The sequence below is a fragment of the Mobula hypostoma genome, chromosome 5 (assembly GCF_963921235.1).
Source record: "Mobula hypostoma chromosome 5, sMobHyp1.1, whole genome shotgun sequence".
Classification (NCBI taxonomy): domain Eukaryota; kingdom Metazoa; phylum Chordata; class Chondrichthyes; order Myliobatiformes; family Myliobatidae; genus Mobula; species Mobula hypostoma.
Window position 1 is genome coordinate 152,971,878 of NC_086101.1, and position 72,089 is coordinate 153,043,966.

Here is a 72,089-nt window from a genome sequence, read left to right on the forward strand (position 1 = left end):
AACTTGAATGGAGCAACCATATCTTGGATGGAGACTGGTAGGACTACATCTGGGGTATCATATTGGTCTCCTTATTTAAGAAGGATGTAAATGTAGTGGTAATGATTTAGAGATTATTAAATAATGTCTGGAATGAGTGTGTGGTCTTTTGAGGAATTGTTAGACAGTCCAGGCTTGTGTTTAGAGCAGCTTAGAAGAGGGATAAGGGACTTGATTGAACTGGATTTGATATTAAGAGGTCTGAACATGGTGAATGTGAAGAGAAAAGGATATGGGAGATCTGGAATGAGGGATCAATATTGAAAATGAGGGGCAATCCATTAGGATAAAAATGAAGCTCTTTTTTTCTTTCATAGGGTTGTGAATTTTTTATTATACTACCTTTAGATGAAGAGAATTTTCCAGAGTTTTTAAATATTTTTAAGACAGAGGTAGGTAAAGTAACCTTGTTATTATGGCATCCAAGTGAATCCATGCCAGCTCCCAGTACAGCAAACCCAGTACAACAAACCCAGTCACCTTTTTCTTCTATTCCTGTTTTCCTCTAACTCTACGGCTTATTTTCTCTTGTGTACCCATCAACTCCTCCTGATTTGTTTTTTCACTTGCCTACACCAAAATGGGTAATTTACAGCCTCTGCTTAAAGTACCAGCACATCTATGGGATGTGGGAAGATATGGCAGAAACCATTCCATCAGAATTGATTTCAGTCCTTGGAGCTGTGAGACTCCAGGTTATGAAGGTTCTCATGGATAGACAAGAATGTGGAGAGAAGTTACTCAAACATCAACCATGGACTTATTAACTGGTAAAGTTGAGTAGAGCAACTGAGTGGCTTACCTCTTCTACTTTACATGCAGATGTAGATGGTGATGCAATTAGCATGTGACTTATCAACATTTGCAATTTTTGTTGTTGCTTCAGTGGTTGCATTAAGCCACATATGAAATCATTCTAGGATGAATCAACGTAGAGTATAACTCTGCAAGCAAAGCTACAAGACTGGCCAAAAGCCATAGAGATATTTAGATTCAAAGGAAAAGGAATAATGACAAATGCCAATTTGAAACTCCATTAATCCTAGTCAGCAAAACCTGAAGACAAGTTTCATCCAGTTTAATAATTAAATATTACTCAGTGATAGAATCAATAATTACTTCCATTGTAAATTCAACAAAGTCTTCAGCACGGATACAAAGTAGATAGGTGAAGATGTCCAAGCACCTTAGGCCAAGGCAGATGGAATGAAGATAAGATGAAGGCACCAAGCTTTTTATTTCTGCTTTTATGGCATCTGCATTTATGCTGCTAGACACGATCAGTATTCTTTGAAGGTATATTCCCTGATAACCACTTTTCACACTGATAGATTTTTCTATGAATTCAAACTCTGATTTATCTAACAGTGATTTTGACATAAATGACTTTGGTGAATTGTTCCTGAAAGTGAAATTAAAAGCTGCTGCCAAGATTCTAGTGTTAGGCGAAGCTGGTAGTAAACTGAGCCAATCTGTAAATAGATAAAATGACAGAAGTTCAGTAGGAGGTGTTGGAGAATGTGACACATACCCCTTGGGTGTATAAGCTGATTAAAGGCTCTGTTTGCCAGAAAAAAAGGCAAACCACAGATGAATAAAGAGGCAAAAAACCAACGTCAAACTAAAGGGAAAAAATTACACATAAAAGACAAAAGTCAAGCACACATCCCAGTGATGTGCAGCGATTAACCAAAGCAACAAAGAAGTAAAAATGACTGGGAGTAAGTGGGAAGAGGAAGTTGTAAGGAATATTAATACAATGCATGTAACTGTTACAAAACAATTGATTAAAAGAAGGAGAATGCAGGAGAGGTTACTGAAATCTCCAGAATAAAGAATAAGAAATAAAGTTTTGAAAGGGTTAAGAATTTAACTTTAGGCAATACAGAGACAACATTGAGAAGAGGGTTGGTGAAAAAGGCACTAAAGGTGTTACATTTGAATGCACACCGTATACAAAATATGGTAGATGTACTTACAGCACAGCTAGTATGGTGTTGTGGGTATCAGAGTTGTGGTTGAAAAAGATCACAGCTGAGAGTTACACATCCAAGGGTATACTTATTGAAAAGATAGGCAGGTAGGTGAGCAGAGGCGGTGGTGTGACTCTGTTAGTAAAAAAATAAAATCATACCCCTAGAAAGACATGACATAGGATCAGAGGACAGAGAATCCTTGTGTGTAGAGTTAAGAAACTGCAAGGGCAAAAAGACAGGCCTCCAAATAGCACTGAGGACGTGGAGTACAAATTACATCAGGATATAGAATAGGCATGTAAAGATGGCAATGTTATGATGGCCATAGGGGATTTCAGTATGCATGTAAGTTGGGAAAATTAGATTGGTGCTGGATCTCAGGGAAAGAATTTGCTGAATGCATATGAGAAGTGTTTTTAGAGCAGCTAATAACCTCAGCTTTAAAAAATACCCAGTGACCTGGCCTCTTATGCTATTGCCATCCTACTTGCTCCATTTGATATAACAGAATTCACCCTGCAGTTTGAGAGCAAGAACGTAAATTTGGATGTGTTGGCATCATAGTTGAGTAAAGTTAACTCTAGAGGCCTGAGAGAGGAGCTAGCCAAACTTAATTGAAGGAGACAGTAGCAGGGCATATCTCAAGTAGCAGGAATATGCTAGAGTAGCAATGGCTGGAGTTTCTGGGAGCACTTTGGAAGATGCAGGATCAGATCATCCCAAAGAAGAAGATGGGATTCCCTAAAGAGAGAATGAAGCAAACATGACTCTCAAAGGAAGTCATAGACAGGATAAATGCAAAGGGACAGCATACGATATAGCAAAAACTAGTGGGAATCTAGAGGACTGAGAAGCTTTTAAGAACCAGCTGAAGCCAAATTTAAAAAAATTATAAGGAGGGAAAAGATGAAAAATGAAGAGAAGCTGGCCAATAATATTAAAAAAGTTACCAAAAGATATTTTTAGATATATGAAGAGCAAAAGAAAGGCAAGAATGGATATCAGACTGCTGGTAATAATGCTGGAGAGGTAATAATGGGGAACAAAGAAATGGTGGACAAACTGAATAAGAAATTTGTGTTAGTCTTCACTGTGCAATGCATCGTGAACACATCAGAAATTCAAGAGAGTCTGGGAGCACAAGTTAGTGCAGTCACTATTACTAAGGAGAAGGTAGTTGGGAAGCTGAAAGATCTGAATGAAGATAAGCCACCTGGACTCGATGGACTACATCCCGGGATTCTGAAAGAGATTTCTGAAGAGTTTGCGGAGGTATCAGTAGTGATCTTTCAAAATCACTCAATTCTGGAATGGTTCTAGAGGACTTGAAAATTGCAAATGTTACTCTACTCTTTAAGAAGAGAGGGAGGCATAAAACAGGAAATTATAGTTCAGTTAGCCTGAATTCAGTGGTTGATTAGATGTTAGAGGCCATTATTGAGGATGAAATTTCTAGATACCTGGAGACACATGATAAAATAGGCCAAAACCAGCATAGTCTCCTTAATGGAAAGTCTTGCCTGACAAATCTGTTGGAATTCCTTGAGGAAGTAACAGATAGCATAGACAAAGGAGGGTCAGTGGATGTTGTTTACATTGAATTTCAGAATGCATTTGACAAGATACGGCACTTCAGGCTGCAATGCAAAATAGAAGACCATGTTATTACAAGAAGGATACTAAGATTGGCTGACTGTCTGAAGGCAAAAGTAGGAATAAAGGGGATCTTTTCTGGTTGGCTAGAACTAGGTGACTACTGGTGTTCTGCAAGGGTTCGTGATGGCTTTGCGGCTAAGTTTGCAGATGATACAAAGATAGCTGGAGAGCAGGTAGCGTTAAGGAAGCAGGGAGTTTCAAGAAGGACTTGGAATTAGGGATTAGGCAAATGAGCAAATAAGTGGCAGATGAAATACAATTTAGGAAAGTGTATAATCATGCACTTTGGTAGAAGGAATAAAGGCACAGAACATTTTCTAAATAGAGAGCTAATTCATAACTTAGAGGTGTAAAGGGACTGAGGAACCCGAATGCAGGATTCCCTAAAGGCTAACTGGCTGTTTAAGTTGGTGGTAAGGAAAGCAAGTACAATGTTAGCATTCATTTTGAAAGGATGATAACATAGAACTTCGGATGTAATGTTAAGGCTTTATAACGCATTGCCCAGACCACATTTGGAATATTGCGAGCAGTTTTGTGTCCCATATCTAAGAAAGGATATGCTGGTATTGGAGAATGTTCAGGTGGAGGTTTATAAAAATAAAACTGTGAATGGAAGGAAGTGTTTGATGGCACTGGGCCTGCACTTCCAGGAGTTTAGGAGAATGAAGGGGTATTTCAGTAAAACCTACTGAATATTGAAAGGCTTAGGTAGTGTGAAAATGGAGAGGATGTGGGAGAGTCCAACGCCAGAGAGACACCTCAGAATAGAAGGATGTCACTTTAGAACAGAGAGGAGGAGGAATTTCTTTAGCCAGTTGGTGCTGAATCTGTGGAATTCATTGACACAAATGTCTGTGGAGGCCAAGTCATTAGTATATTTAAAGTAGAGGTTGATAGGTTCTAGATTAGTAAGAGTGTCAAAGGCCATGAGAAGAATGGGGTTGAGAGGAAAAAATAAATCAACTATGAATGGGTGGCGAAGACTCGATTGACTGAATAGCCTAATTCTGCTCCTTTGTCTAATGCTCTTATGGTCTTATGCACTTCTTCTAAAACTGCAAAACAACAATCCTGTATCCTGTTTTTTCCCCCTTTTGTATTACTTTGATGTTCTTATTTATGGAATCATCTGTCTGGATGGCACACATGCAATTAGTTTTTTATTGTATCATAGTGCATGTGACAATAATCGGACCAATATTTCAGGTACCTGAAACTAAGTTATCTTATGTGAATTGTTACAGAATCTGACAGCCACGAAGCAAACAACTCCTACCAATAAGAGGATATAAGTGTATAATCTATTTTTGCAGCAACAACTTTCACATTTTGACCCAATACATCAACAATTCCTTTCCTCCCACAAATGTTACTGAACTCACTGAGTTCTTCCAAGAGATCACGTGTTGCTCCAGATTCTAAAGTCTGCAGTTTCTTATTTCTCATTCATCTATTTCTATGTTGTTCTAGGGACAAATGTTGGTCACAACACTAAGGATTTTCATAAATCCTTAAGGATCTTTTGCAGCAGTTTAACATCGCATCCAAAATGAAGTAATTCAATCAGAGTGACAGTCCCTGAAAAATGTGAATTATGATCCTGATCCTGAAAAGGGATTTGAACTTACTGTCTTGTAGTTGGAAAAGAAATATGTTGCCCAATGAACCACGCCTGTTTGCAAATACAAAATTGAAGAAGATGTATTCCAGTTCTATACGTCTTGGTAAGATCACACTAAGGGTAAGGAGAGGTTTCAGATTTTGCTCTTTAGTTCTGATTAAAAAGTTATCACACTGAAAGATAACATTTCCTTTCTATCGACTGATGCTGCCTAACCAAATGAGTATTTATTAAGGGCACACTTTCTCTGCTGTTAGTTACTTTAAGATTAAGGGGCTTGGGTTGAACTTTATGAAGAGAGGCTCCTCAGTTTGGCATTGCTATTTGATGAAGGCTTTCACAATATTAAGGGAATCTGTTTGGGTAGGAAGGGCAAAACTATCGGAAGTAAGCATAAAATCAGATCAAGAAAGAAATGATCAACAGTTTAGACATATTGGATCTAGAGATATTCTGATCGAGAGGTTTTTCTGAAATCAAGAATGAGGCATGAATGGTGTTGCTTTCAGCCATTTTATAAGGTGTTCATAACAAAAACAATAACAATAACGAATTTACTCTACAAAAAGGAAGGGGTGAGTAAGTACAAAGACAAAGAAAGAATAGTGAAAGTAAACCTGAGAACAAGGAACAAAATAGACAGATAACAAGATACACCATGATAAGAAGTAACACACACAAAAAATACTGGTGAACGCAGCAAGACAGGCAGCATCAATAGGAAGAAGTACAGTTGACGTTTTGGGCCGGGACCCTTTGTCACGACTAACTAAAAGGAGAGGTAGTAAGAGATTTGAAAGTGGGAGGGTGAGGGGGAGATCCAAAATGATAGGAGAAGACAGGAGGGGAGGGGTAGATCTAAGAGCTGGAAAAGGGAAAAGATCATGGGATGGAAAGCCTGGGGAGAAAGAGAAGGGGGGAGAGGAGCCCAGAGGGTGGAGAGCAGGCAAGGAGTTATAGTGAGAGGGACAGAGGGAGAAAAAAGAGAGAGAGAAAAATAAGGGCTACACCTTTAGTTTGGAGGAAGTGGGAGGAGCCAAAGGAGAAATTGTTAAGAGTAAGGACTAATTCCGCTAGACGGAGGAGAGAGGTGGTAGAGGGGATCTGGTTAGGTCTGGAATCCAAAAAGAAGTGGAGAGCTTTGAGACCTTCCTGGTGGGGGATGGAGGTATATAGAGACTGGACATCCATGGTGAAAGTAAAGCTGTGGGGGCCAGAGAACTTAAAATCATTGAAAAGATTCAGAGCGTGAGGAGTGTCACGAACATAGGTGGGAAGGGATTGAACAAGGGGGGATAAAACAGCATTGAGGTATGCAGAAATAAGTTCGGTGGGGCAGAAGCAAGCTGAGACAATGGGTCTACCTGGACAGGCAAGTTTGTGGATCTTGGGTAGGAGGTAGAAACGGGAAGTGCGAGGTGTGGGAACTATAAGGTTGGTAGCAGTGGATGGGAGATCCCCTGAGCTGATAAAGTTGGTGATGGTGTGGGAGACAATGGCCTGGTGCTCCTTAGTGGGGGCATGATCGAGGGGTAAATAAGAGGAGGTATCCGTGAGTTGACACTGTGCCTCGGCAAGGTAGAGGTCAGTACGCCAGACTACAATGGCATCCCCCTTATTGGCGGGTTTTATAGTAAGGTTAGGATTAGTGCAGCGGGAGTGGAGAGTAGAGCGTTCGGAAGGAGTGAGGTTGGAATTGGAACAAGGTGTGGTGAAGTCGAGACGGTTGATGTCCTGTCGGCAGTTAGCAATAAAGAGATCCAGAGTGGGCAGAAGACCAGAGTGGGGTGTCCATGAAGAGGAGGAGGGTTGAAGATGGGAGAAGGGGTCATCAGTAGGGTTGGAAGAGTCCTTGCCGAAGAAGTGGGCTTGAAGATGGAGCCAGCGGAATAAGAGTTCAGCGTCATGGCGTACGCAGAAATCACTGAGGTGTGGGTGAAGGGGGACAAAGGTAAGGCCCTTACTGAGGCCTCCTCTACTGTCAAGATGAAGCCACTCTCAGGTTGGAGGAGCAACACCTTATATTCCATCTGGGTAGCCTCCAACCTGTTGGCATGAATATTGACCTCTAACTTCCATTAATGCCCCTCCTCCTCTTCACACCCCATCCCTTATTTATTTATTTTATATATTTTTTATTTTCCTCCCTTTTTTTCTCCCTCTTTTTTCTCTCTCTGTCCCTCTCACTATAACTCCTTGCCTGCTCTACACCCTCCGGGCTCCCCTTCCCCCTTCTCTTTCTCCCCAGGCTTCCCATCCCATAATCCTTTTCTTTCTTCAGCTCTTAGATCCACCCCTCCCCTCCTGTCTTCTCCTATCATTTCGGATCTCCCCCTCCCCCTCCTACTTTCAAATCTCTTACTATCTCTTCTTTCAGTTAGTCCTGACGAAGGGTCTTGGCTCGAAACGTCGACTGTACCTTTTCCTATAGATGCTACCTGGCCTGCTGCGTTCACCAGCAACTTTTTGTGTGTTGCTTGAATTTCCAGCATCTGAAGATTTCCTCGTGTCTGCGATGATAAGTAACTTATGAACTTGTTAGGTTCAGTGGAATGACACTGGTTGCTGAGAAACTTCTAGAAAAATACAGAACCAGTTAAACTATAATTATACAAGTATAGGTGATAACATAGAATATCAGCAAGCATAGGAGAAACCGAACTACAAGAAAAATAGCAATTTTACACTTTATTCCACTTTATCCATGAAGTGTGAAATAGCAATGACATTTTAGGTCGATGACCTTTCGTCAGAGCACTGATCAATCTCAATTCTTGTGCTTAATGTGGCACTTCAAAAGAGCTCTGTTCCCCTTTTTTATTTTGTTCATTTTCATTTGCAAAGCTCTACAGAAAAAAAAAGAACTTTCTGCTATCTTCCCTGCACCTTCCCATTTTCTCTGCATCTTGAAAGTTGTTTCAGTCTTGATGAAAGATTATTGACCTGAAACTGTAACTCCATGTCTCTCACCATAGATGCCACTTGACTTGCTGTGCATTTATTATGAAGGCAATATTCTGCTGTTACATGGTCAAGCATTAGGGTGTAAAGGTTAGAAATATGACTCTGACATTTCAGGACTGAAATTAGGAAATAATTCCACATGGGTAAGATGGTAAATATTCAGAACTCCATCCATATATGTCAATTGATTCCCAGACAAATGTTAATTTTAAATTCTATATTGTTTGATTTCTTTATTAATTAAAAGGATATGAGACAAGGCAGTTGGGTTTTTAAATACTAATTTAATTTGGATTCAATTTATTGTATGGAAAAGTGCACTTCTGTAATTAGAATGCAATCAGTTGACACTTGCTTTGTAGTACATTTAGGAACAATATAAGTCAACGTAAAGAGGCCAAGTTTTAAAAAGATCTGCAAATTATGTTGGCAGAAAGCACCATGTCAATTAGAGAGCCATGCAGTCAATGATCATGAATATGCAATGCAGAAGCTGCACAATGCATGAGCAGGTGAACCCATCTGAAAAGTAGAGAGCAGATCCACTTGAGCACTTCATAACGGTAAAACACTTTGCCACCATCATACAGTCAGAGTCACTTGGTTCACTTTCTGCATATGCATCAATACCAATCCAATTTGCCTGCATATTTCTCTACACTTCTCAAAACCAAGTAGCTGTCCGAACACCTTTTAAGCATTGTAATTTTACCTCTCTCCCCTGACAGCATATTTCAGAAAACCACCACCATATGTGTGAAAAACTGACCTGTCTGATCTCCTTTAAATTTCTCACCTCCCATCTTAACCTGTCCTCTCAAGGTTTAGGCTCTCTGGCCATTCTGACTGTCTACCTAGTTATGCCTCTTATAAATTCATAAATCTCTAAGAGATCACCCCTCAGCCTCCTATGTTCCAGTGAGAATAAACCAGTTTATCCAATCTCCCTTTATAACTAGAGTGCTCCATTCCAAACAACATCCTGGTGACTCTCTCAGGCATCTTTCTACTGGCTCCACGTCCTTCCTGTAGTGTGGTGATCACAATTATACACAATGATCCAAGTGCGGTCTAGTCAATGCACCTAAATAGCCACTCTCAGGTTAACCTGGACCCTACTGCTGCAATACCAAGCAGTGCATTTTAAAGCACATTTCCACAGGCCATTGGATTATTTTTTGAGTATGGTAAAAAATTATATCAATTAATCACAGATGCCTTCTGAGTGAGAAATTCTTGCTGTCAAGAATTTTGTAGGTTCAGTGTACTCACTTTAGAGATTGTACTTATGAAGGAAAGTAACCTGTGCAATCATTTTGTTCTTTTTCCACCAAGGTGGAGGAGTTAGGCTTCTCTCTCAAGCCAAAGTAATCTAGGAAACTCATGGAATAAAAGTTCTCATTTCGAAGAACAAACTGCTGGAGGAACACAGTGGGACAGCCAGCATCTGTGGAGGCAAAGGGATGGTCAATGTTTCAGATCAAGACCCTGCATCAGGATTCTGATATAAAATGTCAGCTATCTCTTTGCCTCCACAGGGGCTGCCTAATACAATGAGTTCCGTCAACAATTTTTACTTTTGCTTCAAATTGCAGTACCTGCAGTCTCTTGTGACTCTGAAACCTCTCATTTGCCAACTTCTTAAAGCAATTTCAGTCAAACGGATCCTCTTTATAAAGTATGTTTATTTAATTAATTACTTACTATACAAGATTAGCTAATGGAATTCCTATGTTCTCTTTATGCACTTTCCATGAAAAATAAACTATATCTGGGACTTGTAAACACTTGGCAAAGATGCCGTAGACTTAAACAGCAGAATAAGTTCCCTGTATTATATTCTGGTAGTAGATCATTCATTTGAGCAGTGATAGTATTTCTATTCTCAATCTTGTCTGTTTTTCACATAACTACCTTTCAATAATACCTTGAGCAATATCAAATAAAGTATTATTTTTTTTCAAATGAGTTAAACAAAAAGGCAATGGACACAAGTGACAGACGATAAAAGGATTTGTTTCATTTCTGTCGGATAACTTTGAAAATGTATTTGGTAGCAGAAAGCCAAGATTTCCAAAAGCTATAAAGTTATCATGTACTTCAGAATCTTATTCTGGATCTGTTATGAGAGGAGGATGGGTAAAAAGGATGGGGCAGTCACATATGACTGATGTCACCAGAGCAGATGTCTTTGCTCCACTTAATATTTGTATATATAAAATTACAACCAGACAACACAAAGACACTGATATTGCTGGGATCAAGAGATTGCTGAGAGCTTGTCTTTTAAGTACAAGTCAAATTTCTGAATGAGCTCTGTGTTTTGTGCAGACATATCAGGTGCTTGATAATGGAAATGAGGGAATAGACAGTGCAATACAACAATGTTCTACTGACCTGCATGTTCAAAGCAGGAAGTGCAGGGTCTGTAGAAGTAGAAACCAGGCTGTTTACTACTTGGAAAGACAGATATTCCTAGAAATTAAAATAACAGGCTGCAAAGTCAGGGAAACACTGATGTCTCGAAACATTTCAAAACTCAGATGCTTTGGTCAAAAATAATTTAAATATGGAGTATTTATTCAAGTGGGAGGGTATTGATGGTGTATTGTTTGTGTTTCAAAGAGATTGAGGTACCCTTACATAAACCAGCAAAAATTATCACTCAGGTGGAGCAAGCAATTAGGATGGAAAATGGGATATTTGTTTTTATTACAACAAGGTTTGAATAAAAAGAGAAATACTATTGATTTGGCAGCTTGGTGAAAATGGACCTCGAATATTATGTATAGGTCTGTTTTCCCTGCCAGAGGAAGAATATATTTATGATAGAGGGGGTACAATAAAGCTTCATCAGATCAGTTTGTCAGATGAGGAAGGATTAAGCGGGCTAGGGCAGTACTCTGAAACAAAAGCAGAACGTACTGCAAATGAAGAAAGAAAGGTATGTCACATCCAGAATTTTTCCAGTTAGCAGACGACTTCCTCCCACGCCGCTCTGACGTAGTGGGAAATCGTGTACGAGGCAAGTTACAGCAGAGGTTTGCCATTGCCTTCTGCCGGGTGAGTTTTTCAAAGAGATCACCAGCTCTTAACACAGCACGGATGAAAAGCATGCAGGTGGAGCCAGCTGGACCTCCCACCCCACCGTCCAGCGCCGATGCCACTATGCCACCAGCCGGGTCTTATACTGGAAATACTCAATAGATAAGGCCATGTCCAAGGAGAGACAGACAGAATCAGCATTTCAGCTCAAGGACCCTTCATCGGCATTGGAAAGGTGACAAAACAAATGCAGAGAGGTGAAGGATCAGAGAGAACAGAGAGGAGTACCTGAGATAGTTAGAGACCAAGATTGTTCTTGTAACAACAAATATTGGTGCTGAGAGTTATAAAAAGAGAAATAAGGAAGTCTTTGGAAGTACCAGCTGCAGAGCACGTTGATAATAATTGGAGACAAAAAGAGAATGCTAAAAATGCAGGTGAATTGCTGCTTCACTTGGAAGGACTCTTTAGGACCTCAATGAGGTCAGTACTGTTCTCGGAGTAATGTGTGTTTCAGCGTTACAAATCAAAATCTGAAACAATATCACATCTCAACAATAAAACCAAAGTATTTGTTCACCATAACAGATTTTCAGTCTTTTGCAAATGTAAGGTGAAAAGAAACAAAGCAGCACACAAAAAATGCTGGAGGAACTCAGCAGGCCAGGCAGAATCTATGGAAAAGAGTAAACAGTTGATGTTTTAGGCTGAGACCCTTCATCAGTCTTGAGGAAAGATCTTGGCCCGAAACTCCTTGCCTATCCTCTGGGCTTCCCCCCCTCCCCCTTTTCTTTCTCCCTAGGCCTCTCGTCCGGCCCATGATCCTCTCATATCCCTTTTGCCAATCAACTCTCCAGCTCTTAGCTCCATCCCTCCCCCTCCTGTCTTCTCCTACCATTTCGGATTTCCCCCTCCCCCTCCCACTTTCAAATCTCTTACTATCTCTTCTTTCAGTTAGTCCTGATGAAGGGTCTCGGCCCGAAACGGCAACTGTACCTCTTCCTAGAGATGCTGCCTGACCTGCTGTGCTTACCAGCAATTTTTATGTGTGTTGCTTGAAATTCCAGCATCTGCAGATTTCCTCGTGTTTGAGCACTGCTTCATAATCCCTTTTTATGGACTATTTATTTATTTTATTATTTACAGTAATTTTATATCTGTGCACTGTAATGCTGCCACAAAGCAATAAATTTCACCACATAGAAGTCACCTGATTCTTTATAATTTAAAGCTTTTCATATTATGTCTGAGTAATAAAGATTTAAAATGGTAGAAAGGAATAAACAGTGTGAACTTAATAGTAATTAACTGCTTCCCAGGGAGATCCCAAAGTACATTGCCATCTTTTAAAACACTGAATAAGTAGAGTCCCAATCATGTGATTAAATGTAGATATCAGTTTGTGCACAGTATGGTCCTATCATTAGCAAATTAATAAATAGCATAACAAACTGCTTGTAGTTTAAAGTTCTTTTAAACTTTTTGTTCTTCTTTATCCAATTATGGTGTTACAAGAAAGGTATTGACATGGATAGCAGAATATCTAACAGTCTGGAGACAGCCAGTGAGAATAAAGGGGGCCTTTTTTTTTTGGCTGCCCGTGACTAGTGGTGTTCCTCAGGGGTCAGTATTAGGACGACTACTTTTCACATTGTTTGTCAATGATTTGGATAATGGAATTGTGGCAAAGTTTGCAGATGATATGAAGATAATGTGGAGGGGTAGGTAGTGCTGAAGAAGCAATGTGAGCAGTGAGAGGTCAAGGTCCACATAGGTACCAATGACATCGGCAGGAAGGGTGATGAGGTCCTGCAAAGTGAGTTCAGGGAGCTGGGTGCTAAATTAATTGTACTGACTTCCAGAGTGGTGATATCAGGATTGGTGCTCATGCCATGTACTAGTGAGGCTAGAAATAGGAAGATAATACATTTTAATAGGTGGCTAAGGAGATGACACAGGAGGGAAGACTTCAGATATTTGGATCATTAGGTTCTCTTCCAGGGAAGATGGGATCTGTACAAAAGGGAGGGATTGCACCTGGACTGGAGAGTGACCAATGTCCTTGCAGAAAAGTTTACTAGTTCTGCTCCATTCCATTTAAATTAGAGTTGTGGGGGATGGGGAACATCTGCCAGGGCAAAATGGCTGTGGGGAAAGAAAATATTAAGCCTACATACAAAGACAGAAACCAAAGAGTTGAGCATGGTGGGACTAACGTTCTGAGTCGTGTCTATTTCAATGCAAGGAGTATCTTAGATGAAGCCAGATGAGCTTACAGCATGGATCAGGAACAAGGAATTATGATATAGTAGCCATTAGTGAGACTTGGTTGCGGCAGAGGCAAGAGTGGCAGATCTCTGTTCTGGGTTTCTGTTGTTTCAGATATGATAGAGGGGGAGGTATAACTGGAGAGGGGTGGCATTACTAGTCAGGGAAAACATCACAGTCGTCTCAGACAGGACAAACTGTCAACTGAGGCCATATGGATGGAATGGAGGAATAAGAAAGGGATGACCATATTAATGGGATTATATTAGAGACCACCCAATTGGTTAGATTTAGAGAAGCAGATTTGTAGAGAGATAGCAGACAGTTGTAAAAATAGGTTATCATAGTAAGTTATTTTGACTTTCCACAAATTGACTGGGATTCCCATACTGTAAAAGGATTGGATGGAATGGAGCTTGTCGAATGTGTTCAAAAAAATTCTTTAATCAATATATAGAGGTCCCATATCTGGATTCCAGTAGAGTAGGTGTTTGCTGTCTTGAAGCAAATTAGAGTGAATAATTCTGTGGAGCCTGATAAGATGTACCCTTAGACCTCATGTCAAAAGCTAGTGCAAAAATTGCAGGCACCCTGGGAGAGGCATTTAAAATGTCTTTAGTCATGGATGAGGTGCCGGGCAACTGGATAATAGTTAATGTTGTTCTGTTGTTCAAGAAAGACTAAGAATACACTGGGAAATATCGGCTGGTGAGCCTGATATCAGTAGATATATTGGTACTTGGATAGGCAGGCTTGACTGGGATAGCCAACATGGCTTTGTGGGTAGATCATGGGCTGAAAAATGCCAGATGGAATTTAATGCAGGCAGGTGTGAGGTGTTGCACTTTGGGAGGACAGAGCAGGGTAGGACTTACACAGGTAGTGGTAGGGTGCTGAGGAGTGCAGTAGGACAGAGGGATCTAGGAATACGGATCCATAATTCCTTGAAAGTGGCATCACAGGTAGAGGGTAACAAAGACAATTTTTTGCAAAGTGGTCTTCATAAATCAAGTTACATAAGATGTTGGAGAGGCCAAATTTGGAGTACTGTGTGCAGATCAAGTCATACCTATAGGAAATATATCAATAAGATTAAAAGAATACAGAGAAAATTTACAAGGATAGTGCCTGGACTTGAGGACTGAGTTATTGCGAATGTTTGGACAGGCCAGGACTTTATTCCTTGGAGCGCAGGAGAATGAGTGGAGATTTGATAGAAGTATATAAAATTATGAGGTGTATAGGTAGAATTAAATGCAAGCGGGGTTTTTCACTGAATTTCAGTGAGAATAGAACTGGAGGTCATAGGTTAAGGGTGAAAGGTGAAATATTTTATGGGGAACCTGAGGGGGAACATCTTCACTCGCAAGGTAGTGCGAATGTTTGAATAAATACATAGATGGGAAGGAGTGCTATGGAGGGCTATGGTCCAGGTGTGGGTCAACTGTTGGCAGGCTTACAGTTAAGCAAGGACTAGATGGATCAAAGGGCCTGTTACTGTGCTGTTGTGCTCTATGACTTTATGACTCTAATGAAATTAGAACATCTTGCAGATCTGTTGGAATTGCAGGCATACACACTTCTTTTCACAAGCTTTTGTATACAATCAGTTCTTTTCTCAGCGTCACATTCCAAAAGCCTGACACCTCAGCATTTGCACAATTTTCAAAGATCTACTAAAGGTGTCACTCTTGGTTAAATATGCATGAAACTTTAAACATGACAGTGTGTAGGCACTTTCCTTAGAGACAATTCCAAATGACATTAAGCCTGTACTATATGATTAAAAGCAGCAATATAAAATCTTCTGTGAGAATATATTTCTTCTTCTGCCTGTATGCCTCTCAAAACTCTGAATAAATGAAAAGCCCTTTGGTGTTAACATCTAGACAGATTTTATTAACTAATGTTTCAGTTTGGTTTAGTTACTGTTCTGTAAACTATTTATATACAGTATAATGTATATTGTGTGACAATCCAATAGCTCTCTTACATTTTATACTATATATACCATTTGCTGAAATAAGTGATCAACAGAAATTCAAATACTGAGCTAATTATTAGTAAATAGTTGTCCATACCTGTAATTAATTATGACTAGGTCATTTATCCTAAGGCTTTTATTTTGCCTTTGCAGCCATCTCAATAAAATGTATTCTCTTTTCCCTGCTTTTGGAGATTCACTAACCTGCCATGAGAAAAGATTATGTCAAAATAAAGGCTTTAATTTTCCTTTAAAAATAAGACTATGGGTGATCTTCAAATGTATTTTATATGGTTGGATGAATTATACTAAATTGGTGGTGGTTTAGGATGATGGGTTGTCATTCAAGTATCCAAATAGAAGATTCATACTTTTAAAAAATTCATGCAGAGGAGGGAAGAGAAAAGAAAAGTGAAATCTTTAATTTTGTATTCATTTACATTCATGTGGAATTAGATATTTATTTTTAGATGACTAGTTAAATTGCAGTTCGAGTTGAATTGGACTGAAATTGCAATTAGAGAAACACAGTTCTTGAAAGGTTGTATGGCCGGAAAACGCTCTCTCTCCTGAGCAGTCACCTTGGATTGAATGTCACTTGCTTCCCCTCTTTTGTAAAAGAATGAAGGCCAGTTTTTACGATGAAATGTCGTGTGACACAGTAAACCCTGATTACTGAACAAAAAGCTGCAATGCTCCAGAAACCCCAGATTTACTGTATAATACTGTATGGAAAATAAGCTCAAGACCCTGGAGAAGCATTGGAATGGAATTCATTAGGAGATTGAATAAGTCATTAAAAGTGAAATGTACTTGAATCAGGTATATGGGTACATTGAAGCTAAACAAGTAATATACGATATATATCTAAGTTAAAAACCTGCCCGATATTAGGGTAAAGAGAATAATCTCCTCAGTCTAATTCTATTTGGATGTGCATGGAGCGTCAATCCATGGCATCTTTAAGGTTTACAAGTAAAGTTATCTTCTTCTCATTTTCTAAATGTTTGTATTTCTATCTGTGATGGTATTGGATTCACTGACTGCAAAACCCTAAACTCAAAAGGAGAATTTAAGCCCGATCCAATATAGACATCCACAGATACTCTCACTATGGGGAGGTTATACTGTATCAACCTACTCTTCAAATGCTAGCTTACTTTCCTGTCTAGTCTCTGTTGCCAGGTCAAGCTACTAATACCCTTCACTTGAATGTTGGGTTGCCACTCTCTACCAAGGAAGAGATACTTCCAGCTAACAAGGTTATTTAAACATGACTTATTTTTAATAATACACATTCAATTTTAGATGAATAGTTCTTAACATACATTTAACACTCACAGAGGATTTCTGATTTATAAAAGGTTTCCAAATTACAAAAGATTTAGAAACTATGAAGGAATTCCAAATACAGGTACAATGCTTACAAACTAGAGGAATATACCAATGAGTTGTAGACAATCAACTTCAATCTTCGTCCGTTGCAGAAACCGAAGATTGAGTTATTAATTCCAGTTCTTCTTTCTGTCATTCCATCTTTCTTTCATTCTCCTTTTCATTCCTAACAATCCCCAAGGCTTTCTAACATTTATACTGTCTTGCTACTGGTTGACATTATCTGCACGTGATGTTTTTCAAATAGCTTTGCTGGGACAAAGTTGTTCACATAGATGGTCTAAAAGCTTCTGGGGACAGAAATCCCAGGCACCTAATACTAATGCTGTGAGCACTGACTCTCTGAATACACAAAAATCCTATCTCTTGATTAATCAAATATACATGTGGCCATGTTTGATGTGTTAAGAGACACAATCATTCTTATCTGCAAACTTCCTTGTACTCAGTCACAATTGTGCAAATAACATAACCAGTATTGTCTGGTTTGATGCAGACCAATTAACATAACCCCATTGTCTTACATTGATTAAACATGGACCTACAAGACCTCGTTATTTACTTGATTCCAACAAGAAGCTGAGCAAGCAATATGGTTAGAAGTTTTGCTTTGTCACAAACAACTCTGATCCTTTGGAAAAGTCATGCTGCTGTGTGAGAAAGCTGAGGTTAATAATTAGCCTCCTGGAAAATGAATATCCAACATAAGGCTAGGTCTTCTTTTATAAGCTTCCAGGGTTGTATGATGGGCTGTTGCTAATCTGGATGATTCAAGAATCTGTTGGGTGTCTAACCTAATTTGGAGATTGTATATACAAGTAACATAGGCCAGAGTATGGCATTCCCTTCAAAGGAGGCACAAGGGAGGAGGAGAAGATGGCAGTGTGACGGCAGCGCGCATGGCCTCTCCGGTGAATGATATCTGTAATCTGTCAAGTAGGGTACCATGCACAATTATGATTTGATGGAGACAGATATGAGAGTACAGAGGAACATCTGGAGAAACTTCTGAAATGCCCACTTCGCTGCCGCTGCTACTGTGTGGTAACCGGAATCTCTGGAGCAGAAGACCCCGAATCCTCGGCTTTGCTTGTTTCAGCGGCCAGGGCAGGGTCAAAGGCACTCGGCAGAGGATGGCGCTCGGGAGGCTGTATCAGAGGGGCTGGTCGGAGGCTCGAAGTTTTTGGATGGATGGACTCAGTGTCGGCTGTGGTCGGCTGCTTCCAAGGCATTGGCAAGTTGACGGTGCCTGGAGGTTTATGGCAGGGAGTTTCTCCCTTTTGCTGCCTGCTATCGGGGACTCAGGAGTTGATCGACTCGGGGACTTTGAGACTTTTTTTTTACCGTGCCCATGGTTTGTTCTTCATCAAATTATGGTATTGTTTTGCACTGCTGTAACTATATGTTATAATTATGTGGTTCTGTCAGTGTTAGTCTTTGGTTTGTCCTGTTTTTCTGTGATATCACTCTGGAGAAACATTGTACCATTTCTTAATGCATGTATGCATTTCTAAATGACAATAAAAGAGGACTGAGTGTTCTCATAATCTAAAATTTAGGACTATGGCGTAATGAGTTTATTCTTTTAATGATTTTACATTTATGTAAATGAGATTTCAGATTTCAGAATGCCTCTTATTAGCTAAATTAAACACACCCAGAAGCATAAAATAGAACTAAAGTTTTCAATTTGGTTGAATTTCGAAAAGAATTCTTGTTTGTTTTCTTTTGAATTCCACTTTCTATACTTGAAACCAAAACCCTAATCATTATAATTGTATAGCTGTTTGACCTTACTAATGGTCACATGTTCCCTTTGGGAACACATAGGCCTGAGCTCTTAAAGTTCATTTTTTATAAGACTCACACTGATCACATGTTTTGTATGTAGTTAACTACTCCTTCTCCACTTTTGCCAGGTACAAAGTAATCATACCACAGTCAGCCTTCTCGTATTTTAAAACCTTAATTTCTGGTCCATAGCTACATAGAAGTTCAAATAGCTTTGGTCTCTGCCTGTAAATTGTTCTCCTTCTAATGCTCATCCTACTTGTCTGGTTGTTTTCCCAAAGACTCAAAATTCTGTCCCCATAAGTCAGTGTTAACTTATTTTCAGATGCTATTGACAAAGTACTGAGAACTCCCAAGTTACTGGAAATGACTCTGGATGAAAGTAACTTGCTTTAGTATCTTTAATCAACATTACAAAATATTTGACAGGAGCATTAGAGATTAAATGTCCAGCCAATTCCAATGTGAAAAGAATTGGGAAGATGGCCAAAGGCTTTTGTCATTCTGCTGGACGAAAGGCAGAGAGATAGTGGAAATAACTCCAGTGAAAGATGTAGTGCTAAATGACTGAGTGAATCTGCACTCACTCAGGCCAGAGGAGACATTCCAACTCACACATGATATGTTTGGCATGTTGTAGAAAGTATTTGGAGAGCTCAATTAATCTAGTGCAGTCTCTGATCTGCGCTTCTAGCCTTGGCATTTAAATGGCTAGTGCAGTTAATTTGGTGCTCAGTTGTGAGCCCAAGGTTATGCATTTGGCAATGATATCCCATTGATTATCAAGGGGATGTGTTTAGTTTAAAGTATGAATATTGTCCTTATCATGTTACATGTTTGCTGTGAGTTTCATTAATGGAAAATGCAAATAGAATTGTAATTTGTGCAACCATCATCTAATGTCCTTGGTTCTGTTATGACAGAGGAAAGGACCTTAAGCAGTTGAAGGTGGTTGTTTCCAGGATACCCTTGCTGCATATTACAGAGCCTAAGCTTATGCTCTTTGATATGTACTACTTTCTTCTGCTACACCAGATTTGACTCCAGCTTATAAATTGGTTTCCTTTTGATTTCACACTCAGTGCTGTTTTAACGTCAAAGCAATCATTTCTACCTATCTTCTGGAATTAACAAAAGGTAATTGAGTCATGGAGCCGCATGCACAAAAATGGGCCCTTTGGTTCACTGTCCTTTATTTTTGCTAACCTACACTCACAAGTCCCATTTGCCTGCATTAGTTTTGCCTATTTAAGCGTTTGTATAAATGTTGTTTAAACGTGGCGGTTGTCACATCCAGTCAGTGGTAAAATGAATTCATTTATATAGTCATAGAGAGATTACTACTGAAACAGATCCTTCAGCTAGTTGAGTCTGTGCCAAATATTGACTACTTATTTACGGTAGTCCTATACTAATCCCATATTGTTATCTTCATATTTCCATTCACTGTCCCCAACTACTCTCACCTACAGAGTGGCGGCAATTAACAACTCCCAATTAACCACCAGCCCACTCTTCTTAATATTGAAGATCACCTTGATAGAGTGAAAACTTTATCTGTTGACATAAATATAATCCTTGAACATCTCCATCACATAATAAGATGCATGCATACAAGGGAAGTTTGCACGAAGGTGATTAATTATAGGAATCTGTAGATTTCATTTTTTTGCCTGGTTTGATGTTGTGGAGGGGTGGGTGTGTGACAGCCTCACTTCTAACCAGTAATATACTGGCACTATCAATACCATCAAGCCCTGTCTGTTTGATGCATATATTAAAGTATTTAAATCAGCCCAGGTGACAGGTCTTAAGACATGAGAATTGTTCTAATGTCTGTATTTAAAGAGAAGGTATCACTTCTGAAGTAGAAGCAGACAGCTGGCATTGGATTCTATCATTTAAAACATATGTTATTATATAATTCTGTAATTACCTTTTATACTGCAGAAACCTTACAATACTGTAGGAATAATTATCCGACACTTTGTGTCAGAATTTGCAGTCATAATAAGGCACTTTGCTCCCCAGCACACCCCCACAGAATCATCAAAATTTAGAGTACAGAAGGAAACTATTCACCCCAGCCTGGCTGCAACACTTGGAAGAGTTCGACCCCCAGAGGAGTATCCCTTGCTAGAGCCAGTGTTACAAACTCGTATGACACCAGACATGCAGGCAGATGGCACGCATGCCCAAGGTTTGCCACCCCTGATTGAGGAACTCACACATTTGGAGGAAACCCATGTAGTCGCAGGGAGATGTGCACACTCCACTCCACCAGCACCGTATATCAAGATCAAGCCTATGTTGCTGAATCTCTGAGCCAAAGGCACCTCCAGCTGCACCATTGTCTCACCATGTTTACCTTCCCAAATGAGTTGCCTCAATATTGTGCTCCTTGATTTGAACTGATCACAAATAAAGGAGCAGCAATCTATTTCCAAGTCATGGCTTGTGTTGCATGGGTGGGGAGCTCCATGAAGTTGGTAGTGGCATTCCAGACTGGTTTGACTAAGCTGGTAGCCTTTAGCATTTCTGACAGCTGTGTGTCAATGCCAGATGCCATAGAGTCACATAACCATATAATTGGAAAAAGACCCTTCAATCCACCAAGTTCATTCTGACCATCAACCAGTCATTTACAATCATCTTCTCACTTTCTCATCAACTCCTTCCAGATCCTTCAACTCGCTGACACACTGGGGGCAATTTACAGCAGTTGATTAACCCAATTACCCACATTGTCATTGAGATGCAGCAGGAAACAGGAGTATCTGGAGGAAGTCCATGCAGTTATAGGGAAAATGTCCAAACTCCACACAGACAGGCTGGCAGTCAGGATTGAACACTGGCCTCTGGCAACATGAAGCAGCAGCCTCACGAATTATCACCCTGGTCTGTCTGATTTTGTTACCTTCCTTGGTGATGGTTTGAACAATGTACAGAAATGCTGTGGAGGATCTGGAGAGGTTTACCAGAATGCTGCCTGGATTGGAGGGCATGTCCCATAAGGAGAGATGGACAAACTTGGGTTGTTTTCTTTGGAGTGGTGGAGGCCGAGGGGAGAGTAGATAGAGGTTTATAAGATTATGTGAAGCATAGATAGAGTAGACAGCCAGTATCTTTTTCACAAGTTTGAAATGTCGAATTCCAGCAAGTATGCATTTAAGGTGAGAAGAGATCAGTTCAAAGGACATGTTTGGTGCAGTTTGCTTTTTCACAGAGTGGTGGGTGCCTGGAAGGTGCTGTGAGGGAGGTAAATGTAATAGAGGTGTTTAAGTGATTCTCAGATAGACACAAGAATGTGCTGAGAAGAGAGGGATGTTCACATTGTCTAGGTAGATGGGGATTAGTTTACAGTATTTAGGCACTTAATTACTACTTAGTTTGGCACAACTACATGGACTGAAGTGTCTGTTCCCGGGCTGGACTGTTCTATGTTCTATATTCTACATTTGCTCAACCGTTCAGTGGTGTATCAATAACAACCAATTGTGATTCACATGCCCAGTAGCATAGATGACAGGATAACAAGTGACTAGACAGGAAAAAGGCAGCAAATGGGTTTCCATTTCAAAGCACCAGTTTCAAAGTTGCAAAGACACATAATTTTATTCTATATTTATTCCATTTAGTTGTTATGAAAGTTGAGATGTCTACAGACCATTGAATCTCCTAAAATGGAGCCTGTATGTCACCATAACCTATGCCATATAATGGTTCTTTGTGCTTCAGATTGATGATAATTATTTAGTTGCTGTCATGACAACATACCCAAAGAAACTCTCTCTCCCCTCTCCACCCAAGTCCAATGATCGCTCTTTCTATTTCCCGTCAATTTGTGCTTGCTCATTGCTCTTCAACCCTTTCAGTTCAGTCTGGACCTTACCCAAGTGCTTTTTGACCCAGCTCCACACCCCTCACCCCTCTTTTCTTGCTTCGTCTTAGGATGGGCACTTCATCCACCATTAGGGTTTTGGCGGAGTTCTTTCCTCTTCCAGTACTACACATTTCATTTCCATTCTCCAGTTTTCATGAGTAGAGTTGTTCTTAGTACTCTCCAGCACTGAACAATAGTCACTGAGATCTCAGGATGAACAGTGGAATGGAGAGCTGTTTTCGCTTGGTAAGGTTGTTGGAATCATCCAAATGCCCCAAAATCAGGCAAGGAAATGGCCAGTAATATTCTTCAGGGAGTGGAGCACAGAATCCAAAAGCATTTGGACAGAGTGGAATAACTAGGTCCAGAGTGAATTTATCATAGAGTCATTGAGTTACAGAGCATGGAAGTAGGCCCATGGCCCTACATTCTGCCGATTAAGCTGCTTACCCTAACTAGTCTCATTTGCCTGCATTTGGCGCATATCCCTCTAAACCAGGGGTTCCCAGCCTGGGTTCAAGGAACCCTTGGTTACTGGTAAGAGTCCATGACATATAAAAGGCTGAGAACCCTATTTTCTTTAAACCTTTCCTATCCATACATCTGTCTAAATGTCTTTGAAATATATTAATTGTACCTGTAACAAGATGTCCCAACTCACATACTCATTAATCCAACCAATGAAGGCAAGCTTGCAAAATGAAAATCTTCCTGGTTGTGTCCTTGAGCACAAATCCCAAAGCTATCTCTCTGGATGTCTATGTTGCTCCTTTCAATGAAAAGTGGCAACAGGAGAGCAGTGTTCTCATATGCGGTGTAGAATTTTATGTAAATGATGTTAACTAAGTTTGAAATTGCAACATAAGGTCACTGCCTCCATGTTCTGGATACTCAAAATATTGACTTTGCCTGTTCTGCATTGAAATGAAAATAGCCCTCCAACCTCTGCAAGAGTCTCCCCCCCCCCCATAGATACTGCTTGACTTGTAGAGTGCTTTCAGTATTTTTGTTTTTAATTCATATTTCCAGCATCTGCAGTTTTTTTGGATTTTGTCCACAAGAGATTCTTAGTATATTCTCATTAATGCCAGCGTAAGGGTCATAGCTACACACACAAAACACCAGAGGAACTCAGCAGGCCAGGCGGAATCTATGGAAAAAAAGTACAGTCAACATTTCAGGTCAAAACCCTTTGGCAGGAGTCCAGCAGGGTTTCGGCCCGAAACATCAACTGTACTATTTTCCATAGAAGCTGCCTGGCTTGCTGAGTTCCTCCAGCATTTTGTGTATGTTGTCGTATTTCCAGCTTCTGCAGGTTTTATCTTGTTTCTGATAAGGGTTATAGCTGTCTGTCACACATTATTGCTGGAATAATAATTCTATCAAATAATCTCTGTGTATATTTAATATTAGGCTGCTGATTCTGGTGACTTTTTGAATAGTTACTTGCAAAATTGATTTTGTGTCAGGTTTCAGGGTCTGACGGAGAGACAAAGCAGTGTAAACTAATTCAGGATTGATTGATTCCAGAAAAGTACATGAATATAAAACAGATTATTTGTTGGAGCAAATTCACACAAACCGCCATGAAGGAAAATAATAAGAGTACATTTTATTTTTTGGAGATCAACAGTAATTACAAACTACAAGCTAATGACTACTCTCACACTTGAGGTGCAGGAATCTGCTGAGTCTCAATAATACATCTGCCACTGAACTCCCAAAATGTAGACACCAGGTATGCCTCTCTCTATTCCAGGTTATGAAATGCTGACTTTGTCAAATGCTTTGCCTCCTGTTAAAATTCTTCACAGGAAGCCTGCCTTTTTTTTTCATGGAACGCACTATTTTAAAAGTTCTTCATTATGTTCACTTGAGCACGCATCACAAAGCCAAAGGCAAGATATTTGTCATATGCATAAGTACATGTGTGCACAGGTGAGATGAAGAACCTACTGGCACCAACATCACAGGCTGATAAAATCAGATAAACATCAAGAAAAACAAAAATTAACAACATAAATTATATCAAATTATACAAGAAAGAACACAATTAGAACAAACAAATCATTGCAGTGCAAAGTGGTCATAGTGAGGTTGTGATTTGGGTTGTGCAGATTGTTTCAAGATCCAAATGGTTTAAGGGAGGTAGTTTTTCTTGTACCTGGTGGGGGTGGGTCTTCAGGGTTTTGTAGTTCCTGCCCTATGTTAGCTGCAAGAAGATAGCATGGCCCAGAGGGTGGGGGTCTTTGATGTTAGAGTTCTGATATAGAGAGCAGTGTAGGTAGCTGTTCCCCAGGCCATAGTCAGTTTTGAAATACTTCTAAATTATACATTTTGGAGACTTCAACCAGCACATCTCCTGCTTTGGGTTAAGTTGTCTTCATACCTACTAGTAGAAACTTGCTCCAGGAAAGACCAGAGGTAAACTGGTATTGTCCATACTCAGCATCAAATGTCCTATGTTGAATCCATTGTCTTCACTGAGTTAGCAGATCTGGACTACTGTACGAAATACAAGCATGGCTTTGCTAGAGTGAATGGCCTATTAGTATGCCTGATATCTCCTTCTTACTCCACAACTCTGTGAACTCAATAGGTTCTGTTGTTCAAGTGTTCCATATTGCTTCTCTGGTTAAAAAAAGGGAAATCCTTCAAGATATTTGTTCTTTTTGTCAAGGGCTCAAATAAACCCTATGATGCCAAGCTGAACCTCTGACACCAGCTTTTATCTATCACTGTGAATTAGGAGTGCAGTAAAATTCTGATAATCCAGCGTGCTTAGGGTTTAGCAGTTCTGAACTAGCAGATTTTCTGGATAATTGGAAGTTATCCCACACATGATTTTAATCATTTTTGTATATGTAACATGGTATTATAATACATGCCTCAGTACACCACGAAATAGGACTCTGGTGAGTTTGAAAACAGTGTGGGAAATGAGGACCCAGGGAGACAAAAAGGAAAGCAGGATATGGAGACCTGATGTGTCAGAGGGAGTGTAAAAATAATAGTACGAGGGTTTCAATAGGTTCTTCAGGCGTCACATTGTGGGAGCTTGTAAGCCTTACTAAGATGGAGTCAAACAAGGGATGGCATCCAGGAGGAGATCAAGATCTGTTGGAGAAATATGTTAAGGATCTGACCATAAGACTTAAGACATAGGAGTAGAATTAGGCCATTTGGCTCATCAATTTTACTCCTCCATTTGACCATGACTGATTATGTTCCCTCAAAACATCGTTCTCCTGCCTTCTCCCCATAACCTTAGACACCCTTATTAATCAACCTCTACTTTAAATATAGCCAGTGGCTTGGCCTCCACAGCCATCTGTGCAATGAATTCCACAGATTCACTACCCTCTGGCTAAAGAACTTCCTTTCCATCTCTATCTTAAAGAGATATCTTTTTATTCTGAGATTGCATTCTCTGGTCTTAGACTCTCCCACAATTAGAAATATTCTCTCCACGTCCATTCTGTACATGCCTTTCAATATTTGGTAGGTTTCAATGAGATTCCCCCTTATTCTTCTAAACTCCAGCAAGTACAGGCCCAGGGTCATCAAACATGCTTCATATATTAACCCTTTCATTTCTGGAACCATTCTCATTATCCTCCTGTGGAGCCTCTCCAATGCTGGCACATCCGTTCTTACGGTGCCATGGTAGCATAGTGGTTAGTGTGACACTATTGTTGCTCAGCGTTCAGAATTCAATTCTGAAGCCATCTGTAAGGCTTTTGTACATCCTCCCCGTGAATGCATGGGATTCTTCTTGGTGATCTGTCTTCCCCCCACATTCCAAAGATGTACTGTTTAGTAGGTTAATTGGTCATTGTAAATTGTCCTGTGATTAGGCTAGGGTTAAATGCTGGGCAGTGTGCCTTGTTGGGTTGGAAGGGCCTGTTCTGTACTGTATCTCTAAATAAGTAAAATATAGATAAACAATGTTAACAATATTCCGAATACCATCTGAACAGTGCCTTATAAACCCTTAGCATTACATCCTTGCTTTTATATTGCTGTCCTCTCAAAATGAATGCTAACATTGCATTTGCCTTCCTTACTACCTGAAAGTTAACTTTTAGGAAATCCTACACTAGGACTATCAAGACCCTTTGCACCTCTGACTTTTTTAATTTTCTCCCCATTTAGAAAATAATTTATGCCTTTTTTCTTCTACCAAAGTGCATGACCATACACTTCCCTATACTGTATTCCATCTGTCAAATCTTTGCCCATTTTCCTAATCTGTCCAAGTCTTTCTACAGACTTCCTGCATCCTCAACACTCCCCACCCTTGTCTTTGTTGCATCAGAAAACTTGACAACAAAGCCATTAATTCCATCATCTAGATCAGGGGTCAAATCAAGTAGGGTTAAACTCACTTCAATATGTCTTTCACAGTTAGGGTTGCCAACTTTCTCACTCCCAAATAAGGGACAAAAGTAGCAGTCAAATCCCGGGACACTTTACCCCAGGAAAGACTACTATGACCATGAAGCCTTGCGCAGACACCTGTGTGCGCATGTGTGACGTGCGCATCTGATGTGCTCGTGTGTACGTGCCGGTTTTCTCGGTTTTGCCTTCATCTTCCCTACTACACTGTACATACATTATTTCTACTTTATATAGGCTGTGTATTTATCATATTATTACTGCTTTTACTATATGTTAATGTTACTGATTTTCGGTTTTATATGTTATTTGGTATGATTTGTTAGGTTATTTTTTGGGTCTGGAAATGCTCTAAAATTTTTCTCATATCAATCAATGGTAATTGCTTCTTCGCTTCACACCATTTCGGCATGAAAGGTTTCATAGGAACGCTCTACCTTAGCGGGGGAAATACGGGACAAACCAATTTAGCCCAATATACGGGATGTCCCGGCAAATACGGGACAATTGGCAACCCTATGTTCAAGTTCAACAGTGCGAGGGAATGAGGAAAAGTGCAGCTGACTCATATCGTTTCCTCACAGCCCAGTAGTACATGCTTTGCGGCCCGGTGATTGGGGACCGCTGATCTAGATCATTAACATATAACGTGAAAAGTAGCAGTCCCAATCCCATCACCTACAGAACACCACTAATCACTAGCAGCCAACCAGAAAAGACCGCCTTTATTCCCACTCTTTGTCTTCTGCCAGTTAGACAATTTTCTGCCCATGCTAGTCTCTTATCTTGTTTAGCAGCCTTGTCTATCCTGCCTGTTATTTCCTGAACATATTCTAACATATTTGTCTGAGAAGATTTCCTCTTAAGGAAACCATGCTGACTTTTCACTAACAGGAGAAAATCTGCAGATTCTGGAAATCCAAGCAACACACAGAAAATGCTGGAGGAACTCAGCAGTTACTATGGAAAAAAGTCCAGTCGGTGTTTCATGCCTTGTGTTCTGCCGAAGGGTCTCGGCCAAAATGTCAACTGTACTTCTTTGCATAGATGCTGCCTGGCCTGCTGATTTCATCCAGTGTTTTGTGTGTGTTCCATGCTGACTTCCGCCTATTTAATCACGTGTCTCCAAATATCCTGAAATCTCATCATTATTAATGGACTTTAACATCTTGTGAACCATCTTGCTAAGTCTGACAGTATAATATCCTGTCTTTTGCCTCCCTCCCTTCTTAAAGAGTGTATTTTCCAGTTCTCCAGAACCATTCCAGATCTAGTGATTTTTGAAAGATCACTACTAATGCTTCCACCACCTGTTCAGGAACCTCTTTCAGAACCCTGGGGTGTAGTCCAATTGATCCAGGTGACTTATTTATCTCCAGAAGAGGTAAGATTTGAGAGGGGGAATGACTGAGAGGAGTGCGATAAAGGGAGAGGGGACTTGATAATAATGTCAGATCTTGAATGGTCTTAACAGGATGGATGTGGAGTGGATGTTTTTGCTTGTGGAAAAGTCTGGAACTAAACATCACCGTTTAGAATTAAGGGGTGGCTATTTCAGACAGAGAATGAGACAAAAATTCTTTCTTTCAGAGGGTCATGAATCTTTGGTGCTCTATTCATCAAAGTATGGTGGAAGTAAAGTCTTTGAATTTTTTTAAATAAAGGTAAACATATTCTTAAAAACCAAAGAGTGAAAGATAACAGTGGCGCATTGGGAACCCGGAGATGAGATTACCGTCAGATCAGTGGTAAGTTTATTGAATGGAATCAGAATCAGGTTTATTATCACTGGCATATGTTGTGAAATTTGTTAACTTTGCAGCAGCTGTACAATGCAATACATGATAATATAGAAAAAGCAGAATTACAGTAAGTGTATATGTATATTAAATAGTTAATTAAAATAAGTAGTGCAAAAACAAAAATAAAAGGAAGTAGTGAGGTAGTATTCATGTATGGTGGAGTCAAGTCTTTGAATATTTTTAAGCAAAGGTAAATATATTCTTAAAAACCAAAGAGTGAAAGATAACTGCGGCCCAAGGGGAACCCAGAGGTGAGATTACTGTCAGATCAGTGGTAATCTTATTGAATGGAATCAAAATCAGAATCAGGTCATGAGGGACAGACTTTGAGGCTTTGTAGTATATTCCTGCTCTCAATATTTCTGGGTTTGCATGATTGACAGGAGAAGGGTCAAGGAAAGTTGAAATAATGAGAAGTATACAAAGAAAGAAAAGTGGTCAGCTTCCTCCCGGTATTCCCTCCACACTCTGGATTTCCACAGCAGGTATCACTGCCAAGGTGATAAAGGAGTTTTAAATTTTGAATATCCAGACTCAAGAACAGCTTCCTTCCCACGGCTATCCAACTCCTGAACCAATCTCCTCTTTCACACCCCCTTCCCAGTGGTGCTGTCACATTCTCGGACTCTTACCTCTCGCACTCTCAGTTATTCTATTATTCACTTCAGCATTTTTCTGTTTGCGATACTTCAGATTGCTTTACAATCTTTGCACTGTTGTACTTTTAGAGTTCATTGCATATTTATTGTATTTATTATTACCAAGTTCACTGTTTATTCTGTGATCTTCATGAGAGCAAGGAATTTCATTGCACCCTGCTACATATAACAATAAACTAATCTAAATCTGAATCTGAATTACAGTACGACAAGTATTGGCTTGCTTAGATTTAATATAGGGTTAGTAAAATTCTCTGCTTTTCAATTCTATTCTTTAGAAATGTATCATGCTGTTTTGATTTTTTTTTGAATAGCTTTGATACCGTTAGTGACTAGTGTATTTGTATTCTTTAGATCAGTGGTCCCCAACCTCTGGGCCGTGAAGCATGCAGGAGTGTAGCGGTAGCCCGAGCGCACCCAGCACATCTTTAAGAAAAAAGCCGAAATAAACAAGCTAATTAATTAGGTGCTGCCCAGAAGCCAGTCTTCATTAGAGGAACTGAGGCAGAGAGGGTCAATAACTTTAAATTCTTCGGCAATAAGGATCGACGTTTCTCTCTCTGAAAAGTGTCAGAGGATCTGTCCTGGGACAAGCACGTAACTGTCATGACAAAGGAAGCACGGCAGCGCCTATACTTTATTAGAAGTTTGTGTAGATTCACCATGTTACCCCGATCCTGATAGCCCTGTCTTTTCAGCCTGTCTGGGCTGGCGGTTAAATTCACCAAACAATGGAACAGCTAAAGGCTCCAGCGCCCTGGAAAGAGGAGTGAACATCACGTAGAGCAAGTGAAATTGGCAATCGCCTCTGATCTGGGCCGACATTTACGTGCCGGGCAGCACCTAATTAATTAGCTTGTTTATTTCGGCTTTTTTCTTAAAGATGTGCTGGGTACGCTCCAGCTACCGCTGCACCCCTGATTGCTTCGCGGCCCAGTATCGGTCCGCAGCCCGGAGGTTGGGGACCACTGCTTTAGATCACCTGGGTTTGTACTTCTAAACAATGGCAATTTCCTTATCCTTTCTCATAAAGACTATAGCATCACATTTACCTATGTTGAGCCATAGATTCACAGTGATAGAACACCACAGCACAGAAACAGGCCCTTTGGCCCACCTCATCCATGCCGAAACATTAATTTGCCTCGTCTCATCGACTCATAACCAGACCATAGCCTTCCATCTAGCAACCAAAATTTCTCTTAAATGTTGATATCGTCCCCACATCCACCACCTGTGCTGGTAGCTCATTTCGCACTCTCGCCATCATCTGGGTGGGGAAGATCCCCCTCATAGTTTCCCTACATTGCCCTACTTTGCTTTCCAACTTAAAGCCAGCGAGCAATTCATTCTGGTAAGAATCGAATCAACTGTCAGATGCTGAGAAACAGAAAATGCAGGGAAAAATTCGGGCAACATCTGTGGAGAGAGAAAAAGTAATGTGTCAGCTTACGGACCTTTCGTCAGATTTGAATATACATTACTAAATTAGTTTAATAATGACACGTGTACTGGTGTATAGTGAAAAACGTTGTCTTACGTACCATCTGGACAGATCATTTATCACATCAAGGTAGTGCAAGGAACAAATAACAAAATGCAGAATACACTGTAATAATTACAGAGACAGTTCATGCAGACAAATAATAATGTGCAACACCATGATGAGGTAAATTATGATGTCAGGAATCCATTTTATCATACAAGAGGTCCATTTAATAATTTTATAACAGCAAGATAGAAGTTGTCCTTCAGCCTGTTAGTATGTGCTTTCAGACTTTTGTGTCTTCTGCCAGATGGGAGGGGATAGAAGAATAAATGTCTGGATAGGAGGTGTTTCCCAAGCATTTCCTGATTTTAATTAATTCTGCTGTTTGCCTTATTTGTTAATTTATTATGGTGCTCTTTACAAAGTCTCTTTAAAATTCTAGGTAAATTACATCTATGACAGTTCCATTGTCTACATTCTCTTACCTCTTCAAAAATATTTACAAGATCCTTTTAATCCAGCAAGCCTGAGAATGCATTGGCATTGATTAAATTACCATAAATAAGTCATATTTATTCTCAATAACCGGTTACTCTTTCTGACCTAATATTTGAATAATACATTGTGAAAATTACTTATTTATGTGAAATCTAAATTTAGTAACTTTATTGAACAATGCCAAGTCTTCCACTCTGCATGATGAATTCTTCCTTACCATCTCATATCTCTTTATAATTTCATAAATAACAAAGGATTGCCTGCTCATTTGCTTCAGTTAGTGGCACAAACTCTGTGCTAGTTTCAATGAAAGAGCAGTAATTGCTTGCTTTATATTTCATTTCTTGCACAATGTTTTCAAATGTGAATTTGTTGTTTTGGTGCTTTCAGGAGGCAAAGCTATTCTCTCAGAAGTGCAGTGCCACTAGAAGGGTAATCTGGATGAATCTGAGGTTTTTTCATTCCAGTTTCGTGTATGTCACATTTTCAGTCTTGATAATTAAAAATAATTAAATTTTCACTGCGATCTCTTGCCCTCCTTTGTTTGTTCTGGATTCTCAGGTCAGCATGTTTATTTAAAGTTGTTATTTTAATCACCCTTCTTTCCTGAATTGCAACACATGAACACCACTATTAGAACAGAAAATAGAACTAGAGAACCACCCATATTACTAACCTAAACACCTCTTACTTCATGTAATCCTGACACTGAGAGATATAGTGAATAACTCTCAGCATAATTATATGAATCTTTAGAAGACTGTCTGTCATACCTTTCACTAATGTATTGCACTTTCATTAGGAAAAAGCTATAAAGTATATGAAACCGGTATTGGTGATTATGCACAAGTCATGTTGGAGCCTACTTAATTTTAGATGAAAAGCAGAACATAGATTATGAATACGCCAGTTAATGTCATAGAGTCATGGAGTTATATAGCATCTAAACAGGCTGTTCGGCCTACTTTCCATGCCGACCGACTCACCTTCCTGAGCTAGTCAAATTTACCTGCACTTGGATAACATCCTTTGAAACCTTTCCCTTCAATGATCTTTTACAAATGTCTTCTAAACATTTTCACTTTAGGCACCTTTACCACTTCCTCTGGCAATTTGTTCCACTTTCTCAGCATAGACCACCCTGCCCAGCCACTGTAGTATTTCAGACTAATTAGCTGCATGCCTGGAAATATTGAAGGCAATCAAATGAGGCCTTGCCTCTAACCTCAGAAGAGCGTTGAACACAGCACTTAGAGCATAGCATCCTGTCAAGATGGCGCCTGGCTGTAGTCTTTGTTGAAGACTAGAGACTGGAGGCTTGTCCGGGTATGGGTGTAGGTGTGGGTGTGAGGGAGGAAAGGGGCTTGTTTTGCAGCTGTTGTTTTGTTGCTTGTTGGAGTGTGTACTGTTTTGCTGTGTTCTGTCTTTCTCTGCCAAGCATTGTAGGCATGCTATGTTGGTGATAGGAATGTGTGGCAACACTTGCGGACTGTCCCACCACATCCATAGCTGTTTTGGTTGTTCATGAAAATGGCACATTTCACTGTTAGTTTCAATGTACATTTGATAAATAAATCTAAATCTGAATCTGACATGGAACAGTTCAGCTTTAGAACAGGCCCTTTGATCCAGGATGCTGTGCTGAACTAAATATGTCAATGATACTGAATCCCATCTGCTTTCAGATGGTCCAAATCCCTCCAATCTCTGCATGTACATACACTTATCTAAGAGCCTCTTAGATATTTCTATTCAAGAAATGCAACTAATGACATTACCAATAAAACCCTTTCTGAAGTAAATTCTGGTAAACTATCATGGCAAACAATGAAGAGGCGAACAGAGGCGAAGCTGATTCGAAGGATGGGTCGTGTGGGTGCAACATGTTCAATACGGAGTTGGTATCGCCATCGGAGCTGAACCTAGAATGTGCAGAGCAGTCGATGCGGAAGAGTTTTGATGCCCATCCACCCTACGTGGGTGCGAGGTTTGATCGCACCAAACATCGAGCCATTTTGGTGAGGTTGAAAGCAGCTTCCGACTGGGCCCAAGCATATCACTGCACCAGGGTCTGGGTCCTAGAGTGAGGCACTACCCGGTGCTTGGCCAGTTTAAACATCGGTCCAGATAGACTGGAAAGCCTGAGTGTCGGGACTGGAGGCGAGGGTTGGGCTGATTTCGTTCACTCTGCCGCGATGTTCATTCCTCTGTCCATGGTGCTGAGGCTGTGAGCGGCTCTGGCTGCTGTGCTTTCTCTCTCTGAGTTTTGCCACATTTTGCCCTATTAATGAAGAGAGACCGGGGCCTGGGCCTATCCGGCTGCTCCAGGAAACAGATCTAAGGACTCAACCTGGTTCGGAATACTGCCACTTGCTTCTGTTGTTTGCATGACTTGTGTTTTTTTTATTTTTCACTGTGCAGTGGTTTTTGCCTTTCTTTTTTCTTAAATTGGGTTCTTTGGGTTTCTTGATTTTCGCTGCCCGTAAGCTTACAAATCTCAAGGTGTATAATTTATACATTCTTCGAAAATTAATGTGCTTTGAATCTTTGAATCCTTCTCCACCGCCACCCTTGGTAGTGGATTTCAAGCACCCACCACACTCTGTGTAAAAGAAAATCTTGTCCCAACATTCTCCTTTGAATTCAAATGTCAAATGTTATTATTCAAATGTCATTGATCCCACCTCCTCTTCTATCCTCAATTCTATAATATCATCCAGGCCATCATTACTTTGGGAGGATAAACTAGGATAAGGCTCACCAGTGAATAAGTCTTATGGTAGAACAAAGAGACTTGAGAATAATTCCTTTAGTGTGGTATTACAGGTAGATAGGCTTTTAAAAAATAACTTTTGACACTTTGGCTTTCTTAAATCAGGGCACTGAGTACAGGAGTTGGGGTGTTATGTTGAAGTTGTATTTGGCATTGTAAGGTCAAATTTGGAGAATTTTGTGCAGTGCTGGTCACCTACCTACAGGAAAGACATCAATAAGCTTTAAGGAATGTACAGAAGATTTACAAGGATGTTGCCAGGACTTGAGGACCTGAGTTATAGAGAAAGGTTGAATAGATCAGGGCTGTATTCACAGAAGCACAGGAAAATGAGAGAAGATTTTATTAAGGTATACAAAATTATAAGCTCTCCTTCGCCCAGCTTTTGGGAAATCAGACCACTCTTTGATTCTGCTTTTGCTGACATACAGGCAGAAGCTGAAACAAGAGACGGCCTTAGTTAAAAGTGTCCACTGTTGGTCCGGCCAATCGGCTTCCATGCTGTAGGACTTCTTCGATGGCATCGACTGGAATGTCTTCCATGATGAGGATGTCTCATTGGCATCAATGGATCTGGGGTTGAGAGGGTAAGCAGCTTTAAGTTCCTCGGCATCCGCATCAACGAGGACCTCACATGGTCTGTACACACCAGCTGTGTGGTGAAAAAGGCACAACAGTGCCTCTTTCACCTCAGACGGTTGAGGTATGGGCCCCCAAATCCTAAGAACTTTCTAAAGGGGCACAATTGACAGCATCCTGACTGGCTGCATCACTGCCTGGTATGGGAACTGTGCCTCCCTTAATCGCAGGATTCTGCAGAGAGTGGTGCGGACAGCCCAGCACTTCTGTAGTTGTGAACTTCCCATGATTCAGGATATTTACAAAGTCAGGTGTGTAAAAAGGGCCTGAAGGCTCACTGGGGACCCGAGTCACCCCAACCACAAACTGTTCCAGCTGCTACCATCCAGGAAACGGTACCACAGCATAAAAGCCAGGACCGACAGGCTCTGGGTCAGCTTCTTCCATCAGGCCATCAGGCTGATTAACTCACGCTGATTTGTGTGTATTTCTATGTTACATTTACTGTTCTATTTATTATAAATTACGATGATTGCACATTGCACATTTAGACAGAGACGTAACGAAAAGATTTTTACTCCTCATGAATGTGAAGGACGTAAGAAATAAAGTCAATTCAATTCAAAAGGTTGTGATCCCCTCCCTTAGAGGGAAGTATGAGTGAGGAATGAAGTGCCAGTAGAAGAAATAGATACAAATTCATGTAACATTCAAGAGAAGTGTAGATAGACATATTGATGAGAAGGGCATGGAGGGCTGTGGTCTGGGTGCACATAGATGGATCTAAGCAGAATAGCAGGCTGCATAGACTAAACAGGCCAAGGGACCCGTTTCTGTGCAGTAGTGTTCTATGAGCTGAATACAATGTGAACAAAGCACCCTGTAGTTCAAAGATTAGTGTGGGTTGCAGGTGCTGAGGGTCATGGTTCACTGGTGTTATGACATGAGCAAGAGAGAACAATTCCTTCTTAAAGAGTCCCTCTTTAAATTGACCTCAAATCAATATTCATGTGAATGATTTAACTATGAGTTTCGGGCTACAAACTAAAATGATAGGCCAATAAATGAGATTTCAGATGAAGTTAAATTTGCAGATCTAAACAAGAAAATTTATTTGGGTAGTAACTTGGACAACGATACCCTTCATAGCAGCTGAAGTGGGCACCTTAGCTACTGGTGACACTGATTCATAGTGTACTCTTATTATTCCTTTTCCTTTGCTTGACAACACCACCTGGCCAATGTCAAGTTCCTGTAAACCAGACTGAATTATACTCTAGATTAGAGCCATGGTGCAGGGAGGTGGCAAGCAAGCACCGTTTGCAGATTGGAAATCAGAGGGACCATCCTGGCTCGTGGCATAGCGGCATCAGCACTGGACTTTGAAGTGAATGGTCACAGTTTTGAATCTGATCGGCCCCTTGCACGCTTTCTTGCGCTTTCAAGTCTTAAGGAGGACTTCACAGAATGCATCCATGATGGCTTTCTTGAACAGCATGTTACTGAACTTACAAGGTAACGTGCTATCTTAGATCTGATCCTCTGCAATGAAACAGGTAAAATTAGTGATCTTGTGGTTAGGGATCCTCTTGAAAAGAATGATCACAGTATGATTGAATTTTTCATACAAATGGAGGGTGCAATAGTTCAATCTAAAACTAATGTATTATGCCTAAACAATGAAGACTACAATGCGATGAGGGAAGATTTGGCTGGTGTAGACTGGGAACACAGGCTATATGGTGGGACGGTTGAGGAACAATGGAAGACTTTCAAAGAGATTTTTCACAGTGTTCAACAAACATAAAACTCCAGTTAAAAGCAAGGACAGTAAGAGTGGGAAGAGCCAGCTCTGGATAGCTAAGGTAATAAAAGAAGGCATTAATCTATAAGCTTGTGCATACAAAATTGCCAAGAGTAGCGGGAAACTGGTTATGCTGCAACTGTACAGGGTACTGACGGGGCCACACCTGGAGTACTGCACGCAGTTCTAGTCCCCTTAGTTGAGGAAGAATATACTGGCTTTGGAGGCGGTGAAGAGGAGGTTCACCAGGTTGATTCCAGAGATGAGCGGGTTAGACTATGAGGAGTGATTGAGTTGCCTGGGGCTGTACTTGTTGGAGTTCAGAAGAATGACAGGAGGTCTTATAGAAACATATAAAATTATGAAAGGGATAGATAAGATAGAGGCAAGAAAGTTGTTTCCACTGGTAGGTGAGACTAGAACTAGGAGACATAGCCTCAAGATTCAGGGGAGTAGATTTAGGACGGAGATGAGGAGGAACTGCTTTTCCCAGAGACTGATGAATCTATGGAATTCTCTGCCCAATGAAGCAGTGGAGGCTACCTCAGTAAATATATTTAGGACAAGGTTGGATAGATTCTTGCATAGTAGGGGAATTAAGGGTTATGGGGAAAAGGCAGGTAGGTGGAGATGAGTCCATGGCCAGATCAGCCATGATCTTATTTGAATAGCAGAGCAGGCTCGATGGGCCAGATGACCTACTCCTGTTCCTATTTCTTATGTTCTTATGTTTCTGTCTGCGCTGGGTCAAGTGTCAAGCTAGCAACTTAGCCTTGTAAAAAACAGATAAATGCTGAGGAACGGCTGAAAAAAAAATGCCGTCTGATGCTTCACAAGGCGCGAAAATGAACAACAATGAGATGGATTGATCGGATGAGTGGAAAGAGGGATTCGAGAATGAAAATAATGTTAACACTTGGTGACATCTGCAGTAATCCTGGTAGCACTGCCAACTTTAGATCCAATGGTGGACACACCTGTAACTTTAAGTCTCCGAGTTGTTTTTCCAGCTTTCACTGGTGGTAGTTAAATTTCATCTTCACTGGAAGGAATTCCAATGGTGAGAGTCTTGCAATATATCACATCCATGTCTTTTTATCATCAGCCCCATGGACAATCTTCTCCCACTTCCACTTTATCACAGAGCTGGAAGGCTTATAAGATTCAAAGATTCAAAGCACATTTATTATCAAAGTATGTGTACAGAATATGACTCTGAGATTCATATTCCCACAGGCAGCCTCAAAACAAATAAATACCATGGAACCAGTTCAAGAAAACATCAAACACCCAACATGTGATGAATTAACAAATTGTACAAATGGCAAAAAGCAAGCAGACAACACATAGAATATCAAACGTCAAACCAGGAATCCAGTAGTATTCAGTTCAGTTCAGTTCAGTTCACTATCACCCCACTAGCCCACTGCATGGCAAAGCATTCTTCGCTGAAGCACCCCAGACCACATTGGTTGATCAAACTGCTCAACAACAGCAATAAAAAGAGTAACCAGAATCCAGAAACACATGTAAAATAAGCCCCAAAGTCCCCCAAAACAAGTCCAGACCCTCTCTGATCAATTATTGCAATGTGGATCCTAAGACTTTTGCACTTTCCTACAACAGTAGCTAGTGAGAGGGAGAGGAAGACCAATCAAACACAGACAGATGGTTTCAAACATCTGCCTGTCCTCCCCTCATGTCCTCATCAGCTTTAAACTTGCTGGCACCTCAATCGGCAAAAAGCAATGGAGTCAATCATGGGCTTGCACCTCTATGCATCAATCGAAGAGAAGCAATGGAGTCATTCATGGGCTCATGCCCCATCTACAGGCTTCCAGACCTTCAGGCCACACACTCTGCTCCAAACCTCACCGAAGTCTCTTGGAAATAGTAAAGTGCCAGATGACTCAATCAGTCCAAAAACACACCATCAAAATATAAATTACAGTTTCCAATTGTAGTAGAATCATATTTGAAAGAAGTAAAAGAAGTAGTTTCATGACCTGTTTGCAGGACATTACCATTGGTCACGTTCTTCACTGGAGCCATCTTGAAGCATTTTGGCTTCTTGAGCTAAGTAGCGAGAAGACATTTCCCCTCGTTTCCCTCTATCAAAAACAAAGGTGTTTATTTGCACATCAGAAAATCAAAGTGTACAATGCCCAGAAAATGAACATCTCTTGAAAATATATCACTAAATCTTCAGCAATATGAGCCATCTTACATTGTACCAACCAAAGTTCAAAGTTCAAACTAAATTTATTATCAAAGTGCATATATATCACCATATACAAACTTGTGATTCATTTTCTTACAATCATTCACAGTATCTTCAAAATAATAACAAATAAACAAGCAATATTGAGAACATGAGATGAACTGTCCTTGGAAGTGTGTCCATAGCTTGTGGAAACAGTTCATCTTTGGGATGAGTTAAGTTGACTGAAGCTATCCCCACTGTTCAAGGGCTTGATGGTTGGGGGGTAATAATAGTTCCTAAACCTGGTGGTTGTGCAGCCCAAGGCTCCTATACCTCCTTCCTGATGGCACCAGTTAGAAGAAAGGAGAAGAAAGCGTGGCCTGGATGATGGGTGTCCTCGATGATGGATGATGCTTCTCTACAACAGCGCTCAATGGTAGGGAGGGCTTTACCCGTGATGGGCTTGGCTGTATTCACTACTTTTTCATTCAAGGGCATTGGTGTTTCCATTCCAGGTTGTGATACAGCCAGTCAATATCCTCTCCACCACACATCAAAGTTTTAGAATGACGTGATGAATCTTTGCAAACTTCTCAGAAATTAGAGGTGCTGCTGTGTGTTCTTTGTAATGGCATTTATGTGCTGGATCCTGGACAAGTGAAATGATACTAAGGAATTCAGTTACTGACCCTCTCCACCTCCAATCCCCCAATGATCTCTGGTTTCCTTTTCCTATCGTCAATAATTAGCTCCTTGGTCTTGCTAACATTGAGTAAAAGGTTGTTGTTGTGGCACTACTCAGTCAGATTTTCAATCTCCCTCCTATATGCTGACTTGTCACCACTTTTGATTCAGCCAATAATAGCAGTGTCATCAGCAAACTTAAATATGGCATTGGAGCTGTGCTCAGCCACACAGTCATAGAGATAATGTGAGTGGAGCAGGAGGGTAAGCATACAGCCTTAACGTGCAACTGTGCTGATGGAGATTGTGGACAATACTTTGCCAATCTGATCTGACTGGAATCTGAAGGTGTTGAAATTGAGATACTTTGCACAAGCCCTAGATCTTGGAGCTTATTGATTAGATTTGCGGGCAAGATAGTATTGAAAGCTAAGCTGTAGTCAATGAAGAGCATCCTTCTGTATGTATGCATCTTCACTGTCCAGATGTTCCAGGGTTAAGTGAAGAGCCAATGAAATGGCTTCTACTGTTGTCCTGTAATGGTAGGCAAATTGGAGCAGTTCCAAGTTTCTCCTCAGGCAGGAGCTGTTATGTTTCATCACCGACTTCTCAAAGCATTTCATCACAGTGGAGGAAAGCACTACTGGACAATAGTCATTGAGGCAGGTCACCATGTTCTTCTCAGGCGCTGGTGTAATTGAAACCTGCATGAAGCGGGTGGGTTCGTCAGACTGCTGAAGCAAGAAGTAAAACATATCAGTGAACACTCCAGCCAGTGCTAGGCCAGCTATTCCATCTGGGCTGGATGCTTTCCATGGGTTCATCCTCCTGAAGGATGCTCTCGTGTTGGCCTCAGGGACTGGAATCACGGGGTCATCGGGGCTGTGGGAGTTCATAAAGGTGCCACCATATTTTTACAGTCAAAGCATGAAAGGCATTGAGCTGAACAGGGAGCAAAACCTTGTTGTTACCTATGTCAACTACGAGGAACATTCCATGTTCCAAGCCTACACTGGTGTCACTCCCCAACTTTTCCAGTACTATATCAAATACTGCATTGGTGCTGCTTCCTGCACCCATGCAGAACTCGGCGACTTCATCAACTCTGCCTCCTACTTCATTAACTCTACCTCCTACTTCCACCCAGTCCTCAAATTTACCTGGTCCATTTCCAACACCTTCTTCCCCTTTCTCGATATCTCTGTCTATATCTTTGGAGATAGCTTATCTACTGATGTCTATTATAAAGCTACTGGCTATCACAGCTACCCTGCTACTTGTAAAAATGCCATCCCCTTCTCTCAATACTTCCGTCTCTGCCACACCTGGTCTTTGGATGAGGCTTTTCATTCCACAATGAAGGAGATGTCCTCCTTCAAAGAAAGGGGCTTCCTTTCCTCCACCATCAAGGCTGCCCTCAACCTTATCTCTTCCATTTCACATATGTCTACCCTCACCCCATCCTCTCGCCACCCCACCTGGGATAGTGCTCCTCTTGTCCTCACCTACCGCCCCACCAGCCTCTGCGTCCAGCACATAACTCGCCCTGACTTCTGCCACCTCCAAAGGAATGCCACACCAAGCACATCTTTTCTGCAGGATCACTCCCGATGCGACTCCCTTGTCCATTTATCCCTCCTGACTGATCTCCCTCCTGGCACTTATCCTTGCAAGTGGAACAAGTGCTACAGGTTGTAGGAGCAACATCTGATATTCTGTCTGGATATCCTCTAACCTGATGGCTTGAACACTGATTTCTTAAACTTACGTTTATGCCCCCACTTTCACCATTCCCCATTCCCTTTACCTTCTCTCACCTTTTCTCCTTACCTACCCCTTTTCTTTCTTCCCTGGCCTCCTGTCCTCTCCAATCAGATTCCCCCTTCTCTTGCCCTATATCTCTTTCACCAATCAATTTCCCAGCTCTTTTCATCACCCTCCCCCCACTCCCGGTTTCACCAATCCCCTCGTGTTTCATCCTCCCCTCCTCCACCTTCTAACTCTGACTCCTTATTTCTTTCCCCCAGTCCTGATGAAGGGTCTCGGCCGAAAATGTTGACTATACTCTTTTCTATAGGTGCTGCCTGGCCTGCTGAGTTCCTCCAGTATTTTATGTGTGCTGCCTGGATTTCAGACATCTGCAGGTTTTTGCTAGTTTGTCACCTATGTCTCTTGCTTTGTAGGAAGTGACAGAATTCAAGGCCTGCCACAGCTATCGGGCATCTTTCAGTGATTCAGGTTAGGTCTGGAATTTTCACTTCACATGTCAGATGGCTTTCCGGGGTTGTACCTGGATCTGTTGCTTCTTATTTGTCTGCCAGACCTGAATGCCACTAGTCTGGCCTTTAGCAGATTGTGGGTCTGTTGGTTCAATCAGAGCTTCACTCAGGTGAAGGCTCTGAATGATTTCATGGGGACGCATTCATCCTTGACTATTATGTAAAGTCTTTGACAACCATGCCAAATTCTTTTAGATCCTCCGATGAGTCCTTGAACACAGCCCAATCCACCAACTCGAAGCAATCCCACAGCTGCTCCTCTGTATCCCGTGACCACCTTTCAGTTGTCCTTACCTCTGGGGTCTTTCTCGTTAGCCTCCGCATGTATGCAGGTGGAAGGGGGAAAGCGAGATGGTCAAGTTTCCTGAAATGTGTCAAAGGGATGGAACAGCAGGCATTCCTTATCTTAGTATAGCAATGGTCGAGTGTGTTGGGACTCCTGGTGCTACAGGTGACATGTTGGTGATAATTGGACAGCGATCTCTTCAAGCAAACCTGATTGAAGACCTCACAATGATTTGAAAGGCATTGGGGTAGGTTGTTGAAAACTGAATATTGTGAACAAGCACCAAATTCAGAACTAAAGTGTCCACTGCAAACTGGATGGTCAAAGTATGATTGTGAAATAGGAGCATGATTTTGTTGTGTCCTATACATAGGTTAATTGTACATTGCAATCTCCATGGATATTTTACAGCATTAGAATACAAGCTCTATTAAGAATGTTGATGGTAAAATAATTAATGGAAATGTACAGTGTAAATCAATGAGACTAACAGCCAACAAATCCCTTGGACCTCATAGAATAAATCTCGGAGTGTTAAAAGAAGTGTCTGCGGAGATTATGAATTCATTGTCTGTGATCTTCCAAAGTTCTTTAGTTTCTAAACAGGCTTCTCCAGTTCTGAAAGTATCAAATGTTGCAAAACTCTTTTGGAAGGCAAGGAAAAAGAAAATCCCCTCCTCCTTCCATTTCTCCTATGGTCTACTCTCCTCCTCTACACTTATTACCTTCTAGATATCCTTCTTCCTCTCCCCCCATCCTTTTATTCATGCATTTTCCCTCTTCCTACCCAGTTCTGAAGAAAGGTCTGCCTGTGGTAATAAATTCCACAAATTCACCATATCTCTGTTTTAAATAGACGCTTCTCTATCCTGAGGTTGTGCCCTCTTGACCTAGACTCTCGCACCATTGGAGTACAGACTCAGAGTCATCAGATGTTCCTCGTATGATAACCCTTTCATTCCCAGAATCATCCTTGTGAACGTTCTCTGAATGCTCTCCAATGCCAGCACATCTTTTCTTAGACGAGAAGCCCAAAACTGTTCAGAATACTCAAGGTGAGGTATCACCAGTGCCTTATAAAGCCTCAGCATCATATCCCTGTTCTTGTATTCTGGACGTCTTGAAATGAATGCTAACATGGCATTTGCCTTCCTCACCACCACCTCTACCTGCAAGTTAACCCTTAGGGTGTTCTGCACAAGGACTACTACTAGTACTAGTAGTAATAGCACAAGGACTCCCAAGTCCCTTTGCATCTCAGATTCTTGGATTTTCTAACAAACAAAAGAAAATCTGCAGAAGCTGGAAATCCAAGCAACACACACACACAAATACTGAAGGAACTCAACAGGCCAAAGATTCAAAGGTTCAATTTAATGTTGGAGAAATGCATACAATATACATCCTGAAATGTTTTCTCTTAGCAAAACATCCATGAAAACAGAGAAGTGTCCCAAAGGATGAACAACAGTTAAATATGAGAACTCCAAAGATACCCCCCCCCCAGCTCCCACCTCCTGCGCGTAAGTGGCGGCGAGCAACAATCCCCCCCCCCCACTGGCAGAACAAAAAGCGCACTCACTACCGAGCACAGGTGTGAGCTAAGCAATAGCAAAGCCACAGACCTTGCAGTTACCCAAAGACTATTGCAATTCATCTGGCATTCAACAACCCACAGGTTCTCTCTCTCCCTAATAAGGGAGAGGGAGGTGTCCCCCATTTTCACAGCGAGCGGGAGACATAACAACAACCCAATGGCTTACAATGTTAAAAAGTCTGTTTTGTTGCTTTTTACAAGCTCTGTGCCTGAAATTCACAAAGATCTCGGGTCTTCGGGCCCACAGCGAATGATTTTCTGGCCTCACCAACGACACACGAGTCTCCTGCCATGACACCGACCCTCGATCCGCCTGTCCAGAGCCCCGAGATCTCAGGCTTCTGAACACTAGGCCACCTCTCATGCTGAACACTTGGTGTGCCGAACAACGGCCGGTCCTGAAACCCAAGAACGGGTCCCATTCCCGCAAAGAACCGAAGTCTGCATGTAACTCCAGGTCAGGGTCTTCAAAAGAACCCTGAAAGGGAAAAATAGAGATATTAAAGGTGGAAATAAAGCTGTTTCCGAAGATTCAAGCAAAGGAATCACCGTTTAGCACCATCTTAACTCTGTCTCCATCTTCATCTATAGATTAAAGGCCAGGCAGCATCTATGGAAAAACGTACAGTCAACATTTCAGGCCAAAACCATTAGGCAGGACTAGAGAAAAAAGATGGGGAGTAGATTTAAAAGGTGGAGGAAGGGAGAGAGAAATACAAGGTGATAGTTGAACTAAATGAGTACTTTGCAACAGTCTTCACTGTGGAAGACACTAGCAGTATGCCTAGATGTAGAAGGGTGTGAAGGAAGAGAAGCGAGTGCAGTTACTATTACAAGGGAGAAGGTGCTCAAAAAACTGAAAGACCTAAAGCTACATAAGTCACCTGGCTCAGATGAACTGCACCTTAGGGTTCTGAAAGAGGTAGCGGTAAAGATTGTGGAGGCATTAGAAACGTTCTTTCAAAAATCATTGGACCTTGTCATGGTGCCAGACAACTGGAGAATTGCAAATGTCACTGCTCCCCTTCTGCTCCTGGTTTCACCTATCACCTTGTTGACTTTATTAACTGCTGAAGCAACTGAAGATGATTGCCTCAGACTCTGCATTAAGGAGGTGCTTCAATGATGTCTTGGAGCGGGGATGATTAACTTACAACCTCCATACCTATCTTCTTTGGTGCAATTTAGGACCGGAAACCCTTAGTTGTCCATCTGCGGGTTAATAATTTCATCCAAAAGTAGATTCCTGAAAGTACAGTAATCCCTCAGCACTAAAATGGACTATTGAAATGGATCTTTGTGGACAATTCACTGCAATAGCTCAGAAACTTAAAACCTGCTTATACAGCTGCAAGAATGTACTCAAGTTAGGTACAATTTGCAGGAAGTTGAATTCCTATCATGAATTTCAGCAGAGAAGTGTAGTTTGCATTTGCTCTTGTAGTTTGTGTTCAGCATGTTCAACCAAGAATGGATTTTCACCTCAAAGCATCCAGAACGATTAACTGAGTGGGCAAAAAAGGTAGGAAATAGAATAGGGTGTATGTAAGTGTGAAGTCTTTTTACTTTGGTAGGAAATGCACAAAATGTATCCTTTTGAAAGAGTTGAAAACTACTTAATGTTGGTATTCCGATGGTTTTTAAGTGTAATGAACACACTTCTTTTACTGGTAACCATACAGGTATAACAAGCATTAAAGATGGTGAATAGTATAGTTTTTTTTTCAGAATTATAATCAGAATCAGGTTTAATATCACTGATGTACAGTATGTTATGAAATTACAATAACTATATATATAATAAATTAATGCAAAAAGAGAGCAAAGATATATATAAAACAATGATGCTGTGTTCAAGGGTTGCTTAATTGTCTATTCAGAAATCTGATGGCAGAGGGGAAGAAGCTGTTTCTAAAATGTTGGGTGTATGTCTTCAGGCTCACTTACTTCCCTCCAGATGGTAGCAATGAGATGAGGAAATATCTTGGGTGATGGAGGTCCTTAATGATAGCTTCCACCTCTTTGAGGCATTGCCTTTTGAAGATGTCCTCAATGCAGGTGAGGCTAGTGCCCATGATTGAACTGACAGAGTTTGCAACCCTCTGCAACTTTTTCCAACCCTCTGCAGCTTTTTGCAATCCTATGCAGTGCCCCCTCTATACCAGATGGTGATGCATTCAGTTCACAGAACATTTGTAGAAATTTGATAGTGTCTCTGGTGACACACCAAATCTCTTTAAACTCCTAATGAAATATAGCCACTGTCATACATTTTTTGTAATTTTGTCAATTTGTTGGGCCCAAGATAGATCTTCAAAGATGTTAACACCAAGAAAATAGAAATTGTTCACATTTTCCACTGCTGGTCCCTCAATGAGGACTGGTACACATTCCCTTGACTTCTCCTTCCTGAAGCCCAAAATCAATTCCTCGGTCTTACTGGCGTTGAGTGCAAGATAGATTATGTGACACCACTCAACAAGCTGAACTATCTCGCTCCTTTATCCCTCCTTGTCACCAACTAAGTTCCTGCCAACCATACTTGTGTCACTGGCAAATTTATAGTTAGTGTTTGAGCTGTGCTGAGCCACACGGTCCTGGGGGTGGATACAGTAGAGCAGTCGGCGAAGCACACATCCTTGACCTGAATGAGAAGATTTTATTTTTGACCTGCAGATTAATCTTCTGATGAGGAAGTCAAGGATCCTGTTGCAGAGAGAGATAGAGAGGCCAGGATTAGAAGCTTGTTGATTAGTACTGAGAGCATAATTGTATTAAATGCTGAGCTGTAGTCAATAAACAGCAGCTTGACATTGGTTTTGCTGCTGTCCAGGTTGTCCAAGGCTGAGTGGAGAGCTAAAGAGATTGCATCCACTGTAGATCTATTGTAGTGGTAGGCAAATTGCAACGGTTCCAGGTCATAGCTTAGGCAGAAGCTGATTCAGGTCATGACCAGCCTCTCAAAGCACTTCATCACAGTGGTGTCAGTTCAACTGGTTAATGTTTGTTGAGGCAGCTCACCCTGCTCTTCGGCACTGGTACGATTGATGCCTTTTTGAAGCAGAAGGGTACCTTTGACTGCAGCAGTGAGAGATCGATCATGTCCTCAAACACTCCCTCCAATTGGTTGACACAGATTTGTATTTCCCTACTAGGAACACCATCAGGACCTGACTCCTTGCAAGTATTCGCACTCTTGAAAGATTTTCAGTTACTGGCTTCCAAGACAGACATCACAGGATCACCAGATGCTGCAGGGATTTATACAGGTGTAGGTTTATTCTCCCTTTCATAACATGCATAAAAGGCTGTGAGCTCATTTGGAAGTGGGATTCATAAGGTTAGTTTCATCCTGTAGGAATTAATGGCCAGCAAACCCTGCCAGGGATGACTTGCATCCGAATCTGTCTCTAACTTCAATTAGAATTGTTTCTTCACACTTATAATTCTGGATCACGGGTATAGAATGCCACAGATCGAGCCTTCAGCAGACTACAAATCTCCTGGTTCATACACAACCTTTGGATTGGTCCAGTATGTTCTCAAAGGCACACCCTCATTTTGATGAAGTCAGTAATAACTGTGGCATACTCACTCAGGTTCAAAGATGAATCCCTGAATATTGTACACTTCACTGATTTAAAGCAGTTCTGTGAGTACCCTTCTGCTTCCCTTGACCAATCCTTCATGGTCATCCCCACTGATTCAGTGGTCCTCAGTCTCTCCCTGTACTTCAGGAGTTGAAGTACAGCCAAATGATTGGACTTGCCAAAGTGTGGATGTGGGATGCATGATAATTGTTCTTGATGGTGGTGTAACAGTGGTCAAGTAGGTTGACTCCACTGGTTCCACAGGTGATATGCTGGTGATAGTTGGTCAGAGACTTCCTCAAGCTAGCTTGGTTGAAATCCCCTGCAAAGATCATGAAAGCTTCAGGGTGCACTCTTTGATGACTGCTGATCATGGTATTCAGTTCCTTCAGCGTTTGCCTGACGTTGGCCGAGGTGGAATATACACTGCCTCCAGGATGATGGTGGAAAATTCCCTCAGCAGATAATATGGATGAAATTTGACCACTAGGTATTCCAGGTCAGTTGAGCAGGACTGAGGCAGAACTGCCACATCTGTGCACCACAATAAATTAATCAAGCACTCTCTGCTTTCGCTACCTTTAAGAGACTCCACTATCCTATCAATGGAGTGGATTGTGAAGCTCTCAGCCTGCAGCATGAAAAGGTAGGGTGTGTCAGGCCTGCTCCTGCTGAAACCTCCCAGTTTCCACACAGCTAGTAGGATTCACCTGCCATTCGTTCCAGACTCATCACCTGCAGCCTATTTAAACCCAGTTTGCATCCACCGTCCTTGTTCACTCAGCAAACCAGCTGAACTCAACCAATTTCTCCCAATCTTTCATTCTTCCTGCCCAAAGTTTACCTTGTTGCCTGTTGTGTTTAGCTTCTGTTCTCACTTATTTTGTGCCCCCATGTGGCTTATTATTTTGCAGTCAATTACTAAAGTTATTGTTCACTGCTGAATCATTACTGCTGCTCTGCTTTTGGGTCAAGCCTCTTCTACATTTCCTGACAAGATAAATAAAACAATGATTGGCCCAGCAGAGTATGATCATCTAAAGGAAGTCATAGGCCGACAGGAGCTCACAATCAAGGAGCAGTAGGAAACAATTGACCATCTGTCCAGCACTTTCATCCAACTCTCCATCTCGGTGCAGTGCTCTGTGCCAGTCACCCTCTTCTATCTGAGACCTGGATTCCCTTTCCTGAATGCTTCAATCAATCTCCAACGTGATACTGCAACTTCCTGTCCCAGTGCAGCTTAACTTCAAGCTCCAGCTGGCTCTGTATTCTGCAGACTGGACCAAGGTCAACTTCCTCATCTCCCTTTTGACTGGGTGAGCTTTGACCTGGGCTATTGCTAACTGGGACAATAAAGCCACTAATTGCAACAAATATGAGGATTTCACCACTGAGATGTACCGGGGTTTCAACCATCCAGGAAGTGGAAGGGAGGCAGAATGTTTGCTAAGGCTCACACTCTTTGCTGGAGTACACCACAGAATTCAGGGCCCTCACAGCAGAGTGAGGCTGGAAAGCAGAAGTGTGGCTGGCCCACTACCATCATGGACCTTTGGAGCGCTTGAGACATGAGCTCTCTACCCAGGAGATGGCTGCTGTCCTTGAAAGTCTCATAATTCTGGCTCTCCATCTTGACAAGCTTTTTATGGAACAACCCTTCAGATCATCACTAATGCCTTCAGAACTCGCTTGAAATACTAGAAACCGCGATGAGCAAAACAATTCCGAATTGTCTTACTGCTTATTCCTCACCAACTATTAATGACAAGAATCACTGCTTTTTCAACATAAACACATACAACTGATGCTATTTAAATACTGGTCACTCTAAGTATAGCATAGTTTCTGACTGCCATGCAAGTGCACGCGAGTGATGCTAATTAGAACAGTCTCCTGCCCCACTTAAGTGGTCTGGGATTTCAAATAAATAAAGAGAATCCCAGCTGTTTTCTCAATTTAGATTTTGATCTTCAGAGTTGGTTCAAATCAACAGCTGCCCTGTCTAACCAATGGCCCAATTAACAGGAATCCACTGTATTTGGTAATGCCTCTCAGACTTTCCAACGTTCCAGCTGTTTTCCAAGCCTTCATTAATGAGATTCTTGGAGACATGCTAGGCAGGTATGTGTTTATCTACTTCGACAACATTCTCATCTTTTTCAACCTTAAGACCAGATCTATGACATCCATTCAGTCATTCAGCATCTCCTCAAAATGCAACTTAGAAAAATGCCGGTTCCACATCCCAGTCGTTTCCTTCCTGGGTCATGTCCTCTCACTCCAAGATATAACCATGGGCCCAGGGAAAGTGTGCACCATCATTGAATGGACCGAACTGTGCACCCTCAAACAACTAATGTGCTTTTTGGGCTCCTTCGACTTCTACACTATTTCATCAAAAACTACAACCAAATCACCACTCCTCTCACCTCTCTCACTAAGTCACCTAACTTGAGAATAACCTGGTTTTCTGCCAAAGACCATGCTTTTGATGAGGTCAAGAGATGCTTCATCTCTACTCCCATTCTCCATCAACCAAACCAGTGCAGATCTTTTCTGGTTGCGGTAGGCACATCTGACCTGAGTGTCGGGGCCAACCTTTCCCAGTGAGAGATAGACGGGAAGACACACCCTTGGGCTTTCTTCTCATGGAAGTTTAATCCTACATAGTGCTATATGGAACAGGAGACAGGGAGCAACTCTCTGTTAAATGGGCCTTGGAGGAATGGAGACATTGGTTGATGGGAAACACTGATCTGGCCTGACCACCAGAACCCCGTATCCATACAACAGATCTCCCAGCTCAACCAACTTCAGACTCACTGGGCCCTCTTCTTTGAACAATTCAACTTTCACCAGCTCCTTCTTTCCCAGTACCCAGAACACAAAGGCATGACAGTGTGAACCAGCTGAAATGGAGACCAACCCTCAGGCCATCATTATCCTCTTAGATCCTCTGGGACTTAGACCATAGACCATAAGACTTAGGAGCAGAATTAGGCCATCTGCTCTGCCATTCAGTCATGGCTGATCCTTTTTTTCTATCTCCTCTTCAACCCCAGTTCCCGGCCTTCTCCCTGTAACCTTTGATGTCCTGTCCAATCAAGAACCTATCAATCTCTGCCTTAAGTATGCCCAATGACCTGGCCTCCACAGCTGCATGTGGCAACAATTTCCCCAAATTCATCACCCTTTGGCTAAAGAAATTTCTCCACATCTCTGTTTTGCAAGGGAGGCTATCCCTGAGGCTATGCCCTCTTGTCCTCAACTCTTCCACCATGGGAAACATCCTTTCCACATCCACTCTGTCTAGGCCTTTCAACATTCGAAAGGTTTCAATGAGATTAACCCTCATCATTCTGGATTCCAGCGAGTATAGACCTAGAGCCATCAAACATTACTCGTATGATAACCCTTTCATTCCTGGAATCATCCTTGTGAACCTCCTCTAGACCCTCTCCAATGCCAACACATCTTTTCTATGATGTGGGACCCAAGACTGTTCACAATACTCAAGGTGAGGCCTCACCAATGCTAACATGGCATTTGCCTTCCTCACCACTGACTCAACCTGCAAGTTAACCTGCACAGGAACTCCCAAATCCCTCTGCATCTCAGATTCCTGGATTTTCTCCCTGATTAGAAAATACTTTGCACATTTATTTCTACTACTAAAGTGCATGACCATGCATTTTCCAACATTGTATTTCATTTGCCACTTTCTTGCCCATTCTCCTAATCTGTCTAACTCCTTCTGCATCCTACCTATTTCCTCAACACTACCTGCCCCTCCACCAATCTTCATATCATCTGCAAACTTGGCAATAAAGCCATCTATTCCATCATCTAAATCATTTATAGACAGCAAAAAAAAAGTGCTTCCAACACCGACCCCTGCGGAACACCACTAGTCACTGGCAACCAACCAGAAAAGGCACCCACTTCTCTTCCTTCACACACTACAACATCAGGCATACTGCTAGTGTCTTCCACAGTGAAGACTGATGCAAAATAGTCATTTAGTTCATCAACCATCTCTTTGTCCCCCGTTATTATTTCTCCTGCCTTGTTTTCTAGAGGTCCTATATCCACTCTTATTTCTCTTTTACTTTTAACATACTTGAAAAAACTTTTACTATCCACTTTGATATTATTTGCTAGCTTGTTTTCATATTTCATCTTTTCCCTTCTAATGATTTTTTAGTTGCTCTCTGTAGATTTTAAAAACTTCCCTATCCTCAAATTCCAACGAATTTTTGCTTTGTTGTATGCCCTTTCTTTTGCTTTTACAATAGCTTTGACTTTCTTTGTCAGCCACAGTTGTACTATTTTACCATTTGAGTATTTCTTCATTTTTGGAATACACATGTTTTGCACTTCCCTCATTTTTCCCAGAAACGCACGCTATTGCTGCTCTGCTAACATCCCTGCAGCAGCTCCTTCTAATTTACTTTGGCCAACTCCTCTGACATAGCACTGTAATTTCCCATACTCCACTGAAATAGTGCTACGTCAGGCCTTACTTTCTCCCTATCAAATTTCAAGTTGAACACAATCATATTGTGATCACTGACTCCTAAGGGTTCTTTTACCTTAAGCTCCCTAATGCCTCCGGTTCATTACATAACATCCAATCCAGTATAGCTGATCCACTGGTAGGCTCAACGACAAACTGCTCTAAAAAGCTATCTCTTAGGCATTCAACAAACTCTTGAGATCCATTACCAACCTGATTTTCCCAATCAACCTGCATGTTAAAATCTCCCATGACTACAATAACATTGTACTTTTGACTGGCCTTTTCTATTTCCTGTTGTAACCTGTGGTCCACATTTCAGCTACTGTTGACAGGCCTGTATATAACTGCTATCAACATCCTTTTACCCCTGCAGTTTCTTAACTCAACCCACAAGGATTCAACATCTTCCGATCTTATGTTAATCTTTCTACTGATTTGATGCCATTCTTTACCAGTAGAGCCACACTACCCCCTCTGCCTACCTTCTTATCCCTCTAATGTAATGTGTAACCCTGGACATTCAGTTCCCAATTACAACCATCCTTCAGCCACGATCCAGTGATGGACTTTGAGAACCAGATCTGTGAGGATCTACGCCATGTGGCTGCTCTGGCTGACATGCTTGACAACTGCATGTACATGCCAGCAGCCATGCAGTCTGACGCACTCACTCCTCTCCAGGCATCCAGATACACGATGGACTCTGGGTTTACTGCAATCTGGTTCTGGTGGCTCACTATGATCGCAGATGTACATCAGTTCATCGCTGCCTGACCCAGTTCCTCCAGCCAGTGGCCCTCTCAGCTCCTGCTCTCAATGCACATGATTCCACATTGCCATGGATTTCATCACAAGTTTGCCAGCTTCTGATGGGACCAAATTGATCATGACCGTGTTGGACTGGTTCTCTAAGGCAGCACTCTTCTTTGCCCCCCAAGCTTCCGTCAGCCGTGGGAATGGCGTACCTGGTTCTCCGACATATCTTTTGCCTCTAAGGCTTTCCTTGGGACATTGTGTAGGAACAGGACCCACAATTCACCACCCATTTCTCCTCCCTCCTCCACTCCTCAGAGAATTGGTCCTCTGGCTATCATCCACAGACCAATAGTCAATCTGAAAGAACCAATCAACAAATGGAAAAGTTTCTGTGGTATTTCGCCGCCTCTAACCCTTCCACACAGAAGAAGTATCTGCACTGGCCGAGCTGTCCCATAATCTACACACCTTCTCTGGCACGGATTTGTCACCCTTTGAAGTGCTACATGGCTACAACCCCCATCGCTCCCCAGTAAGGAGCCCCCAGGGGAAGACCCCTCTGCAAGTGCCCTGGTTTGCCATTGCCACAATGCTTGTAGGAGGGCATAAAGGGCCATTTTAGCTGTCAACCACTGCCAGCTAAACTATTTTGGTCTGGGGTAAATGTTTGACTATCCAACCCGAAATCTGCCTCTGTGCACCAACTCCCATAAGCTCTCACCCCGGTTCATCGGTCCCTTCAAAATCACCCATCAATCTAGTCACTTACTTCTCCAGCTGCCACATCCCTCAGGATCACACCTACCTTCCACTTGTCTTGCTTCAAGCCCATTGTTGATGGACTACCCAGTCCACCTGAGCCGTCACCTCTAGAACCTAGGATGGTGGAAGGTGGCTCAGTGTAGATGAGCAGGTAATTAGTACCCGCTCGACTGAGCAGGGTATGTCCTGGAGGAGATATCTTGTGTGCAGTCCATTTACATCTTGAATCCATTGCTCATCGATGAGTTCTGCCAGACCCACCTGGATCATCCAGGGCCATCGGAGGCTGGCCATAGTATGGTGTCCTGTCGAGCCTGCTCCTACTGATCGCCCCCTCATGCAGGCACCTCCCATTCTCCACCCAGCTAATGGGATTTACCTGCAGCTCATTTCAGAGTCATCACCTGCAGCCTATTTACCCCAGTTCTTATCCTTGTCCTTGTTCACTCATCAGACCAGCTAGCAAAGCTTTCACTCTCCCTGCCTGGTTTATCTTGTTGTCTGTTGTGTTTAGTTACTGTTCTCTCCTGTTTTGTTGCTTCCAGAGGCTTGTTACTTTTGTGGTCTATTTATTAAAGTTGTTGTTCATCGCTGAATCATCTCCACTGCTCTGCTTTTGGGTCAAGCCTCCTCTACATTTCCTGATGGGGGTGAGCCATGTTTCTGTGAAGCCAAGTGCACAGCAGTTCCTTATATCCCTCAAGTGCTGTGATTTTGCTCTGAGGTCTTCTTCTAACCCAGTAATTTATTTGTTAATCATGCAGAAACAGAAACTACTAAATTCTCAGTATCTAAATTTAAAAATGAGAGTGCTGAAAATATTCAACAGGTCAAACAACATCTGTTTGGATAGAGAAAAGAGTGAATGTTTCCAAATGGTGAGAAGCACCAACTGAAACTTCCATCCCGTTCTGTCACCACAGATGCAACCTGACTTAGTGAGTATCTTCAGCGTTCACAGATTTTATTGCAGTTTGACTGTGAAAGTATTTTTCCTCTCTGATGTTCATTGTAGGACAGATATTTGCATAATGATAAACAACAGATAAATTAAAGTTACTGATTTGGTAATTGCTCATTCTTGGCTTTTCTTTGTGATTCTTGTTTTGTTGATTTATCCCTTATTACCATTATTTTGCTGTATACTGTACTTTACTGTATACTGCTGACCGTATTTTTTCAATTAACATTTAACCTCCTCCCTTACATGGTTTCATGTTCCACCCATCTTTTCTATTCGATTCCATCAAAGCCTGAGTCTCTATTTCCGCCCTTCTATTCCCACCTGATTCCATTCGTCAATCATCCCTCCTCATTTGGATCTGCCTATGCTTGTCTCCTCATGTCTCACCTCTTCTCCTCACTTCTTTATACCAGCTGTCTCCCCTCGATCATTCAGTGCCTCAGCCCAAAATGTCAACTATTTCCCTCCACAGATGTTATCTGACCTGCTGAGTCCCTCCAACAGATTATTTTTTTTTTGCTCTTGATTCCAGTATCTGTAGTCTCTTGTGTATGCTTTAGTTAAAACTGACTGATTTAACATTATTTAACTTTTTAAACATGTTTGAATGTTTGCAGTCCACAGTCAAAAGCTTTTGAATCTGTTGCAATTACCCTGGCCAAATCAACTTGGTGATTGGCACTTAGTCCTCAGAGTATTGAATTTAATGTTCAAGTTCAAGTTTAATTGTCATTCAACCACACACATGAATACAATATACTGAGGAGCCTCTGGTTCCATTCACTATGTGCATTACCCATTTCCAATTAACCTTTCAAATATTTTATTGAGTCATTTTTCAGAAAAAAAATAACTCCTTTTCAGCATAATAATAACAGAGTAATTGGGAAGTATTAGAATGATGAGGGAAGTGCAGAGAAGGAAATTTATTGGTGAAAATACTTAAGAGATGTAGCCTGAAACGCACAGAGATGGCAGGGAGAATACAGCAGCTGAACAAAATGGATCAACATTTGCATTCTTTATTGGCTATAAAGGATAATCAACAGTAATAAAAATCTATTCTGTTGCCCTATACGCAGAAATACAATGGGTTCCACTGGACATTAAAACTGAAAAATATAATAATTTTGAAGGTTAAATTTGCATCATATGTTCTGATCTGTGGACAGGATCCTTAGAGTATAAGACATTAAATGTCATACTTTACATATTAGTCTATTAATTGTGTATAATGTGCATAATTGGTGGGTAATGTAATATATTTATATTCATTCTTGGAAATGGTTGTCATAATGCTATCATTTACTGCCTGTTAATATATGCCCTGAGAGGCTAGCAGTGATGATGATGGTGAGATTTCTTATTGAACCACTCCAGTCAACACAAGCACTTTACCACAAGTAGGGAATTCACTCTGCCATTTTGGTTTCAAACAGTTTGAGTCATCCAGATTTCTGAAGGCTATTGGGTTTTCTTTACTAGTTTGGGAGCCAGTTCAGTTTTAATGACAGTAAGATTGCAGTCTTTTTTATTGGAACTAACTTTTAGTTTCCAACAAAGGAAAAGTGGTGTGACTAATATCTTGACAGTATATATTTCAATGCAAGAAGTATTATAGGAAAGGCAGATGAGATCAGGGCATGGATTAGCTCATGGAATTATGAATTGTAGCCATTAGTGAGACTTGGTTGCAGGAGGGGCAGGACTGGCAGATCAATATTCCAGACAGATACACACGACAGAGTGGGAGGGATTATAGGAGGAGAGATAGCATTACTAATCAGGGAAAATGTTATAGAACATAGAATAGTACAGCACAGTACAGGCCCTTCAGCCCACAATGTTGTGCCGACCCTCAAAACCCACCTCCCATATAAGCCCCCACCTTAAATTCCTCCATATACCTGTCCAGAAGTCTCTTAAACTTCACTAGTGTATCTGCCTCCACCACTGACTCAGGCAGTGCATTCCATGCACCAACCACTCTGAGTAAAAAACCTTCCTCTAATATCCCTCTTGAACTTCCCACCCCTTACCATAAAGCCATGTCCTCTTGTATTGAGCAGTGGTGCCCTGGGGAAGAGGCGCCGGCTATTCACTCTATCTATTCCTCTTATTATCTTGTACACCTCTATCATGTCTCCTCACATCCTCCTTCTCTCCAAAGAGTAAAGCCCTAGCTCCCTTATGACAGTGCTCAGTCAGGACAGACTGGAGAGCTCACCTAGTGAGGCTTTACGTGTGGAACTGATGAATAAGAAAAATATACCCATGTTAATGGGGTTATAATATAGACCACCCAACAGTCCACTGGATTTAGAGGAACTAAATTTGTAGAGAGATTGCAGAATGTTGCTAGAAACAAAAGGTTGTTATAATGTGTGATTTTAACTTTCCAGATGTTGACTGGGTCTCCCATGCTGTAAAAAGACTAAATGGGATAGAGTTTATCAAATGTGCTCAGGAAAGTTACTTTAATCAGTACATAGAAGTCCCAATGAGAGAATGTGTGATAATTGATTTGCTATTAGGAACTGAGACATGGCAGGTGACAGAAGTTCGTGTCGGGAAACACTTTGCATCCAGTGATCATAGTGCCATTGGTTTCATAGTAAATCTAGAAAAAGTTAGGTCTAGTCTGTGGGTTGACATTCTAAATTGGAGAAAGGCCAATTTTGATGGTATCAGAAAGGATCTGGCAAGTGTTAATTGGGACAGCCTGTCTTCTGGAAAAGGTGTACATAGTAAGTGGGAGGCCTTCAAAAGTAAAATTTTGAGAGTACAATGCTTGAATGTGCCTGTCAAAATTAATGGTAAAGATAGCAGGTTTAGGGAACCTCAGTTTTCAAGAGATATTGAGGCCCTGGTTAAGAACAAAACCGAGTTGTATAACAGGTATAGGCAGGTAGGAACAAATGAGGTACTTATGGAGTATATGAAATGCAAGAGAACACTTAAGAATGAAATCAAGAGGGCTAAAAGAAGACATGAGGTTGCCCTAGCAGACATGGTGAAGGAGAATTCTAAGGGATTCTACAGATATATTAAGAGCAAAAGGATTACAAGGGACAAAATGCATGGAGCCAAAAGAATGGGGGATATTTTGAACGGATTTTTTTTCTTTGGTATTTACTTGGGAGACAGACAAAGAGTCTATAGAAGTGAGGCAAAGTGCAATCAACTGCATAGACCCCGTGCAGATTACGGAGGAGGAGGAGTTTGCTGTCTTGAGCAAATTAGGGTGGATAAATCCCCAGGGCCTGACAAGGTACTCCCTTGGATCCTGTGAAAGGAAAGTGCAGAATTTCTAGGGGTCCTGGCAGAGATATTTAAAATACCTTTAGCAACAGGTGAGATACCAGAAGACTGGAGGATAGCTAAAGTTGTTCTGCTGTTTAAGAAAGGTTATAAGAATAAACCAGGAATTTATAGGCTGATGAGCCTGACATCAGGAGTGGGAAAGTTATTGGAAGGTATTCTAAGGGACTGGATATATGAGTATTTGGATAGACATGGACTGATTAGGGATAGTCACAATAGTTTTGTGTGTGGTGAGTCCTGTCTAACTAAACTTAGGGTTTTTTGAGAAATTTACAAAGAAGCTTGACGAAGACAAGGCAGTGGATGTATTGACTTTATCAAAGCATTTGACAATGTCCTGCGTGAGAGGTTGGTCAAGAAGGTTCAGTCACTCGGCAATCAAGGTGAGGTAGTAAATTGGATTGTACTTTGGTTTTGTGGGAGAAGCCAGAGGTGGTAGGAGATGGTTGCCTCTCTGACTGGACATATGTGACTAGTGGAGTGCCTCAGGGATCAGTGCTGGGCCAGTTGTTGTTTGTCATCTGCAGTGCCTATAAAAAGTATTTAACCCTCTTGGAAGTTTTCATGTTTTACTGTTTTACAGCATTGAATCACAGTGGATTTAATTTGGCTTTATATGACACTGATCAACAGAAAAAGACTCGTGTCAAAGTGAAAACCAATCTCTATAAAGTCATCTAAATCAATTACAAGTAAAAAACACAAAATGATTTATTGCGTAATTATTCACCCCCCTTTAATATGACACACCAAATCATCACTGGTGCAGCGAATTAGCTTTAGAAGTCACATATTTAGTTAAATGGAGATCAACTGGTGTGCAGTCAAGGTGTTTCAACTGATTGTAGTGAAAATATACCTGTACCTGGAAGGTCCACTGCTAGTAAGTCAGTATCCTGGCAAGAACTACACCAGGGAGGCAAAAGAACACTCCAAGCAACTCTATGAAGTCGGCTGGATTTAAGGTTCTATGGTAAGCCAAACATTGTACATCATCAAAAACACACCATCCCAACCATGAAACATGGTGGTGGCTGCATCATCTTGTAGGGATGCTTCAATGCAGCAGGCCCCGGAAGGCTTGTGAAGACAGAGGATAAAATGAATGCAGCAAAATACAGGGAAATCTTACAGGAAAACCCAATGCAACCTGCAAGAGAACTGCGACTTTGAAGAAGATTTGTTTTCCAACAATTCAATTACCCCAAGCATAAAGCAAAGCTACACAGGAATGGCTTAAAAACAACAATGTCCTGGAGTGGCCAAGTCAGAGTCACACCTCAATCCAATTGAGAATTTGTGGCTGGACTTGAAAAGGGCTGTTCACTGACAATCCCCATGCAATCTGATAGAGTTTGAGCAGTTTTGTAAAGAAGAATGGGGAAAAATTGTAGTGTCCAGATGTGCAAAGCTGATAGAGACCTATCCACACTGAATCATGTCTGTAGCTGCTGCCAAAAGTGCATCTACTAAATTCTGACTTGAAGTGGGTGAGTAATTATGCAACCAATTATTTTGTGTTTTATAATTGGGATTAATTTAGATCACTTTGTAGAGATCTGTTTTCACTTTGACACAAAAGCATCTTTTTCTGTTGATCAGTGTCAAAAAAATGCCAAAATAAATCCAAAATAAATTCAATAAAACACAAAAACTTCTGCAGGGTGGGGGTGAATACTTTTTATAGGCACTGTATATGAGTGGTCTAGATTATAATGTGGTTAAATGGATCAGCAAATTTGTGGATGACACCAACATTGGAGGTGTAGTATACAGTGAGGAAGACTATCAGTGCTTGTAGCGGGACCTGGACCAGGTGGAAATATGGCCTGAAAAACGACAGATGGAATTTAATGCAGAAAAGTGCAAGTGTTGCACTTTGGTAGAACCAAACAGGGTAGTCTTACATATTGAATAGTAGAGCACTGACGAGTACAGTGGATCAAAGAGATATTGGAATACAGGTCCATAATTCATTGAAAGTAGCAGCACAGGTAGATAGGGACACACAGAAAGCTTTTGGCACATGAGTACGGGAGATAGGATGCTGTGTTGAAGTTGTATAAGAGGTTGGTGAAACCTAATTTGGAATATTGTGTGCAGTTCTGGTCACCTATCGACAGTAAAGATGCAAATAAGGGAAAAAAGAATACAGAGAAAATTTACAAGAATGTTGCCTGGACTGGATGACCAGAATTTTAAGAAAAGATTAACTAGGTTATGTCTTTATTCCTTGGGTTATAGAATATTGAGGGAAGATTTGAAAATTGAGGGGTATAGATAGAGTAAATACAAGTAGGTTTTTCAACTGGGGTTGGGTGGGACTACAATTTGAGGTCATGGGTTAAGAGTGAAAGGTGAAAAGCTGAAGGGGAACATGAGGAGATAACTCCCTCTCTCAGTGGGTTGTGAGAGTGTGGAGCAAGCTTCTAGCACAAGTGATGCATGTGAGCTCAATTTCGATGTTTAAGAGAAGTTTGGTTATGTACATGGATGGTAGGGGTATGGAGGGCTATGGTCCCAGTGCAGGTTGATGGGAGTAGGCAGTTTAAATGGTTTGGCACTAACTAGATGGGACAAAGGGCAAGTTTCTGTGCTGTATTTTTTTATGACTCCAACTGAATTTAAATTCCCAATTGCAATGCCAGGGTTTGAACTTAAATTCTCTGTATTATTAGATCAGGTCTCTGGACTATACGAGTAACAAGAGCTAAAATACACACAGTGTATTTCAATTTTAAATCTCAAGTAAAGGATAAAAATGCCATGAGAATTAGTTTTCTGCAGCAGCAGTGCAGTACATTGTAAGTCATGGCTGACCTGCTCAGGTTGCAAAGTGTTGGAACCTAACTCCTCATTATGCTGTTATCCCAAAGACAGACAGCAATAGGAGACACATATGGATTATACTTACAACAATACAAAAGGAGAAAATTTGCCCATTATGGCCCTGCCAGCTTCCGGGAGAACAATATCACACTTCCATTTTACACTCTTATTTCTCTGTTCCCTCATCACCAATCGTTTCTCACATATGCCCACCAATGCCCCATTGATTCTTTTTGTCATCAACCTAACAACATGGTAATTTCTGCTCATTAATTAACCTACTGGTGCATATCTAGGGTGTGAGAAGAAAGCAGAGCACCCAAAGGGAACCAAAGCTTTCACAGGTAGATTTTTTTGAGTGAACTCAGTCTTTTTTCCTTGGAGTGACGGAGGATGAGAGGTGACCTGATAGAGGTGTATAAGATGATCAGAGGCATTGATCGTGTGGATAGTCAGAGGCTTTTTCCCAGGGCTGAAATGGTTGCCACAAGAGGACACAGGTTTAAGGTGCTGGGGAGTAGGTACAGAGGAGATGTCAGGGGTAAGTTTTTTTACTGAGAGAGTGGTGAGTGCGTGGAATAGGCTGCCGGCAACAGTGGTGGAGGCGGATACGGTAGGGTCTTTTAAGAGACTTTTGGATAGGTACATGGAGCTTAGAAAAATAGAGGGCTGTGGGTAAGCCTAGTAGTTTCTAAGGTAGGGACATGTTTGGCATAACTTTGAGGGCCGAAGGGCCTGTATTGTGCTGTAGGTTTCTGTTACTATGTTTCTGGAATGTGAAATCTCCTTAGAGATAATTCCAATATTAGAATTGAACCCAGGCGTTTGGTGCTAAGAGGGAGCAGCATTAGTTATTCCACTTCCTTGCTTCCAGCCATAATCATCTGACAGATAAGCCTTACATTCATATGACTGAGAAGCAGTCACAGTTAGCAGTCAGGTTGGCAATAACATTTAATGACTTCAGGTGGCCCAGAGTGAGTGGAGGTGATGTTCGTAGAAATAGATCTCCTAGGACAGCAGTACAGGTAATTTTATTTTCCCAGTTCCAATGAATGGTCTTTGACACAAAGCATTGACTCTCTTACTCTCTCCACAGACTCTGCCTGAACTGCTGAATGTTTCCTGCCTTTTTGGGAGTTTGGCATAGATCCATAGATGGAGTCGTAGAACAGCACAGCTCAGAAACAGGACCTTCAGCCAATCTAGTCTGTGCAAAACCATTACCCTACCTAGTCCCATCTAGCTGCACCCGGACCATAGCCCTCCATACCCCTCCCATTCATGTACCTATCCAAATTTCTCTTAAATGTTGAAATTGAACCTGCATGCACCACTTGCACTTGCAGCTCGTTCCACACTCTCACCACCCTCTGAGTGAAGAAATTCCCCTTCATGTTTCCCTTGTATATTTCTCCTTTCATCTTTAACCATGACCTCTAGTTCTGATTGCACCCAATCACAAGGGAAGATGCCTACTTGCATTTACCTTATCTATACCTCTCATAATTTTGTAAGCCTCTATCAGATCTCCCCTTGATCTTCTATGTTCAAAGGAATAAAGTCCTAACATATTCAGTCTTTCCTTATAACTCAGGTCCTCCAGTCCTGACAACATCCTTGTAAATTTTCTGCTGTCTGTCAATCTTATTGACATCTTCCCTCTAGGTAAGTGACCAAAACCGAACGCAATTCTTTAAATTTGACCTCACTAATGTCTTGTACAACATCCACATAATATCCCCACTTCTGTACTTAATACTTTCCTTTATGAAGACCAAACGATCTATTTGCAACCCTAGCTACATGTGACACCCCTCTCCAGGAATTATGGATCTATATTTGCAGATCCCTCTGTTCTACTGCACTACTCAGTGCCTTACTGCTCACTGTGTAAACCCTGGTTTGTCCTCACCTCACACTTGTCTGCATGGACACTGGCCAGAAAATCTGACTGTTTTTCATTTCCATCGATAACTTCCTGATCTGCAGAATTCCTCTAGCATTTTGTGTGACTTGCTTTGGACTTCCATTGTCTGCAGAATTTCTCATGTTTTTAAATTTTATCTGCCATTTCACCAGCTGGTCCAGATCCTGCTGCCAACTTGACATTCTTCCTCAGTATCCATTACACCTTTGGTGTCATCTGCAAGTTTGCTGATCCAGTTTATCACATTGCCTTCCAGATCTTTGACAGAGATGACTACCAACAACGGACCCAGCACTGATTGCTGTGACACACCGCATGTCACAGACCTCCAGTCAGAGAAGCAACCATCTACTGAAACTCTCTAGTTTCTTTTGAAAAGCCAGTATCAAATCCACTTCCTCTAGAATGCCAAGCATCTGAACCTTGGCAATCCCCCATGCAGGAATTTGTCAAAGGGTTTGCTAAAGTGCATGTAGACAACATCCACTGCCTTGCTTTCATCAACTTTCCTGGTAACTTACTCAAAAACTCTAAGATAGGTTAGACATGACCTACCACATACAAAGCCATAGGCCAAATGGCTTGTCCAGTGCCATACTGTTCTATGTTCTCTATTTCATGTTCATATCTTGGGCTGTCTCAAGTGTTCATAAGATTGGTCTCATTAGCTTTGTAGGGCTTGCTGTGTGTTTCAGTAGAGACTAAATTATAGTGCTTCACATCTTAAGTTAGCTGGAGAATGTATGCAACACAGGAGTTTCAATGCTTGAGACTTAAAATATAATGAGCCAGGCCAAGCAACTGACCTTTAGGTGGGTGAACATTTAGAGGAAAGTGATCACAATGCCTTAAGTTTTAAGATAGCTATAGTATGGACCTTGCAGTAGAGTATTATATTGGAGCAGGACATATTGTGGGAGCATTAGGCAGGAGCTCAGAAAGAGTTAATTAGGAACACCCATTTTTGGACAAGTCCATATCTAACATAGTCTGAATTTGCTGTGTTTAAAGACAAACTGCACAAAGGTGCAGGACAGGTTTGTTCCAGTCAGAATGAAGGACAACAATGGCAAGGTAAGAGAATTTTGGATGTTCAAAATTCAATGTTTCAAAACATTTTGTAATTAAAGTGCATGTATATCACCATATGCAACCCAGAGATTTATTTTCTTGTGGGCATACTCAACAAATCTATAGAATAGTAACTATAACAGGATCAATGAAAGATCACCCCACTAGGGCGTTTAACCAGAGCACCAAAGGCAAAAAAAACTGCAAATAAAATAAAAAGCAATAAATAACGAGAACATGAGATGTAGGGTCCTTGAAAGTGAGTCCATTGAATGCGGGAACATTTCGATGATGGGGCAAGTGAAGTTTAATGAAGTTATCCCCTTTGGTTCAAGAATCTGATGGTTGAGGGGTAGTAACTGTTCTTGAACCTGATCATGCGAGTCGTGAGGCCCTTGTACCCAGCAGCAAGAAGAGAACACGACCTGCATGGTGGGGATCCCTGATGGTGGATGCTGCTTTCCTGCAACAGCATTTCATGTAGATGTGCTGAATATTTGGGAGGGCATTATCCACGATGGTCTGGCCCATAAACACTATTTTTCGTAGGATTTTCCATTTGAAGGCATACCAGGCTGTGATGCACCCACTCAATATATTCTCCACTATACATCTAAAGAAGTCTGTCAAAGTTTTAGATGTCATGCCAAATCTCTGCAAACTCCTAAGTAAATAGAGGCAGTGCAGTGCTTTTTCACAATTGCACTTGTGCGCTCAGCTCAGGACAGGTCGTCTGAAATACTAACACCTAGGAACTTAAAGTTGCTAACACCATCCATCTCTGATCCTCTGATGAGGACTGGCTCATGGACCTCTGGTTTCCCTCTCGAAGTCTATAAACAGTTCCTTGGTTTTGTTTACATTGAGTGAGGGATTGTTGTTATGACACTATTCAGCCAGATTTCCAATCTCCCTCCTATATGCTGGTTTGCCACCACTTTTCATTCAACATGCTGATGGCAGTGGTGTCATCAAGGATCTATTAAGAAGACAGAAAGAAACTCAAGAAGGGAATTAGGAAAGCCAGGAGGGACATAAAACACTGTTGGCAAGTTGGATTAAAGAGATTCCTAACGCAATTTATACATACATGAAGAGCAAGAGGATAATAAGGGAGAGGGTAGAACCACTCAAGGATAAAGGGGGTGGGCATTTACTTGGATGCAGCAGGTGTAGGTGAGGTCCTAACTACTTTACATCAGTATTTACCAAGGAGAAGGACATGGCGTATAGGAAAATTAGTGCTGTCCATATTAATATGCTAGGGAATGCAAAGAAGGATGTAGTGTTAAGTCTCTTGAAGAGCATTAAGATGAATAAGACCCCAGGGCCTGATGGGATATGCCCCAATTTATTGAGAAAGTCAAGAGATGAAATTACTAGGGCCTTGACCAAAATCTTTATGTCCTCTCTAGCTTAAGGTGAGCAGCAAATGTTACATTATTCAAGAAGGGAACCAGGAATAATCCTGGAAACTCTAGACCAGTGGGTCTCATTTCAGTGTTAGGAAAGCTACTAGAAAGAATTCATAGGGATTGGACTTATGAGCATTTGAAAAGCCATGACCTAATTAGGGAGAGACAGCATGGCTTTTTGCACGGCAGGTGATGGCTTACTAACTTAATTGAGATTTTAGACGAGGTGACAAGGATGATTGATAAAGGCAGAGCTGTGGATGTTGTCTGAATGGATTTTAGTAAGATCCCTCATGGGAGGCTCATCAAGAAGATTAAGATGTATAGGATCAATGGCTGGTGGATCTAGAACTGGCTTGACTATATAAGACCATAAGATATAGGAGCAGAATTAGGCTATTTGGCCCATTGAGTCTGCTCTGCTATTTCATTATGGTTGATCTGATTTTTCTGTCAGCACCAATCTCCTGCCTTCCCCCAGTATGCCTGACCAATCAAGAGTCTATCAATCTCTGTCTTAAATATACATAAAGATGTAGCTTCCATCGCTGCCTGTGGCAAAGAATTCCACAGACTTACCACTCTCCGGCTAAAGAAACTCCTCCTCATCTCCGTTCTAAAAGGATGCCTCTCTATGAGGGGTGATTGATATGTTCATGGCCTAAGGTGGAAGGAGTCAATTTTAGAAAACCTAACACATTTATTTTTCCTACATTTACACACTTAGTCCAGAGGTCGCGGAGCATATGGATCTCCTCTTTGTAGAAGTCAGTGTCTTGGATCTCCAGAAAGTGGTCCACAGCAGGGGTGATTGATAAGTTCGTGGCCTTGGGTAGAAGGAGATGAGTTATACAGCTCTCGTTATATGCATGTGCAGTTCAGCTCTTTGAGTGAAAATGCAGGAAGTTTGAAGTTTCTCCTCATTGCCTTCTACCTTAGGCCACAAACTTATCAATCACCCCTGCTGTGGACAACTTCTACAAAGAAGGGATCTGTATGCTCCACGACTGCTGGACTAAGTGTGTAAATGTAGGAAAAATAAATGTGCTAGGTTTTCTGAAATTGACTCCTACCTTAGGCCACGAACTTATCAATCACCCCTCATAGTCTGAGGTTGTGTCATCTGGTCTTAGATTCTCCTACCATAGGAAACCTCCTTGCCACTTCAACTCTATCAAGGTCTTTCATTATTCGATAGTTTTCAATTGGGTCACCCCTTATTCTTCTGAATTCTAGTGAATACAGGCCCAGAGCCATCAAACGCTTGTCATATGACAAGCCATTCAATCTGGAATAATTTTCGTTAACTTCCTTTGAACCCTCTCCAGTTTCAGCACATCCTTTCTAAGATAAGGGTAGTACTCTTGGGATTTCTGCCTGTGCCAAGCAACACTGAGGATAGGAATAGAATGAGGTGGCAGATAAATGCGTGGCTGAAGAATTGGGGCGGGGATCAGGGATTCAGATTTCTGGATAATTGGGACCTCTTCTAGGACAGGTGAGGCCTGTATAAAAGGTCTGGATTGCACTTGATTCCAAGGGGGACCAATATTTTTGTGGGGAAGTTTACTAGACTTATAGGAGTGGTTTAAACTAATATGGCAGGGGGATAGGAACCAGGATGATAGAGCTGAAGATGAGCCAGCAGGTTTAAAAGTAGATGATGGATGTAACATGAATTACATACATTGATTGCATACAAATGCAGACAGGACAAAGAGTTAAATTGTACCACAGAGGCAAAATTCAAAAGGTGAAGAATGCAGGACTGAAGCTGCTGTATTTAAATGTGCTTAGCATTTGGAATAAGGTGGAAGTACTCGTGGCACAAGTAGAGACTGGTTGGTATGACATTGTGGGCATCATTGAGTCGTGGCTGAAAGATGGCCATAGTTGGGAGTTTAGCATCAAAGGATATAGGTTGTATCGAAAGGACAAGCAGGAAGGCATAGGTGGAAGGTTGGCTCTGTTTGTAAGAGATGGAATTACATCTTCAGAAAGAGGTGACATAGGGTCAGCGAATGTTGAATCTTTCTGGGTGGAGTTAAGAAATTGCAAGAGTGAAAAAAACATTATGAGAATCATATATAGAACTCCAAATAGTAGCCAAGATGTGGGGTGAAGATTGCAAAGGGAGCTAAAAAGGTATGTCATAAGGATAATGACACAATTGTAATGGAGGATGTGCATATGCAAGGGGATTGAGAAAATCAGGTTGGTGTCAGATCACAAGAGAGGGAATTTGTTGATGCCTAAGAGATGGCTTTTTAGAGCAGTTTGTGCTTGAGCCTACTCAGGGAAAGACTATCTTAGATTGGGTGTTGTGTAATAATCCAGATCTTATTAGGGAGCCTAATGTAAAAGAACCCTTAAGAGGCAGTGATCATAATATGATTGATTCATACTGTAATTTGAGAGGGAGAAGCGTAAGTCAGATGTGTCAGTATCACAATGGAATAAAGGGAATTGCAGAGGCATGAGAGAGGAGCTTGCACAGGTGGATTGGAGGAGGATAATGGCAGGGATGACGGCAGAGCAGAGATGGCTGAAGTTTCTGAAAATAGTTCACAAGGTGCAGGCTAAGTATGTCCCACAGAGGAAGAAATTCTCAAATGGTAGGGGTTGGCAACCGTTGCTGACAAAGGAAGTTAAGGACTGCAGAAAAGCCAGGGAAAGGGCATATAAGGCAGCAAAAGTGAGTGGGAAGTTGGATGATTGGGAAGCTTTTAAAATCCTACAAAAAGCAACTAAAAATCTATAAGAAGGAAAAAGATGAAATATAAGGGCAGACTAGCCAATAATATAAAGCAGGATACTAAAAGTTTTTTTTTCAGTTACATAAAGAGTAAAAGGGATGTGAGAATTGCTATTGGACCACTGGAAAATGATGCTGGTGAGGTAGTAATGGGGGACAAAGATATAACAGATGAACTTAATGGGTACTTTGCATTTGTTTTCACTGTGGAAGACACTAGCTGTGTGCCTAAGGTCCGTGAGTGGAGTGAGTGTGATTACTATTACAAAAGAACAAGTGCTCAGTAAACTCAAAGATCTTAAGGTGGATAACTCACCTAGACCAGATGGACTACATCCTGAGAAAGGTTACCGAAGAGATAACGAATGCATTGATCATGGTCCTTCAAGAATCAATTGATTCTGGCTTGATCCTGGAGGACTCGAAGACTGCAAATATCACCCCACTCTTTAAGAAGGGAGGAAGGTGAAAGAAAGGAAATTATAGGCCAGTTAGTCTAACCTCTGTGTTTGTGAAAGTGTTGGAGTATCTTATTAAGGATGATGTTTTGAGATACTTGGAGACTAATGATAAAATAAGTCAAAATCAGCATGATTTCTGTAATGGGGAAATCTTGCCTGACATATCTTTTAGAGCTCTTCGAGGATGTAACAAGCAGGGTGGACAAAGGAGAGATGGTGGACATCATTTACTTGGATTTTCAGAAGGCATTTGATAGGATGCCACACATGAGGCTGTTTAACAAGATAAAATCCTATGGCGTTACAGGTCCTGACGAAGGGTCTCGGCCTGAAACGTTGACTGCACCTCTTCCTACAGATGCTGCCTGGCCTGCTGCATTCACCAGCAACTTTGATGTGTTTGCTTGAACTTCCAGCATCTGCAGAATTCCTGTTGTTTGCATTACAGGAAAGCTACTGGTATGGATAGAGGAATGGCTGACAGGCATGAGGCAGCCGGTGGAAATAAAAGGAGCCTTTTCTGGTTGGCTGCCAGTGACTAGTGGTGTTCCTCAAGGGTCAGTACTGATACCACTGCTTTTCACATTGTTTGTCAATGATTTAGATAATGGAATTGATGCTTTGTGGCAAAGTTTGCGGATGATACAAAGATAGATGGAGGGGTAGGTGTGCTGAGGAAGCAATGCGATTGTAGCAGGAATTAGACATAGAAACATAGAAAATAGGTGCAGGAGTAGGCCATTCGGCCCTTCGAGCCTGCACCGCCATTCAGTATGATCATGGCTGTTCATCCAACTCAGAACCCTGTACCAGCCTTCCCTCCATACCCCCTGATCCCTTTAGCCACAAGGGCCATATCTGACTCCCTCTTAATTATAACCAATGAACTGGCCTCAACTGTTTCCTGTGGCAGAGAATTCCACAGATTCACCACTCTCTGTATGAAGAAGTTTTTCCTAATCTCGGTCCTAAAAGGCTTCGCCTTTGTCCTCAAACTGTGACCCCTCATTCTGGACTTCCCCAACATCGGGAACAATCTTCCTGCATCTAGCCTGTCCAATCCCTTTAGGATTTTATACGTTTCAATCAGATCCCCCCTCAATCTTCTAAATTCCAACGAGTATAAGCCTAGTTCATCCAGTCTTTCATCATATGAAAGTCCTGCCATCCTAGGAATCAATCTGGTGAACCTTCTTTGTACTCCCTCTATGGCAAGGATGTCTTTCCTCAGATTAGGGGACCAAAACTGCACACAATACTCCAGGTGTGGTCTCACCAAGGCCTTGTACAACTGCAGTAGTACCTCATGCTCCTGTACTCGAATCCTCTTGCTATAAATGCCAGCATACCATTCGCCTTTTTCACCGCCTACTGTACCTGCATGCCCACTTTCAACGACTGGTGTATAATGACACCCAGGTCTCGTTGCACCTCCCCTTTTCCTAATCGGCCACCATTCAGATAATAATCTGTTTTCCTGTTTTTGCCACCAAAGTGGATAACTTCACATTTATCCACATTAAATTGCATCTGCCATGAATCTGCCCACTCACCTAACCTATCCAAGTCACCCTGCATCCTCTTAGCACCCTGCTCACAGCTAACACTGCCGCCCAGCTTCGTGTCATCCACAAACTTGGAGATGCTGCATTTAATTCCCTCATCCAAGTCATTAATATATATATTAAACAACTGGGGTCCCAGCACTGAGCCTTGCGGTACCCCACTAGTCACTGCCTGCCATCCTGAAAAGGTCCCGTTTATTCCCACTCTTTGCTTCCTGTCTGCCAACCAATTCTCTATCCACATCAATACCTTACCCTCAATACCATGTGCTTTAAGTTTGCACACTAATCTCCTGTGTGAGACCTTGTCAAAAGCCTTTTGAAAATCCAAATATACCACATCCACTGGTTCTCCCCATCCACTCTACTAGTTACATCGAGATTCGTGAGACATGATTTTCCTTTCACAAATCCATGTTGACTTGTTCCGATGATTTCACTGCCTTCCAAATGTGCTGTTATCACATCTTTGATAACTGACTCCAGCAGTTTCCCCACCACCGATGTTAGGCTAACCAGTCTATAATTCCCTGGTTTCTCTCTCCCTCCTTTTTTAAAAAGTGGGGTTACATTAGCCACCCTCCAATCCTCAGGAACTAGTCCAGAATCTAAAGAGTTTTGAAAAATTATCACTAATGCATCCACTATTTCTTGGGCTACTTCCTTAAGCACTCAGGGATGCAGACCATCTGGCCCTGGGGATTTATCTGCCTTTAATCCCTTCAATTTACCTAACACCACTTCCCTACTAACATGTATTTCCCTCAGTTCCTCCATCTCACTGGACCCTCTGTCCCCTACTATTTCCGGAAGATTATTTATGTCCTCCTTAGTGAAGACAGAACCAAAGAAATTATTCAATTGGTCTGCCATGTCCTTGCTCCCCATAATCAATTCATCTGTTTCTGTCTGTAGGGCACCTACATTTGTCTTAACCAATCTTTTTCTTTTCACATATCTATAAAAGCTTTTACAGTCAGTTTTTATGTTCCCTGCCAGTTTTCTCTCATAATCTTTTTTCCCCTTCCTAATTAAGCCCTCTGTCCTCCTCTGCTGAACTCTGAATTTCTCCCAGTCCTCAGGTGAGCCACTTTTTCTGGCTAATTTGTATGCTTCTTCTTTGGAATTGATACTATCCCTAATTTCCCTTGTCAGTCACGGGTGCACTACCTTCCTTGATTTATTCTTTTGCCAAACTGGGATGAACAATTGTTGTAGTTCATCCATGCAATCTTTAAATGCTTGCCATTGCATATCCACCGTCAACCCAAATTGGAAGAATGGGCAAAAACGTGGCAAATGGAATACAGTGTTGGGAAATGTTTGATAATGCATTTTGGTAAAATTAACAATAGTGTAGGCTATCATCTAAATGGGAAGAAGGTTCAAACATCAGGGGGTGCAGAGGGACTTAGGACTCCTCGTGAAAGATTTCCAGAAGGTTAATTTACAGGTTGAGTCTATGGTAAAGAAGGCAAATGCAATGTTGGTACTTATTTCAAGGGGAATAGAAAAGCAATGAGATAATGCTGAGCCTTTATAAAACAATAGTCAGGCCACTCTTGGCGTATTGTCAACAGTTTTGAGCCCCATATCTCAGAAAAGATGTGTTGTCATTGGAGAGAGTGCAGAGGAGGTTCATGAAGGTGATTCCAGGAATGAAGGGTTTAACATATGAGGAGCATTTGTCAGCTTTGGGCCTGTTCTCAGTGGAATTTAGAGGAATGCAGGGGTGTCTCATTGAAACCTATCAAATGTTGAAAGGACTAGATATGGTGGATGTGGAGAGGATGCTTTCTATGGTGGGGGTATTCAGAACTGGAGGGCACAGCCTCAAAATTAAGGGGTGACCTTTTAGAACAGAGGTAAGGAGGATTTTTTCTTTAGCCAGAGAGTAGTAAATCTGTGGAATGCCCTGCCACAGACTGTGGTGAAGACCAAGTCCGTCTGTATATTTAAGGTGGAAGTTGATCGTTTCCTGATATGGTGAGCAGGCAGGTATATGGGGTTGAGTGGGATCCGGGATCAGCTATGATAGAATGGTGGAGCAGACTCGATGGGCTGAATTGCCTAATTCTGCTCCTATGTCTTATGGTCTTGTAAGGGGCCCAAAACTGCTCACAAAACCCCAGATGAGGCTTTACTAGTGCTTTATAAAGTCTCAACATTACATCCTTCCTTTTATATTCTAGTCCTCTTGAAATGAATGTTGACATTGAATTTGCCTACCTCACCACAGAATCAATCTGAAGTGTAACCTTTAGGGAATCCTGCACCAAGATTCCCAAGTCCCTTTGCACCTCAGTTTTTTGTATTTTCTCTCCGTTTAGAAAATAGTTATCCCTTTCATTTCTTCTGCTAAAGTGCATAACCACTTCCTGGTACTGAATTCCATCTGCCACCTTGCCCATTCTTCTAATCTGTCTAAGTCATTCTATAGGCACTCTACTTCCTCAACGCTACCTGCCC